The sequence below is a fragment of the Convolutriloba macropyga genome, chromosome 8 (genome assembly GCF_964194025.1).
Source record: "Convolutriloba macropyga chromosome 8, txConMacr16.3, whole genome shotgun sequence".
Lineage (NCBI taxonomy): Eukaryota > Metazoa > Xenacoelomorpha > Acoela > Convolutidae > Convolutriloba > Convolutriloba macropyga.
Window position 1 is genome coordinate 9,953,719 of NC_134475.1, and position 72,089 is coordinate 10,025,807.

The following is a 72,089-nucleotide window of genomic DNA, read 5'->3' on the forward strand; positions in this document are numbered from 1 at the left end:
ATTTTGTGAGTTAAATTTCTCATTTTGTTAGAAATAATCCGACAGTCATTAGTAAATTCTATCTAAGTTCACACTTACCCAATTATGTGTGCTTCTTGATAATGAAAGATAAAATTTGATACAAACTTTTGTCACCGTTTTCTTCAACCATTTGACTTTAAAATTAATCTAATGTCTGTAGCTCAGTTTGAGCTTAAGTCCCCTTCATTTTACAAATTTATCAAATCAATTTGTGGTGCTTGTTAACTAAAAACTAGCATAGGCATCTGTTACTTTAAGTTATTAGTTTCTACAAGTTAGTTCTTTTTTGCTGACCCGAGCACGTATTGATCATAAACTCAGATTTACTAACAGCACTTTGATTAATAACGTATTTTTTGAGCATTTTTAGTGCAAGAGAAAACTAATGCAACCTTTTAAATTTAATGTTAAAAAAATACAGATGTGCGTGTTTTCTTTACTGTTGAGAAGTACATCAACAATTCAAAAGTACTCTGGCAATGAAAATTGCGCATCAACAATCAAGTTCAGCGACTCAAAGAGGGAAAAACTTCCAAACTTTGATTCTTGTGAGATTTCTTACACAAAACGGCTGCATTTAAATCTTGGGAACACAAATTGGGCTAATTGTTCCGACCCCTCTTGAGGGGGGAGGAACTAACTGCTCAAAATGTTTTTTTTTTCGTTGACAAATTTCACCGATCGATATATTCATCGTAGAGAAATGTGAGTGGTATCATTAAAAAGCCCGTCCAGCTTAGAATATGGAATAAAAAAATTTTTTAAATTTTGTATTTAACAGGGAGTTATCGAGGTTTGAAGTTCTGTGAATGATAGACGAATTTCCGTTGTTTTTATTCACATTTTCGGGAATTTCGCGTAAAAATTGGCCAATTTTGTTAAGATTGTAAAAAATTGTTAAAAGTAGTACTGTTGATTTTATTTTTAGAGACAAAAAAGTATTGTTGACTATTTGGATTTAATTTTTCTGGCTAAAATTTTAAAATTTTCATTAAAGTTGCCCGTAATAAGCTTCTTTAGTCAACTTTGATTGAATTTGCTGAAATTAAATACCCCAAAAACAACAAACACAATTGTTTTAAACAACAAAAGGAGCTATTTTTACTTCCATTTCCATTGAGGGTAGTCTAGAATCAAAATTTTGCCGTTTTTTGCCAACTTTACTCAATGATTATCAAAAACGCAGCATTTATTTTTGATTTTTAAACAACAAATTATCAAGATCAAAACCATTCGAAACATTGAGTGTTCTAAGTGGAGAAACTACAATAGCAAGGCTGGTTTTGGTCCAATCTTGGACTGCTACGATCGAAAAAATAATTCAGATTGTGATCAGTCGGTCTCTTTTTAACAAAATTTCGAGCAATTTATGTTAATTGAAGAACAGAATAATTCACCTCAAACCTCACTGTTGATTGGTCCAAATGGCTTTCTAAGCATTTCCAAATTAATGTATTTAGTTTTTTAATCGAAAGATTAGGGTCGTTTTGACTTTTAAAAAGGATTGCTTTTTAATTAAATAATGGCTTATTAGACTTTACAACTATTTTTCTCTTAATTTATTCAACTTTTAGCTTAGTGTCAGCAAAGAAAGAATGCTATTTCTTCCTCTTCTTACCACTAAAATAAATTTAAATCTTTTTCGGTTTTACGCGTTAAGTTATGGTTTTTGCCTTTGATACTAGATTTCACATTTAATTTTTGATTTTTAGGTATCGGCCTCTTTTTGACGTTTTTTTCTCGTTTTGTCACAATATCACATTATTGACAGTTTACATAATATATTACGGGCGTTCAAAATAAGGCACAATTGAACACATAAAAGTCTTGAAATGCATATATTAAGATTTTAACGGCTTCGATACCCCTTTCTCTTAGAATTGAATTGAATTTTTTTCAGTTGTCTTTAACTGTAGTTTTTACTTTGTTTTTCTGTTGTATGAAATTATCTGGATAATAACAGGTCCCGCTGGAATTTCATGAAGGAATAAATGAGCTTGTATTCTAATTTCAGTAGATAGCTGATGGATTTCTTGATTTTGAAAAAAAATTGTTTTCAAAATTAAAAAAAATCTCTGTTAAACGGTGTTTATCTTCGCATTTTTGTTCTTTTTTGTCTGATTTTTACCTAGTCTCGTTAATTAAATGCTACTTTTGAACTTATTGTTGTCGAGGGAAGGTGCAATTGTACAAAATATAATGTTTTTTCGAGGAATTCGTAATGAATTTACTGGCTTCGACACAGGTTTTTTGCACAAATAAAAAGAATTTGATTTTTGTTTTTTTTTAACGTTCCTTTTTGTTGACGTAAGACATATCTTGAATATTCACAGGTCTTGAGCGCTTCTGTTGGACGATTAGACGAACCTGTTTAATTACATTTTGTAGCTGATAGCTTTGATGACTTTGAAAATAATTGTTTTCGAAAAAAACATAAGTACATTAATTTTGCCCTTTTTCTCTTTTTTGGTCTACTTGTTATCTTTTCTCATTAATTAGAAGTCCTATATCACATTTTTGGGCGTTCGATGAAGTTTCAATTGAACATATTTGGAGGGAGGCCAAATATGGCTTTACGGCTTCGACAGAGTTTTCTCGCAAGTTGAAACTGATTTTTTTGTTGTCTCTCTTTGTGTTTTTTGTAACCGCATGAAAAATTGATTAATGACAGGTTTGAATGCACTCCGATAGGTTTTTTAATGAAGTACAAGTTATTTTGGTTAGTAGCAAATTTATCTGACGCTATTTTTAGCTTGTTAGTAAGTTTTTTTAATTGGACATAAAGTTTTGGATTTAATTAATGTTTGTTGTTTGATTCTGTTGTTCTACTTGACTTGCTTTCTGAATAATGACTGATCTCATCAATCTAATGCGGCATTTTTTACTCAACTGAGTTATTTAAGTTGGAGGCGATTTTTGTTCATACGCATTTTGTTGAAAAATATTTGAATTTTTGGTGTTTTCTATCTGTTCCTCATTTGGTAGACATTTATGCCAAAAATGTGGTTGAGCGGGGTCGGAACTTTATTTGCGAACGCACATTACCGAGCCTCCTTTTGAACGTTCTAAAACAATATAATCCTAAAGATATATTATTCCTAAAAATCATTTCCGTACCTTAAGCGATTGAAAATAAAATATGGAAAATAAAATTGTTTGCAAATTATGTACGTTATATACAATTGAATTTCCGAGCCATTCTGACTGCACAAAACAATATTAAGATCGCAGAGGAAACAATTCAATTCACACCAACTTCGAAAGCGCTCTTTCGCATTGTGCGCTTGATAAATAGAAACCAGGAATAGAAATTTGAGCTCCCGAAGATTTTACAAATTGTCTGATTTCGTTATTTTGACCAGGGAAAATCTGATCAGAGCCTATAAGTTTCGAATAGTTTTACGGTCTGAACAGAATCCGAATTGTCCACCAAAAACATGCAATATGCATAAATTCCCAACGCGTTGCTGACATACAAAAATTTGGACCCATCTAGCTAGCCCCCCCTCTCTTTGTGTTTTTTTTTGTAACCGCATGAAAAAAATTGATTAATGAGAGGTCTGAATGCACTCCGATAGGCTTTTTTAATAAAGTACAAGTTATTTTGGTTAGTATCAATTTTATCTGACGCGATTTTAGCTTGTTAGTAAGTTTTTTTTAATTGGACATAAAGTTTTGGATGTAATTAATGTTTGTTGTTTGATTCTGTTGTTCTACTTGACTTGCTTTCTGAATAATGACTGATCTCAGCAATCTAATGCGGCATTTTTTACTCCACTGAGTTATTTGTGTTGGAGGCGATCTTTGTTCAAACGCATTTTGTTAAAAAATATTTGAATTTTTGGTGTTTTCTATCTGTTCCTCATTTGGTAGACATTTATGCCAAAAATGTGGTTGAGCGGGGTCGGAGCTTTATGTGCGAACGCACATTACCGAGCCTCCTTGTTGAACGTTCTAGAACAATATAATCCTAAAGCTATATTATTCCTAAAAATCATTTCCGTACCTTAAGCGATTGAAAATAAAATGTGGAAAAAAAAATTGTTTGCAAATTATGTACGTTATATACAATGAATTTCCGAGCCATTTTGACTGCACAAAGCAATATTAAGATCGCAGACGAAACAATTCAACTCACACCAACTTCGAGTGCGCTCTTTCGCTTTGTGCGCTTGATAAATAGAAACCAGGAATAGAAATTTGAGCTCCCGAAGATTTTACAAATTGTCTGATTTCGTTATTTTGACCAGGGAAAATCTGATCAGAGGCTATAAGTTTCGAATAGTTTTACGGTCTGAACAGAATCCGAATTGTTCACCAAAAAACATGCAAATTGCATAAATTCCCAAGGCGTTGCTGACATACAAAAATTTGGACCCATCTAGCTACCCCCCCCCCCCCCCACCCTCTATTTAGGCACCGTCATTTTTATATGTTAAATTGCGGATGTTTGAAATTAATACGTGCATAGTAATAACGCGTTGCATAAAAATAATGTAAACAACAACCAAAAGTTTGTTCTTATTGCATTTTTGGAGCCGCCGTCATTGTAAAGTGGTATTCTATTTGGAAAAATTGCGAATATCGGTGTGATTGTCGATTCTTTATACCAGTCACGTGTAAACAAGTTTTTCAAAAGAGCAAATTACTATTTTTTTTATTATATAAAACTTTGGGCGCTAGCGGAAAAGATTCAAATATATATATATATATATATATATATATATATATATATATATTATATATACATATATATATATTATATTATATATATATATATATATATATATATATATATATATATATATATATATATTCGTTTTCTTCTGGTCAGAAGGATTTTTTGAGGTCACAAAAATTGTCGCAATTGTTCACAGTTTGTCTCATGGGTTGACGTTTTAGTAAGAGACGGTCTGAATCAGAGAATTTTTAGGGCGCATTTCGAACGGAAAAATCATTTTGAACCCAACATTTTGAACCCAACTATTAGAGGTCTCTTCGATCAGAGATGATCTTGTCGGAGGTCACTTTGTTCTGTGATCTCAAATTGGATAACGCAATTTTCATATCTGTGTTAGAATATCGATCAAACTACAGTCTTAAACAGCGAGAATTAGAAAGAAAGTTTGCCTTAAATAATGTAAACAACAACCAAAAGTTTGTTCTTATTGCATTTTTGGAGCCGCCGTCATTGTAAAGTGGTATTCTATTTGGAAAAATTGCGAATATCGGTGTGATTGTCGATTCTTTATACCAGTCACGTGTAAACAAGTTTTTCAAAAGAGCAAATTACTATTTTTTTTATTATATAAAACTTTGGGCGCTAGCGGAAAAGATTCAAATATATATATATATATATATATATATATATATATATATATATATATATATATATATATATATATATATATATATATATATATATATTCGTTTTCTTCTGGTCAGAAGGATTTTTTGAGGTCACAAAAATTGTCGCAATTGTTCACAGTTTGTCTCATGGGTTGACGTTTTAGTAAGAGACGGTCTGAATCAGAGAATTTTTAGGGCGCATTTCGAACGGAAAAATCATTTTGAACCCAACATTTTGAACCCAACTATTAGAGGTCTCTTCGATCAGAGATGATCTTGTCGGAGGTCACTTTGTTCTGTGATCTCAAATTGGATAATGCAATTTTCATATCTGTGTTAGAATATCGATCAAACTACAGTCTTAAACAGCGAGAATTAGAAAGAAAGTTTGCCTTAACAGATTAGAAAGACAAAAGCAAATTGATTTTAATCAGAGAATTCATATAAATGAATCCTCAAGAAATGGTGCTCAGAACCAATATTCGGCTCAAATTGTTGAATATAGATAACTAATATTAGAGTGAGATTATTTGATGTAAAATCTTCCCAACATGTATTGAATGATTATGATACCACCAGAAATGTGAACGAATTCTTAGAAGAGCGTAAATGCATACCATCTATGGTATCCCCTGCGACTGATTTCTTGAAAATTTGCAGAAGCAAACCATATTGGGTAACCCTTGCGACCCCCACTGTAAATCATGGTGCTAAGATTAGTTTTGTATCTTGACTTTCTCGCACTGATAATGGGTATATATACAGCTGATTTTTGAACGTTTTTTTTTCATCCCCAAAATCAAATCACCATCTTGATCTAATAATCAGATCTCTCCTGTAAATCTCTAAATTCTACTGTAAAATATCATTCCTGTTATTCTCTCATTTTGAGATATCAATATTTCTTCTCCGCTTGCGAAAACCCATAACCCAACAGGTTATGGGCCCAGCAATTTTCTAACTCGTAAAACTAAATTCTAAAACAAAACTAATTTGTTGTTGACAGTCATAATCCTTAGTACCTTTTCTTTTCACAACTGTTTTACTTGCTCAAACTACGATGGATCAACAGACAGTGAAGCTGCTGACCTACACAAGAAAGGCACAGGACTTTTCCAATCTGGAGCACAAGATTTGTGGCAATGATGCAGACGAAGGGACTCTACAAATCACTACTTGGGACAGAGGAGCAATCCAGTGAGCGTGCACCACTAGCCAATGGGGCGAGCAATTATGAAAAGAAAAACCACAAGGTGCTGAAGGATGCATATGAGAGAGAACTGCAGACATCAAGGAGAAACGGAACAATGTGTGGTGCCATCTGGCACTGACTCTAGATGCAAAAACCCTCATGCTGATTAGACATGACTGTGTAGGAGATGACGGCATCGGAGAAGGAGCAAAGGCTTGGAAGCTTTTTCAAGACAGATTTCAGAGACGCCGACAGTGGTGACTTTGGTGGCACAGCTTGCTCGACTGCAGCTCGAGGATGCTGAGGATTTGGATAGCTTTTTCATCAGGCTACAAGAAGCAAGGGAAGCAGTCTCAGAGACCCTCTTCAACGCCTTGGTCCTCATTGGTCTGCCAATGAGGTATGAAAGTTTTGTTATACAGGAAAACTTTAACCCGGCAACGAACTTCACAGAGTTGAGGAAAAGGCTGCAGAACTTCCATGAGAGCACAGCATAGAGGTACAAGGGACAAAGTGGTTCAGTGGCACTGGCAGTGAAGCGTGACTTCAAAATGGGACCCAGGAAAGGAAACTGCTTTGTGTGTGGGATCCCTAGACACTTTGCCAAGGACTGCAGGAGGAAGGAGACAGCACAATGCCGCAACTGTGGTGTGGTGTCACGTAGACAGGGCATGCAAGAGACAAAAAGATGGATGCAAACATGAGTCAGTGGCAATGGGTCCAACTTTGGCTTCACCAGACGAGGAATACTGGGCAGCTTTTACCCAGTAGAAGAAAGCAGGCATGCTAGTGGACAGTGGTTGTACAGATCACATAGTGACAAACATCAATGCGTTCCTGGACTTTGTGCCCATTCAATTAGTGGTCAGAAATCCCAACGGAGAGGCTTCCAGAGTGGTGGACACAGGCTGTATGAGGATCAGCATACTCTCAAACAAAGGGGAATTCCAATGCGAACTCAAAAATGTTTTGTGTGTGCCGGACTATTCGTGAAACCTCTTATCAGTCTCAAGACGCACTGAGTGCGGACATAACTTCACTTTCGATAAAAGAAATAGCTGCATGAAACTCCAGAAGGGAACTCGGGTAAAACTAACACAAAAAAAATTATTTGTTTTGCTTAAACTGTAGCGTTCTAGAATTTAAGATGAGTTCCAACAGCGTGAAACTTGACATTGCAAGGAAGTGGCACAGACGATTGGGTCATTTGAATCAAGCGGATGTCGTCAGGAATGCACCAGAGACAGTGGGGGAACTCGAAAATGTATGCAAGTTGTGCGCATTGGCCAAGATCACAAAGACTCTAGTACCAGGAGTGGCAGAGACCCAAGCAGAAGAGAAGCTCGAGAGGGTGTTCACAGACGTGATGGGAACTTTCAGATTAGAGTCACTGTCAGGGTTCCGGTTCTGCATTGTTTTTGCAGACCAGTACACGAAGTTTGTGTTTGTGGACCTGCTCAAGGCAAAGAGTGAAGCACTGGCCAGCCTGAAGAAGTTTGTTCTCACTGTTGGGACGCCCAAGAAGCTGAGACAAGACAATGCGAAGGAGTTTCTCTCAGAGCAGTTCAAGACATACTGCTTAGATGCAGGCATTATACAGGAGAAGACCATACCAGAGACGCCACAACAGAATGGGTTAGCTGAGAGGTGCAACAGGACACTGCTGGAGATGGCAAGACGTTTGCTCATTGACTCAGGACTTCCCAAGATGATGTGGGGAGCAGCAATTCTTCACGCAACAAGGATCAAGAACTTGGTTGTGAGACGAGGAGAAGAAAAATGCCCGGCAGAGCTGATGCGAGGTATAAAACCTAAGCTTTCAATTAGTAAACTATCTATTTTTGGTTGCACAGTCTTCATGAGGAAGCGGGACAGAGATGTCAGCAAACATGAAACCAAGGCACTGGAAATAAAATTTTGTGGGTTACACTGAAGGAGGCAACGGATACTTGGTGTACGTACTCAACCCATGCAAGGTTGTGGCAGTTCGAGATGTCATCGTCAAGGAGTCCGAAGTGGATTCAATCCCTGACAACACAGAGATGCCGGACCTACTAGATGAGGGGTCACAACAACTGGGGATCTGGCACCCAGATGATGGTAATCAAGACGATGGCAACAAAGAGGAGCAGGGCACATCTACTGCAATAAAAGAAGAGTGGCATGACGTAGAGAGCGTGAACACTCAAAAAACGACACTGAGGCGAGATGCCTCAGACGTTGAGGAAGTAGCAGTGGATGTAGAATCTACTGCAACAAGGGGGAGTCTCAGAGACTCGGAAACACTGGAAGACAGTGAAACTGAGGACTTCTCACAGAGAGCTGGCTTCTTTGAAGAGGCACTGGAGCCAGCGGACAGGGCAGAGCCCAGACGACGGACACGAGCAAGGAATGTTCCGCAATTTATTGGAGAAGTCAGGACCCATCTTGCTGTGACTGAGGGTGACTATGTGGAACCCAAAACAGTCTACGAAGCCAAGCAAGGTGACGATTGGGACCAGTGGCACCGGGCAATGAAGGACGAGGTCAGGGCACTCCAAGACAACGAGACTTGGAACCTAGTGCGACCCCGCACAGACAGGGATGTCATACCGGGCAAATGGGTCTACAAAGTGAAATTGGGACCCAGTAGTCAAGTGGACAAATAAAAAGCGCTATGTGGCGGAAGGCTTCAAACAGGCGGAAGGACTGGACTACTTTGAGACCTTTGCGCCTACCTGTAAGCCAGAGACATTCAGGATTCTACTTCAACTATCAGCGGAGCAGGGCCATGTGATGCACCAGTTTGATGTCAAGAGGGCTTTCCTGCACTCACCAATAGAGGAAGAAGTGTATCTGGATCAGCCACAGGAGTTTGTAAAACAAGGATCAGATGGGGAGAAGTTAGTATGCCAACTGAATAAATCAATTTATGGTTTGAAACAGGCAGCTAACAACTGGTATAAGGAACTGGCAAACTTCCTACGGAGACAGGGGTTCACCACAAGCAGGAATGACCATTGCTTGCTCGCACGAGCAGAGACAGAGGGTCACACTTTCATCTTGGTCTGGGTTGACGACATCATAGTGGCATCATGAAGCAAGAGAGTGATCTCCGAAGTCAAAAAAGCGCTCGAAGCAACATTTCACACAGAAGACAGAGGGAGATTACACTCGTTTCTGGGTATAAGAATCAGACGAGAAGAGGGCAAAGTAACAGTCGACCAAGAACGCTAAAGAGAAACAATGCTTGAGCGGTTTCAAATGGATCAATACAAACCCTCAAGAACTCCAATTGATTTGAATTTGAAACTTCAGACAGCACAGAACGAAGACGAAGAAGTGGACCAGAGGATCTACAGAAGCTTGGTTGGATCACTTCTGTATCTGGCTAAACAGACGAGGCCAGACATCATGTTCACAGTCAACCTTCTAACCAGACACATGAAGGCACCTACCAATCAACACTGGATGTGGGGAAAAAGACTTCTGCGATATCTTCAAGGTTCAAAAGGTTTAAAACTTACTTTAACAAAAGAAGCTAGTTATGATTTAGTGGAGGAAAGTGATGCAGAATGGTCTGGTGACGTGAAAGACAGAAAATCAACGACGGGCTACTACTTCAAGCTCAACGTACGTGGCGCAGCACTCAGCTGGGGTGTCAAGAAGCAGGCCAGAGTTGCTCTTTTTCATCAGAAGCAGAATATCAGGGCAAGGCTGAAGCAGTTCAAGAGGCATTGTATCTGAAACAACTTCTAGAGGATTTGGGCATCCAACAGAAACATCCGATAACAATTGGAGAGGACAACCAGAGTTGTATTAAATTGTGCCAAAACCCAGTCATGCACAAGAGGAGCAAACACATTGAGACAAATTTCACTTCATTCGGGAAAACACGGAAGATGGGACCATTTCAATTCATTGCGTTCCTACTGACAAAATGCCAGCCGACATCTTCACGAAATCTTTACCCGTATCGAAGGTGGAAACATTCAGAACTGTTTTGATGGGAACAGACTCTACGCAATCAGCTCAAGTCTGAGTGGGGCGTGTTAGAATATCGATCAAACTATAGTCTTAAACTTAGTGAGAAATAGAAAGAAAGTTTGCCTTAACAGATTAGAAAGACAAAAGCAAATTGATTTTAATCAGAGAATTTATATAAATGAATCGTCAAGAAATGGTGCTTAGAACCAATATTCGGCTCAAATTGTTGAATATAGATAACTAATATTAGAGTGAGATTATTTGATGTAAAATCTTCCCAGCATGTATTGAATGATTATGATACCACCGGAAATGTGAACGAATTCTTAGAAAAGTGTAAATGCATACCATCTATGGTATCCCCTGCGACTGATTTCTTGAAAATTTGCAGAAGCAAACCATATTGGGTAACCCTTGCGACCCCCACTGTAAATCATGGTGCTAAGATTAGTTTTGTATCTTGACTTTCTCGCACTGATAATGGGTATATATACAGCTGATTTTTGAGCCTTTTTTTCATCCCCAAAAGCTTGTCACCATCTTGATCTAATAATCAGATCTCTCCTGTAAATCTCTTAATTCTACTGTAAAATATCAATCTTGTTATTCTCTCATTTTGAGAAATTAATTTTTCTACTTAGTTAAAAACGCTTTTATTCCGCTTGCGACAATACATAACCCAACAATCCGTAATGGCCAATTCGATTTATTTAAGACTGCTAACAGGTAAAATCAAAACTATATTAATTTATTTGAGAAACTACACTAACGTGATTTCTTAACAATCAAATCCAACAGTCTTAGCCATTCGCAGAGAACGCAAAAAAGTGTTTCAGTACTCAAATGGCATTGAATTTAGGTATCGTTGATATTGACATTCTTTTAAAAGCTCACTTATTATTAAATTGTGAAGTTGATTGATTTCGTTTGTTGTACCTTATCAAATCATGGCTTCAAGTGATTGATTTTTTTAATCTTCAATTACATTTCTTATTCAGATGCGCTTAAAGTTTGAACTTTGAAACTAGTTTCCCCAAAGCTTGTATTGCAAGCTGTTGGCTTTTTTTTGGTCCTCAAAGTTAAGTGTAGTTTAGTTGATAGTAATTAAATAATATGACGGCTGCAAAAACCTAACGAATTCGTTTTTTTTTCGTAATTTTTTTCTACAAATTTGTGAGTTCCGAATATTCCGCATGTCAGAAAAACCAAAGTTCAGGAACAATGTGCCTTTTGCATCGAAAACACTAGTCACCGCGCCAGTTCAACATTTTCAACAAAAAAAAAGGAAAAAGCTAATCAAAAGGTCTGGGACTGCTCTCCAGTTTTTGGCCTCTTATCAAATTTTTCTCTGGGATGAAACTTGCTTGCATTTTAAGGTCACATCCTGCCTCTCGTGTGCAACCAAAAATTGTCTGAAAGTAGAGCAGAGGAATTTTGGAATACTTGTCAGACTTTGAGTTCGACTAGCCCGAGTACTGGAATGTGTTATAAGATTTTGGTCAGGTTTAATTTGCGGTTCAAAATATAAGAAAAAGGTGGAATTATTGGAGAAAGTTTTCAAATTGTGAATACTTCGGTTTTCTGTTATAGACATAAGTCATTTTTCACAGATTATGGCTTTAAATTGAGTTATCACAAACTGATTAACGTTCAAAGTTAAGACTTGCCGAGCTTGAAAAAAACGGGATTTCTTAATACCTGAATTAAAAAGTCCGTAAAAAAATTATTAACTTACTATATGATTCAAATCTGAAGCTTTTCAATGTACTACTTTCATTAAATAAACTGATGTTTACAAACTAATGCGCGATAGGCACTCAGTAAAAAGTACATGAAACCCATGCTGCACGTGAAACCAAATAAGCATCATGCCGATTATATTAATTTCATTTCTTGTTAATTGGCCATAATTGTCAACTCTCTCTCCGTAGGCCGGGTCATCGGGTAAAAGAGGTGTGCCGTAGTCTTCGAGTTCCGCAATGTGGGGGTCAGAGTTGTCGTCGGCTGCTGCGCCACCCCCTAAAGATAAAATTGATCAATTAGGTAAGATAAATAAGATTAAATATCAGATCTTTCACATATAATCCCCCCACCCCAACCCACCCCACCCCACCCCACGACCACCACCACCACCACAAATGCGCCCGGTAACAGGATCTTTTCCATTTGCGCCTTCAGCAGTTTAGTGGTTTCATTTTATCCCCCCTTCACTCCCCCCCCCCACACTTAATGATGATTATGCAGTTGCACGGGTTCCGGAATTGGGGGCTGCATAAGGTACTGGGGGTTCACAAGGATCCAAAAATTCAACTAATATTACATGAAAACTCTCGAAATCTAGATGGTCTTAATTTGAACAAGAAGTAAAAGAATTCTGCACTAGCCTATAATGCTCATACAAACCTAGAATTGAAATTATGTTCAGTCTGTTGTTCACTATAGGCGCAGCACAAATCAGAGTAATCATATGTGTATCACAGGAGTTCAATTACTTTTTTCAAAGTTGCTGTGAAAGGATTAAAATTTATCACAAACGCCCAACCATGAAGAGAAAAAAAGCACAACAAATGAAATACTTCTGATTTTTCTGAAAGCATAATGGGTGTAACAAAAAAGCCAATCCAAATAATTTAAAATTATAGAAAAAGTAACTGCGGTTAATTTCTTTTAAAAAGGATGCTAAATAGAAGCATTCACTGTCCAGAAGTTCTCAGCCATGTTGAAAACCTTCATCACGTTAACAGGAAGTTGAAAAAACCACAACTCTTCAATGTTGTTCAAATATTAAGATGGACTTTTTTACCGACATTTCTATGAAAAAAAGTTTCCAGCTCAATAAGAACAATTTCACTATAACATCATTTAACATCATATTTAACATCATTTTACCAATCATTAGAAACCACTAGTCAATGCTTCCACCCGGGTCGAGGCGTCAACGCTAAAAATTGCTAAAAAATGTAAGATTTGCGGTGAATGCGGTGAAAAGATGTAAGAATTGTGATTTTTAGCGTTGAATGCGTTGAAAAAATTCACCGCTAAGAATTACAAATCTTACATAAATTCACCGTTAAATTCACCAATAACAGTAACCGCAGAAAACAATTCAGAAAAAGATGTAAAAATAGCAAAGGATGCAGTGAAAAAATTCACCGCTAAGAATCGCAAATCTTACAAAAATTCACCGCTAAATTTACCAATAACAGTAACCGCAGAAAACATTGCAGAAAAAGATAGCGCTGAAGGCTGTGAATGCGAAGAAAAAAATCACCGTTAAGAATCTCAAATCTTACGATGCTTAAAATTCAACGATGCTTTTACCAGATAATGACATTAACCAGAGAAATAATGTAGATGTAGGCAAAATTAAAATCGTCCTGTCTTCCAATTTAACAGATGGATCAGTTATAAAAAGGGGCTACTGTGTGTTGAGTTTGTCAAACTGCTACCTAAAAATTGGTTCAAACAAAAATAACTTAAATGACCAGAGAGCAATTTAAGCTTTCATAAACTAAACTTTTGCAAATTTGCATTTTGAAAATACTGTTGTAACTCCTAAAAGAAGAAATGGAAAACTGGAATCTAAAATTATCAAAAATTGTACTTCTCTCTTATAAACTTAAAAAGTTAAAAGCCTGCTGTTATGCACTCGAGCCTACTTTCAAGGGCGTCTAGCAGTTCTGCAAAAAAACCAATAGGCAAAAAAGCCTGCTTTCTGGCCTCCACACGTTCATCGTAGCTTCATTGTCTTGATCATCAAAATGGAGAAGAAACAATATAAGTTAACTTTCCCAATTCCACCTAAGCAACCTTAGGGGCAACCTTACATGGGTTTTCGGACCTTTTCCATTTATGTTCTCCAACTTAGTGGGTGCATATTGTTTGTACCTCCAAAATTCAGGTGCCATATTTTAAAACAATGATTTACTCTGCAGTGGTACGTGCTCTGTAACTGGGTGTTGCATAAAGTACGGGGGGGGGGCACAAACGGAAAAGATCTGGGGTCTCGTTTATAACAAACGGAAAAGATTCAGGCTTTCATTGATTAAGTTGAGATCTCGAGTGTGGTGAATTTTTGTCATCCATTGCAGCGAAAGAGGTAACTTTACCCAAAGTTTGCCATTTTCTAATGCAATTGTTTCCTGCTTTTCAGTTCAATGTTAAATTTGGTAGCAATAGAAAACCTAACCTATGTTGTTCGCTTGAACAAGTTTACCTGTGTGAAACCATTTTGTTGGGTTTTCGTATCTACCAATTGTTAAAATGAGAACCAAAAACTGAATTGTGATTAAACCTCAAGGAGAAAAAATTTAGCATTCAAAAATTATTCTAACAAATTCCTTGGAAAAAAATTATTTACGTATATGTATTCTAATAAAAAAGATGGCAGTTTTGGAAAAAAATATAGAAATACATAACAAAACTGTCTGGGAAATTAGTTATTGGCATTAGTGGAAAAAAGCCTACAGACATCCAAAACTTCAAAGCAAGCAAATTTTCACAGTGAGAATTTTAAAAGTTCCAGCAAATTCGATTAATACGCGGTTTAAATTGAACGAGTAAGCCTATTTTAGTTAAAAACAAAACGAAAACCACCAAAACTGAAGTCCTTTTCCAATCATTGTTTGCGAATGTCCCTGAATATTAAGTTTTGACAGCCATCAAACAAGTTTTTTAGTTTCCTTATTGAGCTTTTTTGAAATGTATGACAAATGGTAAGTTACATGGGATATATTTGCATGCACCTCACTCGAATAGATAAGTTCTGGAGAAGAATAGAGATTGTTTTCACGACTAAAAAAGTTATTTAACTAAATAACATATCATACTATTGTCCTATTTTCAATGGGAGGACTTTTGAGGAATTAAACCCTGACTAAAATTGCAATGTAAGAGTGGGCTGCAATGGGCTGCAATGGGAGGACTTTTGAGGAAATACCCACCTGACTAAAATTGCCATGTAAGAGTGGGCTGCAACGGGCTGCAATGGGAGGATTTTTGAGGAATTAACCCCTGACTAAAATTGTCATGTAAGAGTGGGCTGCAATGGGAAGACTTTTGAGGAATTACCCCCCCCTTGACTAAAATTGCAATGTACCAGTGGGCTGCAATGGGCTGCAATGGGAGGATTTTTGAAGAATTAACCCCCCCCCCAAATTTGCCATGTAAGGGGGACAAAATGATGTAAGAGGTTGGGAGTAATTTGTTCTGTGGGGGTAAAATGATGTAAGAGAAAGGGGGTAATTCTAACAACTTTTTTCAAATATATAGACCATCAAGAGTCGGACAAGCTTTGATGGTGTGGAGGTTAAGGAGAACCAGCTGAAGGTACAGAGGTTGTGGAGATTTTTTTAAAGAAAATGCAGCTCAAACTTTCACGTCTTTTTGAACTGCATTAGGCTTCAGACGGGGGTAAAATGGTGTATGAGTGAGTGGGTAAAATACAAGTTAACCCCCACTCTTACATCTTTTTGGTGTGTCAAGGGGCGTAAAAGGATGTTAGAGTTTGGGGGTAATGGAGAAATTACCCCGAACTGCTACATCATTTTTCCTTACTTACAGACCAAAAAGATGTAAGAGTGGGGGGTTAACGTGTATTTTACCCACTCACTCTTACACCATTTTACCCCCGTTGGAAGCCTACTGCAGCTCAAAAATATGTATTGTTGATGAGTTTTGAGCTGCATTTTTCTTAAAAAATCCTCCCATTGCAGCCCCACTCTTACATCATTTTTGGCGGAAAAATTCGTTCTGGGGAAAAATTGAAAAATCTATTCATATTCCATGAAAACTGATTAATTTAGTTAAAAAGACAGCGGAAGTGTAATGCCAGATCCCTCTGCTAATTAGTGGCAGTCCCAATAACGCTTACTCTGTTGGTTTAGAAAGGTTTTTTCATTATTTATTAGGGCAACGTTTTCTCGAAATTACGGAATCAAGAATGCAAAAAAGTTGCTTATTTGGCATTACCTATGAACAGTTTTCGAATAATCAGCCAAAGTTTTGCGAAAAATTCCAAATTGTATGGCAACGATGTGTTTTCTCAAAAGCTTATATCAACATCGGTGTCTTGACAAAATTTTTAGCTTATATAGAAAAATCGAATTAAATTTGAGTGAAAGTTTAGAAAAAAAATAACAAAAATAGTGTAAAACGGCCCATGGTCACAAAACTATGAATCCACTAAGATCGCCAGAAAAGCAAAATTCAAAAACCCTCCAAATAATATAATCTACGCTCAATTGATTTTCTAATGATACTCGTCTTATCTTTCTATGGGAAATATATCAATCGGCCAAAATTGATATCAATCGGCCAAAATTGACATCATCGGCCAAAATTGATATCAATAGGCCAAAATTGGAAAATAAAAAGCCTAGTGGACACAGTGGTGGTCGGAGCAATTAGACAATACCGGAGTTAAGGAAACTAAATTAACGAATTTCGTCTTATCAGATAGGCAGTACGAGTAACCGAAGTATCTGAAGTGGTGTTCAACTGGTGTCTCAAATTGGTGTCTTAGAAAAATTCCTTAAATCAACAAATTTGGGGTCCAATATACCCCCCCCCCCCAGGCTTCGTGGTCAGATAACTAAGCCCACCCCCACTCATGGTAATTAAACCATAAAAGGGGGCTATAATTTCATGGGAGGCTATAATGGGAAAGACCCCAAATTTGAACAACCTTGAAGGAAAATCAAGAAACTAAAATTTTAAAAACTCCAAACTATCCAGGAGTATTATACCGAAATACAAAAAAAAATTAAGCCAGATTGTGAAGTATGTTAGCGATAATTTTGATATAACCTTTCTTTTTCTTCTTTTTGCCCCCTTTTGAATCTTTTCCGTTCTTCTTAGCGTAATCGTAATCATTGTAATCGTTGCGTGCTAGCACACCGTTCTCACCTGTACCGCTTGATGATGCTCTCCTATTTGTTGTTTTGACTCTATCGTTGGAGACATGATTGTTTGTTGGGATGACGTCATTGGATGACGTTACACTAACATTGGATTGAGTGACTTCTTCAGTTTTGGAAAAAATAACCGGCAGCCTCTTTCAATGCCGGCTCTTCTTATGTAAGCAAAACAAAAATCGCATCTACTATGCCCCCCAATAGTGTTTTATGGCTCCCATTAGCAACCTAGTGTTGTTATATAGCACGTTACGATGTTCAAAAAATAGTATGTGCGCATGGGGGCGTAAAAACTCTTGTGTCAACTAAGGTCAACTAGGGTCAACTAGATTCAACTATTTTCCCTAGTCGAGCTCTAGTCTCTAAGAAAAAACTCAAAAGGTCAGGGCACAAAATTGCCATTAATCACACGGTCTAGCACAACTTAAAGTGTGTACCTTACGCAAATCATTTTTAAGAAATTATTATATTTTTTAGAATTCACCTTACATAAATTCAAAACTAAATCTACTCAAAGCAAAGTAAATTTTCTCTAGCTTTAAAATTATTCGCAGACGCCCCTTTTAAAAAGATCAGAGTAGTAATTCAAAACTATATTTCTCAAAAAGAAAGTTAAAGCGGCAAAAAGGGCAAAGTTTCTGTCCGTTATCCAAAGCATTGGCGAATCTGACGATAGTTTTCTAATGCGCCTTAGCGAAAAAGCGCGATATTGTGACTTCCAGACACTACAAACAGAGGACAACCCCAAAGAAGAGTTGGTCAAAGTAAAGTTTAAAAGTTTATCTCAGGTTTGAGAGAACCTGAGGCAAAATTAAGATTATTAGACGGCATAAAATCTAAACCAACGATGACTTTCTGAAATTATAGGACGTCTGCAGTTCAGAGGTCAATCAAAGGCTTTTGCGAGTCCTTCAACAGGTAAAAAACCGGTTATAGTGAAGGAAGAAGCGGGATAAAACTTCAAAAGTCCTTCAGAAAAACGAGTGAAAAAATCACTGGTAATAAACGCAATGGTCGCTTGTGTAACAGATTTGGAGGTAGGCCACAAAGTAACAGGCCGTGTCGGGCTTTGAATAAAAAAGGTAAAACTTGTAAAAAGGTGGGGCACTTTTCAAAAATGTGCAAAAAGAAAACCCAGTCTAGGTCAGGTAAGTCCGACCAGCACAACAACTTCTGCGTGGAAGAGGGTATATTGTCTGGCCAGAAATCTTCCGGAATGCAGATGGGAATGTACTATAAACGGGAAAACATGTTTAACATGTCAGCGACATGGGAGTACATTACAGTAAAAGAGCAAAAAATAACAATGCAAGTCGTTACCGGTGCTGATAGCACTGTGATCTCATCATTCATCTAATCTGAGCTTGGTAAACCTCAGATAGATGGGAAAATTAGAATTCTTGAAGCCTAAGATGGTCATCAACTGATCACTAAGAAATGATGCTGAGTGGAACGGAAATAGGCATAGGCAACAACAACTTGCAGTTGTGCGATGCGACAGAAATATTTGGGCTACTTGGGAAAGATATACTGCCCCAAGAAGGCATCAATACAGTGTATGATGAAAAACTTATTGCAGTCAAAGGACACAAAACGCATTTGGAACTCACACCGTGACCAAAGCCAATGCTCTGCAAGGCTAGAACGATATCTCTATCTCTACAAGACAGGGTCAACGAAAAAGTTGAGACGATGGTTCATCCTGGAGCCAGTGCAACCTGGTTGGGTCACAAAAGCATCCACACTAGTTTGGCAGCGGTAGAGAAATTGAGCTCGAATACAATGCATGGACTTGAAAGTTCACATTAACGGATAGTTATGGACGAGGATTATCCAATCTCGGACTCGGAGACCATATTCCATAATCTCCTTGGGGCCTGTTAATTTGGCAAAAGCAACTTATCAGACGTATATAACCAAATTTATTTGGACGAGGACGCAAAAGAAATTTGTACAATCAACAAACACATCGCATGGATCATTCAAGATGTGCAGTGCTTCCTCGGGGCTTGAAGAACTCTTCATCCATCTTCCAGGTTTGCATCGAGTCAACTCTCAAAAATTTCAAGGGCGTAGTTATCTTTCAAGCTGGTTAACTTGCACTTGGAACAGCAAAGCAGCAATACAAGAAACAAATGCTTGCGGTCAAATCTCCACCACGTGAATAAATTTCATCATCACTGGAACAAAATCAAATTCTCAACCAGTTTCAAGCTTTAGTTTTCTTGGCTACTCAGTTTCAAAAAGAGGAATAGCACCCGATCCCTGTTGACAAAATCAAAAATGCAAAACCACATATCAATAATGCAAAATCATAAAGGCAAAATCAAATATGAAACAACTAGAGCCTTTTGTCGGCCTAGCAAATTTTTATGGACGAACGATACCAAACTTTGCCACAAAAAATGTTACCTTCCATTGAAATTTGAAAAGACGACTTCAGATGGGAAAAAGAAAAACAGAACGACTTCGAAAACATAAAAAGGATGTTATTTGATAACCCACTTGTTCAGCCTTACATCTTGACGAAAGGAGCAACCGACGCTTTTGAGAAACCAATAGTCGGGGTCTTCATCAGAAAGGAAATCCTGTGAACTATAACTCAAGGTTATCACGAATCACGAGATGGTCTATAGCGCTGATGGGATTCGACATCGAATTGAAATATAAACCCGGAGAGCAGATCTTCCATGCTGATGCTTTCAGAAGACTAGATTTTGATGAGGATGACGACAATGATCGAGCCTGCTTTGCTCTCGACAATATCTAATTTATTCAATCCAACCTGGTGACCAAGTCAGGCGTCAGAACGAAGATGGGATCGAATCGACTTTTCTAAGATGTCATCAAAAGAATAAAAAACGAATACTGGATCCAGCGCTCAGAAGCAGAGAAAGGTTTCGAACAACAAAAAGACGCCATAACGATCCACAACGGAATCATTTTTTGAGGAGTTGTGCCTTTTATTCCATCCAAACTAAGACATGTCCTAATGGCCAAAGCCCATGAGACACACTGAGGCAAACACACAACTGAAACAATAGTCCAATCGATAGCTTGTTAGACTGGCGTCAGTCAAAATGATCTTCGATATGTTAGTAAATGTAAGGAGTGCCAAGAAAACAGGCCTAGCCCTGGAAAAACAGTATCTACTTCACCAGAAACAAAAATTTGGGAAAGATCTCATATGGACTGATGTTACTTTTAAAATTAAGAAATATCTTAGTGATAGTAGACGTGGGATCAGGTTGGATAAAGGCTTTCCCTGTGAGAAATAGAATTTCACAAACAATGAAGGTGTACTTGAGTCCAATCTATGAAAGATTTAGGACACTAAAAACGTTAGTACAAGACAATGATCCTGAGTTTGTAAGCGTTCGCCTAAAACAGCCCTGTTAATCATTGAGGATTAAACAAAACGGAGTCACCCATCTACCAAAAACGAGCAATTGGACTTGTCGAGTGAGTGGTCCAAACAGTAAAGCGGGCTTTTCGAGCCTGGAGTCCAAAACTGAATGTAATATTTGGTGCCTTTTCAGCAGCTTTGATGACACACCGGAACAGTTACAAGACGCCGGGAGAAACTACAGTGGAACTATTGCTAGGACGGAAAATGAGACTTCTAGCAGTCACTGACTTTGATCTGTGTGAAGCAGTCATCTTCAAACGAACGAGCACATCACCAACAGTTCAAGCTACCTTCATAATACGCAAAAGAATGAACACTTCGTTTATCCAGCCAGAAAATTCAAATAAAACAAGGCTTCATAGTGACAATCAATTTTCACGATTATAACCTGATGAAGTCAAGACTGAATCTAGTGCTCAGCAATCTACTGATACACAATCTGAGAACAATAGGGAACTTTTAGATGTGGCATCAATCAACTTAACAGAAGACGTTTCTGTAACTGAAAGAGAACAACCTTCAGGCGCCACGAAAACCTCAAGCAGAAAGAAAATACAACCAGAAAGTTTTGCTACCATACAAACTTGCTATCAAACAGAAGTCATCCTTACAAACTTGCTTAGAAAAGGAGGAAGTATGTGAAATGTCGCGAAGATCAGAACTCAGAGTTGAAAATTCTATATAAGCAAAACATTCTTACGTGATACTTGTGAAATAAACTCATTGAATAAAAGCTAATACATTAAACCGAATTGTTGCTTCAAATTTGTTCATACCACAAGCTTATCAGGGTACATTAGGCAGAAATTTGAGCGATTGATTCAACCTTCCCACAATCACAGATGACCATAAGCCTACTCGATGATCTTCTCTGTGGATACCAATGACACTCTCCCTGGTTCAGAGAACAATGTCTTAACCGCAAAACTGCATTTATTCTTGCCTTATACCGCAAGGGGAAATCTTGTTTGTACTTAGGATGTAGTTTAACAATTATCAGTTTATCTACATCTAGACGGTTTTGTAATTATTCACACTGATAGCCACTATTAGTACCTACAATTTTTGTACTTTTATATCATTTTGAATTCATTTATTAAAAAAACTCTGTTACTCTTGATCAAGACTACGACAAAAACGGTCAGCTAAAGAATTAGAAACGCTTATATCTCGGCAGAAAAAAAATAGAAAACTCTGAACCCATTTTCCCTGAAATTTCTATTTGTGATATTTGACTGTTTTCCAAGTACTAGTTTACTTCATGCAAAAAGTACCTTCTCCAATTAACCTCCCGTTTTAATGTTTTTTTCCTTGCTTAATTTTTCAAGAATTTTATAGTATTGTTGGTCTTACTCATATTTGGCTCATACTATTTAAAGTATAATAATAACAGCTCAAAGTTTGAAAATGTATATGTACCTCAATACACGAGCCGATTTAAACCTTGGATGTTTTCGAAATAAGTGAATGTAACAAAGAGCTAACACGTGCTATTTATACCAATTTTGTCCAATAGTTCCGTTTTGTTGTTTTGAAACTACTGATCTTTGATCTTTTAAAGATGTAAATTAACAGAGTAAAAAGGTTTCATAGAACAGAAAGATGCCATAACGTCCGATGCTAGGTCGCAAAAAGAGACTTCCAGCAGTCAATGACTTTGATCTGTGTAAACCAGTCCTCTTCCAACCAACGAGCACATCACCAACAGTTCCAGTTTGGAACATCACCTTCAGAGGCCACGAGAACTGCAAGCAGAAATTAAAACCAACCAGAAAGATTTGGAGAAGCCATCCCAACAAACTCGCTTGAAAAAGAGGAAGGATGCGACATATCGCGAAGATCAGGACTTAGAGCTTAAACTTCTATAAAAACAAAACTTTTTCACCTGATGATGTTTGTGAAGTAAACTTTTTGAATTTTAGCTACTTAGTTACACCGAATTGTTGCTTCAAATTTGTTTATACCACAAGCTTATCAGTGTACATGAACCATAAATTTGAGCGATTAATTCGACCTCCTACAATCAGTGGCCACCATAGGCGTACTCGGTGATCCTCTCTGTAGATACCAAGGACACGTTCTCTGTTAAGAAAAAATGTGATAACTGCAAAAACCTGTATTTATTCCTGCCACACACCGCAAGGGGAAATCTTATTCATACTTAAGATATCCATTAATCATTATCAAATTATATATATCTAGACGGCTCTGTAATTTTTCATCCTGATAGCGACTATAAAAACCTCTAAATTTTTGTATATTTATTCCAATTTAAAATCAATTATGAAAAAAAAATTTTTTTGATCGTGATCAAGACTACCAGAAAAATGGTCAGCAAAAACGATTAAAACAGCTAAATACTTGGCAGAAAAAAAAACAGAAAACTCAGAACCCAGTTTCTACCCAAAATTTTTAATTGTAATGTTTGATTTTTGTCCATTTTTTGTGTTTACTTCATGCAAAAGGTAACTTCTCCAATAACCTCCCGTATTGAAAATGTATACGTACCTCAAAACACGTGCTGTTTTACACTTTGGATATTTTTGAAATGAGTTAAGGTAACAAAAAGCTAACACGTGCTCTTTATACCAATTTTGTTTATTACTTTCTGTTTTGTTGTTTTTAAACTATTGATCCTTGATCTTTTCAAGATGTAAATTATCAGAGTTGAATGACAGTAAAGATCGGATGTCTTGAGACGTCGGAGAATTATTAATGTAAAACATCGATTACCAGGAATGTAAAGCAGCGGTTTTTTGGGGTAATTAATTTAGTTGAATTTTGTGCTTATTCATACTGTTGTCAATCGTCAAATCTTATTTAATTATTCGATTACAACATTTGTCTCTGCAATCTCTCTAGCCAAAAAAACATGGACCCAGATCTTTTGTAATTTAAAGATGAACCGCCCTTGTGAATAAAAATACTGTTGCTGTGCAACATTAGAGTGTCGTTGAAATCGCCGGGTGAGGGAGACAGAGAGGACAAGGAGAGCAAATCTGGTTTTCAAGAAATGGTCCAGTGATAAGAGTTCGCAGGTCGTGAAGGCAAAAGAGTGAGAAGCTTCTGTAGCTTGCTGAAGGACTTCAATTGAGTTGGAATCTTTTGTAGCTGGTTGAATGACTTCATCTGTGGAGTCAACAGCTCGTGTACCTGGTTGGGGGACTTCAATCGTGGAGAGTTGAGTTTGTGTAGCTAACAAGTGGATTCTGCCTGCGGTGTTGAGAGTTAATTTGGAGCTGTTGTGTGGTATCCGTACGGAGCAGTGAGGTTCAACAGTTTAAGAAGGCTGTCGCAGAACTAGGATCGCTGAGTATAGCTGAGAACAGCTCAGCTTAAACAACTGTTTCATTTTCAAATGTGCGTGCTGTGCTTCTGTAAGATACAAGCAAGTTGAGTTGAAAGACAAAAAGTTATCGGTCTAACGTTTCATAAATAGGACTGAAAAACATATTCGAGTACTTTATCCTTAGAGGGCGCTGGTTTCCTCATGGGGCTTAATTGCGGCTGCAAAATCCTAGCTCAATGTCAATTTCCTGTATTTGATTTTGCCAAAGACACTACAAGACTCAAACAGAACACCAAATTCTAGATTAACTTAGCCGATCATTTTCTTTTTGATTAGTGTCTTTTGTTTTCCTAACAGTGCTACCATATACAAAAAGAACAAACCTCGTGCTGTAAAGCAGTTTTTGATACACAAACACAAAAACAAACAACTTTGTTGCTCTATAACATAGCCACCAAGAGGCAGTAGATCCAGGAACGCTTTAGAAAGGAAAGAAGTTTTGGTCTATGTCCGAACAAATCTTTTTGGCCCTGCCCACCCAGTTTATGAAAGAGGATTTACCTAGAGCATTATTAGCTCAGAATAAAAATAAAGAGTAGTTGAGACAGTAAAAACAATAAAGCAGAAATCTTTAGTTCAGTTGGAATCACTTAGTGGTAAGAGTTTGATCGGGGTAAGAGACTAAAAGTTCCTGTCTCAAATTAAAATTAAACAAGGCAAACTTAGTAATGAGCTCAAAAACAGAAAAAAACTAATCATTCGTCGTTGGGATGATTTTATGTATACTTTGCAAAACAGTTTCAGGCTCATATGCATTCGATACAATTTGGCAACATTCTTAGTGGAGAAAGCATCCATCAAAATTATATGCAAAATGATAGAATTATTTCTTCGGAGGAGCAACCCAGGCGAACTGAAAAAGAGGACTCTAAAAAAAATAGATGAGACGAAGAGGAATTTGTGTTACAAGTTAGTACAGGCTCTAGAAAAAACATCACTTCTTTGTCTGAGACCACACAAGGGTGGTAGCACTCAAACATGGGATATAATGAGTAAACGCATCAATTTTTTGAAAAGCATAGCTACAAAACTTGATAGCACAATTAACGAGCCCCAAAAAAAAGATTTGAGGCTAGAATATAGCTAGATTATCTCACCAGAGCAGATGATATGCAATACATCTTAACACTAGCAAAATAGGGAATCATTGAAAGTGTTTGTTTTATTAATTTTAAAAGGGCTTTTGAAGGAATCAGAAAAATTGAGAACACTCGTGAAGTAAAGCAAAAACAAAAAACTCAAGAAAAATTAATTGAGTCCTGATAATATTCAATATAGAAAGAGAAAAAAGGAAAACTGATAGCGTATTCATCAGCAAAGAACAAGAACATTTCAACGGCCAGAAAACGGGACTGATCGCAAAAGACTGTATGCTTAAGAAAAAATTTTATGAACAACCAAAGCGTCCCAAGTGATATGTCTCAAGTGTGGAGAGTAAAGACATATAACCGAGTTCTGTAAAAAACACAAAAAACCTGTGAAAAAAGATATAGGCCACAGCATGAGAACCACTCAGGGGAGCTCGCAAAATTTAGTTGAGAAACAGAATTCACAAAAATAACTTTTTTCATTTTTCCAAACATCAGAAAAAGAAACTTGCACGTAAGACATTTTAGGACTCAGGTACTACTCGCAAAATTGTTAATGACAAAATTTTGTTCACAGATATAGACAAGGAGTTTTCTGTAACCATCACTAAAACAGACAGCAATAACAGTTTAATTATTGAGAAAGGAACAGTGGAAATCCGAGTAGTGGATTCAAGTGGTTGAGAACAAAAATGGAGAGAAAGTAACGCATTTTATGCTCATCAAAAAAAAACTTTTTTTCTCAGTGTTAAAATTTGGAGAACCAGGCAATGAAGTTTTCGTTGGTGAGACCTGAAAACTACGAACTAAAATTGGAAAAGTTACCCATTTGAGAAAAGAGACATTTCGTTTTTCTGGAGCAACTTCGACTACAGAGAAAACTCAGAGCAATGCAACTTAGCTAGTTCATCTCCCCATTGTTTGTGGCAGAAAAAGCTTGGCCCGTAAAAATATTGAGGTTATTTGCAATTTAAAAGATGACACAGTAGGAACAAAAAATTAAGCGATTTACCAAACTGTGAAGTATTCAGCTCAAATCAAAGAAGCTTCCGGTACTGAAAGACTCAAGAACTAGAGCGTCTGGTCTCCTAGAAGTAGTCTGTACTGATATCTTAAGGCTCATCCACCTGGAAGTGATTGTTAGCCCCAAGTGTGCAATAGAATTCGTGCATACTCTTAATAGGTATCTAAAAATTTTCTCTTGAGTTCAAAAAATGAGGAATTGAAAAAGTTGAACAGTTCCATGCCTGTATAGGACAATCAGAAACCTCAGTCTACGATGAGGCAGGGGTGTATGTCTCAAGTGACATAAAACAGTTATGTAGACAAAAAGGTGTCAGACTATAATTCTCAGCACCGTATTGCATTTTTCAGAGGAATTCGAGAACTATACTTCAATGGCTAGATCCGCTTTAGAGCAGTCAGGAATAAAAAAAGCGCATTGGCCTTTTGCACTCAAAATCTCAATTGAGAAAAAGAACTTTTGATTCCATTCAGGTAATAAGCAGACACTTTTTGAGGCAAAGTACATAACAGACCTGACTTAGAGTCTATCAAAGTGTTTGGTTGCACAGATTTTCTGTTGTTGAAAAAGTTTTCAAGATGTTTTTGATAGAATTTCTTTAAATGGAACGTTTTCAAAATGACAAATGGATCTTTAATGTTAGAAAACCTCGGAATGTTACCTTCAACATAAAAGAAGTGTTTATAGAAGTTGAAGAAACGAAGTGAAGGGGGTAGTTAGCAAGCATCTTTTTGATGGAGATAAAGATTTATATTGGGTAGCCTATCTTGGGGAAATAGTAAAAAAAGTACTACTACCTAAGTTCATAAATGAACCTATTACGGTTAAAAATTGTTATGAAGCAAGAAAACAAAAAACAACTCATTAAATGAAAATAAAGTTTGGGAAATGTTAGAAAACAAAACAATTGAAGCCATTGGAAATCGCTAGCAATTTGCGCTTAAATTTGGTCCTAGAGGTGAGATAACAAGCCATAAGGCAGGATTCGTAGCAAATGTTCTGGCCAAGAACAATGTCAGGATTACAATGAAACGTACTCACCAACAACACACATCTGAACAATTAGAGTACTGAGAGTCTATTGAGTATGTAGAGACGACGAGTTGCAACAAACGGAAACCAAAATAGCATGCTTAAAAGCCGACATTGAAGAAAAAAATGTTACCTAATCATCAATATAGTCCCCAACCAATTAGGCTTTACGCCGGCTAATCAAGATTTGCGCTATTTTATAGAGAGAGGCGAAAACGGTATAAGGGGAGAGGTGTGTCTTTAGATAGATGATATGGTGATAATAGGATTGCAAGAAAACTTTTAAGAAAACTTTAAAAACAAAAATAGAGAAGGTTTTCAAACTAGCAGTTACGCTGGTCTTGTTTGGTTTTAAATAGACAAAATGAGCAAACAGAGAACAAAATAATGCCAAGTCAAGAAGCTTATGTAGAAAAATTGGTAGAGAAGTTTAATATGAGCAGGTCAAGGACAATGGAAACACCATTAAGTTTTAACCTGACAATGTTGAAATTAGATTCACCAGAAATAAATATTATTGAGCATAGAGAGATGCCAAGTTTTGACTATAGGTGTATTTAGTGGGATTTTTGGAGCACCTGGCATTAAAACAAGTATACCTGATATTGCGCAAGCGGGTAATTTATTGAGTTTTTTGTACAAAATCATGGACGGAACAAAAATAAAAACAATGTTTAGAAAATTGAGAACCTAAAGTTGACAGTGTTTTCAGACTGAGATTGGGCAGGCAGTCTTCCAGCCTGATCAAGCAATTGCGCAATCAGATAGCATGTCTAATGTGAGTCTGGAAACCCTGTCAACTCTGTGTTATCACTTTTTCTAAAAATCATCTTTGAAGTGGTCCCTTTTAGGTAACATGGACAACCTTTTGCGGCATTCCAATGTCGCCGTCCTGGATTTTGAATAAAAAACATAATAAATTAGCTGCGCGCGCAGTAGGCGGTCTACTTGTTTCTGCCAGGTGCTTCAAGCATTCCCCTATACACCTATGCTCACATGATAGCATTTCTCTTTGCTCATTGCTACGTATTTCTGGTGATCTTAGTTTTCACCTTTTCATAACAAGTAGAAAAAGTATAAGTAGTTATTGTTTAGCACTTAACAATCAGTTTGAATAATAAGTTACCAAAGTGTCTATCTTCTCCAATAGCTGAAGCTGAACTGAACGCTGTAGTTGAGGCAAGTACTTCGTTCATTTATCAAACCTGTGTTTAGAAATGAACTTATAAATTCATCAGCCAGGTTACCAAGAGAACCAATCAAGTTTGAATTTTTGTTTTGGTAGGATTTCTATTAACAATGAAAAGACAAAGCACTTTGCATTAAAAGTGTATTTCGTTCGGACTTCAGTCGAAAATTCGCCATTACAGCTAATCTACTTGAATGCCGATCGCACGCCGGCAGACAATCTTACAATAGCATTGGGCAGGACCAACTATGATTTTTTTAAGTTGTTCTTCTCGAAACAAACATGACGTAGGGGTATTGAACTTGACATGATGTAGGGGTATTGAAAGTATGATGTTTATTGTTTAAAGCATGAAAATTTATTTGTACCTCAATCCATGTACTGAATTAAATCTTGTTTAGTTATAAAATGAGTTTTTTTAACAAGAAACTAGCACATGGTATTCATACCAACGTTGTCCTCAACTTTCCATTTTGTTATGTGTGAACTATTGATCCTTGATGTCTTAAAGATGTAAATTAAAAGAGTAAAATGCTAGTAAAGATCGGATATCTTGAAAAGTCAAGGAAGTTGTAAATAAAGGTGATTACCAGGAGTGTAAAAGTTGATCGCCACTGTTATCAACCATCAATTCTAATATAAATATTCGATTACAAGATTTGTCTCTGCGTTCCCATTAGCCAAAACATATTACCATTAGAAACTATGCTCTTTCGCGGAAACAATTTTCAAAGTAATTTTAAAAAGGGGTACAGTGAGGCTAAAAGCATGTAAATGATTTGGTGTTCAAATTTCTGCTGTACACGCGTCGAAATTGTTAAAACTCACCGGTCATACTAGTTGAAAAAAAAATTGTTGGAATTTTGTGCAATATCAGCCGTAATATATGTTGAAAAATTCGTACGTAAATTTGCAGTGTGTGAAGTGATTATGTTGGTTTTATGTAAGATAAAACCTAGCGCTAATTACCAGTTTTCAGTTTCACCATATTCTCGGAAGGAGATGTACGCTAAAACTTTTTTTTACGTTTCAACGATGGTTACCATTTTTATCTTTTGCAAAACGTTTTTGGCCCGGTTACCTTCTTTAACCAGTACTGTTCTGTTTACTTAAGTCTTCTGCGTAATTGTTTTTGTCTAATGCATCAAGTTTCCGAAATACTTATTTGCAATAAGAGTGTAAAGGGTATATTAATGATTCACTTTTTACTTCTCACTTTTTACTTCCTACATTTATTTCTTTACTTTTTACATTTGACAATCTCACTTTTTACTTCAAGAACGGATGTCTTACAAGGACTTGCACATGTGTTATTAAGGACATCCTATTTTCAACTCTTACAAGTATTTGCACTGTGGGGTATGGCGACAAACGTACAATTCTACTAATTGGTATATACTGTTAAGCAACAGCATTAAATTATGCTATAAAAAGTACTATAATTGGTATTATACTTTAAAATGCGTTTGTATATATAATCTTAAAAAATCAGCACAATGGTATTTAAAAAATTTTGGTAGCGATGCTGGCTTGTAATGATCGGAGGTTCGGAACTCAACAAAAACTGCCCTTTAAAAATTGCCTTTCGTTCTTATCCATTTCCTCCTTACTTTACCGTAGTAGTTTTCTGATGGTAATTTTTAGTTCTTACTTTGAAAGAAAGAGGCATTTGGTTTATGACATGCACACCTCGTTTCGCTCTTTCTAAGTTGATATCTCTGCTTCTTTCACTCGTTTTCAATCTATCCGGATTCCAGTTACTGAAAATAAAAACTAGTTTTAATTTAAATTAGGAAAAATTTTAATACAGCAATCTTTAGAAAAAAAATATTTGCTCACAGTGAAAAGGAACCTGACAGATCTCATGGAAGTATTTATTAATATTCATTAATTGACTAATCAGTGTTTCACAACAAAAATGAACTAAAGGCCACTGATCCTTTTAATTATTAAATGCGGTTGCCAAACTGGAAATTTTTAAGCCATACTTGAAAATATATTGCATTTTAATTTCAAGTTTGGCTTAAAATTCGTAAAGTGATGAACTCTCGGGGCCCTTTTCAACAATCTCACCCCACACCCCTTGGTACCTAGTAGATAACCTCCTCCCCTATCGTAGCTATACTTGTTAAAATATATTGTTCTACAACTCGGAATATAGCTAATAATAGTAGTATAAGCAGGATACCCGTGTTAAGAATTTCGTTATAAACCTCGTTATAGCGTTGTTTACGACAATGCCTCCCATATGCTGTGGAATCTATTCTGGATATTGTTGACCAAGTATTGCGACAAAACCGCGACGCACACAACGCGCTCCCACCTGTCCATGTTCCCGCTAATCTGTATTAGCTAACGGGGCGTAGGATATTAGGCGAATGCTTGAACAGTCAAAACCAATTTTTAGGAGAAATGAGGAAAAAACCTATTAAAATACTTCCAAAAAATTGTTGTTAGCTGAAAATGAGCTAACAAAACACATGTAAACGATTTTTTTTTGTTTGAAAAACATTTCAACGCCCCTCGTCAACATATTTTGGCAAAAATACGGGGCTGAAAGTAAGGGAAGCGTTTGTAATAACGTTTATATTCAAAATAATTGTGACTCTGTTTTTGAAAAAATACTATAAGGTAAAAATGATTGTTGAGGACATTTGAGTTTTCTATAGCTTCAAGTGAACTTTGAAGTGAAGTAATTTGGTTTTCGCCGAATGTCTACAAATTTTAAGTCGAACATTTTTGCCTACTGGCTACAAAAATAGAGTTTGCCTAATCAAGCTTTCACGTGATACACCATCCTCCTAGCTCGCTAAAACGAACGATTTAGTTGCTTACGTTTTAACAAAACTGGTCATTAGTGTCGATAATTTCTTCTGATAAAAGAATATATCTGATTCGCCTTTTTAATAATTTTAGTTTCCCATAGTGGTTTTGTGAAATAAGATATACAAGATAAGATTAACTCTTTACATTTATTACTCTTTTGGGGATAAGATTAACCACCTATCATTTAACACAGATTTATTCACCCCTGTATCACTTAATCCCTCTATCTTTTAACCCCTCTATCATTTCACCCCGATTTTAAACTTTCTATAAAATAAGGATTATTAAATTAGCAATATAATCATTTGGCCAAGCCTTAGTAGCTCCTAGGACTTGGTATGAAACTATTACAACCGAGCGTGGGTTTAATTTATCCACTTAATTTAGACAAAACATGCCTTTAATGTCGACTGCTAATTGGCGGGATGAAAAGATAGAGGGGTGAAATTTTAGAGGGGTTAAATAATACAGGGGTTAAATGGTCAGTTATGCTTTTCAGTTATGATTTTGGTCAGTTATGCTTTTCAGAGAGGAAAACATAATACTAAAGTAGTTACCAAAAACATTTATGTAAAGAAAAAAAATATCCAAAGAGCAACCATAAAAAATATATTTACAAACAAAGACAAAAAATCTGCAAACAATTGGGTTGCTTACTTAAATTATAAATGGGATTTACTCTGTTTTACAAAAACTTCTAGAATACAATTTATTGCTCTTTCGGGAACATAAGGTGCCTTTTCGGGACCACTCGTTAAGTTTATGTAGGCTTGAGGAAAAAACGGAAGCCATTGAGGCACGAGTTACAAGAGAGAAAACCTATTCTCTACAAAAAACCAAATTGATGATTCATGAATTTTATTGCAACAGCATTACCATTTGTAATAGCAATTTTCTAAACCTTGCGTTTTTATTCCGTTCAATCTATAATGATCAAATTAAAATGGCTCAACATATTTGAACTGTATGTATCAAAATTTTTTGAGAACTTTTTTTGCAACTGGCAGACAAATCAACTGGCAGGCAGAACTGTTCAAAAATTTTTTAATAAAAAATTTCTTGTTAGACGAGTAACTAGGAATACAACTAAAGAAAATTTACCAAGCAAACGATAAAGAAACAGGAAAAAAATCGTTACAAGGAGAGCTCAGATTGGCTCACAATTATGCCGATGAAAACAACCTAGTCAGAAAAACCAGAAAATAGAGCTAAAATGAACCGCCATAAGGTAAATTTTTTGACAAAAAATGTTACTTTCCTTTACATTTTTGAAAATCAAAATTTACTAGATATGTTTTTTTGACATGCGTTAGGTCTCCTACAATATACTTCTGGGCTACCCACTCGATGAGACATAAGTCTCTTTGGGATGCTCGGCAGGCAATAACATCTATTATTTTATATATTTATATTGCTGTTCCGGTTAATTTCAAATTCAAATTCAAACCAAAGTAGGGCCGACAAGAGACCAGGGAAATAAGTCTTTAGTTTTTGTACTGCCAGTCTTGAAGAAAAAACAATCATTTTTCTCTTAGAACAAAAGTAGTCCGTCTAACTCACTTTTAATTCATGGTTTTTCTCACTCAGAATTATTCTAAGTTGAATCTACCAGTTGCTCTGAGAATTCAATTAACTTAATTTAGAATAAATTAATTGTTGCATTAAATAATTGGCACCTTGACTTTGAGTAACCTGAATTTGATTCTGATCCAGCACTACAGCTCCATGGCAAACAATTGATTCGTGTATACTTTTGACCTTGTCCTTGAGAAGTAAACAATGTGCTCTGAGCTTGCTTGCATATCATTAGCTGTGCCCCTGGTATCATTGTCATATGGAAGTTGTAAATTGTCTTGTATCTGTTTATGCTTTCTTTCGTAAGAAAATCTCGACAAAGTAGCTTAAATTCTATCTCGGGTTAAACGATTAGGCGCTGCTTTTGCCTGCAATTGCTTTTGTTCCGCTCAAATTGTGATCACAGAAGCGTCAAAATGTGACCTGAGGACGTTTCGAGATGTATGAACTTTCCGTATAACGCAGATTCAACCATCGCATTTTTCATTTTAAAAGTTTGAGGACGTTACAGTGCTACCAGCATTTTTGCCCATTTAATCATTTATCTGGACGTCTGCCAATGAATCATGGTACCCATTTAAAATCAATTCCCACATTTTTTCCTTCCCGAAAAAGATGTCGTATTAATAAAATTTACGCCACCGACGTTGGGTTAAAGTTTTATGTTTTTGCAAAATTCCTCACCATCTTTCGGTTGCTATTTTTCTGCCGCTCGTCACTCCATGACCTAGATCTAAACCCAATACTCATTTTTAAAATATCTTTTTAACCGTTAATATTCCCACTGCTTTTCCGAAAAGTCTCTTCTGGTTTTACGTTTACAAATTTTTTCTTGCGTATTGAGGAATTTGCAATGGTCAGCGTGATCATATGAAATAACGAATATCTGTCAATCATTCAAAAACTGACATCGTTTATTTAATTTTAAAGCTATTTATTTGCTTGCTTTAGTTTTTCTTCTTAGTCCTGCGTTATTTTCAATTTCTATCACCGTTCCACAAAGTTGTCAGCTGGTTTGTTGATCGAAGTCCCAAAAACGCGCTTTTTTGAGGACTGATAGCAACGCTCCACCAGAAACTCCTACGCTTTTATTTGCAGACAGAAATTGAGCACTTTCGCCTGAAGGCAACCTGTCCATCCTAGATATTTGATTTCGAAATATAACTCGGGTGTTTTTTAGGGTGTTAGTCAATTTAGTAAGTGCGTCTTGTCAGCACATACTAAAAGTGTCTGTTAATTGTTGTTCCTCAATGGTACTTTCCGTTATGTTTTTGTCCAAAAATGAATAGGAACAGATTACAGGTTTCAACTTTCTAGACCCGTCTGCTCCCGATCCATTATTGATTTGGGTCATCTTGTCGCAGTCTCGAGCACCAGTAATAAACATTTTTTTAAATTTATTAGCTGAACTCACATTGGCCATGATGTAAAACTCTTTACAAGCGCTTTTATTCCGTGTCAAGGTGAAATTTTAAATTTCCAATTAGATATAGTTAACTAGCCTAATTTCCGCCTTAAATGTGAAAAGACTTTTGCTCTTACTGTTTATGAAGAGGTTAAGTGAAGTTTTCAGCTCCTAACACTTCGTTCTCCTAGCAGCTACAGGGATGTTTGTTGAGTTGGTTTTAAATGTGCATCAGTAATGATGGGCGGTGCAGAAATATCACAATATTTTTGTTTGGGTACACTGACATTTTTTCGGACAAAATTGATTCAAAACTAATAAGTTTGAAATTAGAAGTTATAACTCAAAATACATTCACCACCTCTAGTTCAAAAGTTTTCATGTCTTTCCTGTTATAGCACACCTATGAAATTATAACCCTTCATTATGCTATTTGCCATGATTAGGAGGGAGGGAGTTGAGCTGTAAATTTACAATTCAAGTCTAAGCATCTCGATATATCAAAAGTTATGATACGGGCCTTCTAATCTGGGCCACAGAACGTAATTGAGTAAATGTTACTGAAGAAAAAAATCGGGAGATCTGTAATCATTTAAATAGCTCAGTAAGAAAACGCAGTGGCAGGAACTGTGTCGTATCATGCCAAAAATAACCCCCAACCAGTGTAGATTCTAATCCACAATCCAGGACTTAGAAAACGATTTTGAAGCATTCAAGAGTCTATCTGTACCATCAACACATTGATAGTCACCAATGGTCATCTGGATTGATTTGAAACATTAAAACAGCATTTGAACCAGTATACTCCTTTTGGCGTTATAAAAGATCATTTCAAAATCCTATGTTGAGTTATTTATGATCCTATTTTTCAAAGATCCTATATCTATCAGAAAATCTATACATGCCTCAGCAACAACTTTTTCACAAAATTTTATTGTATATGAAGCTTCGCGTTTCGTGTTTTAAGCATGGTTACGTGACTCTGCAGAAGTCACTTCGAAATTCTGACTTAATATCTCGAACCGCTTCACGGTTCTCGATAAACGCCAGAAGTTCCCAATGACTTTAAACACAGTCACGTTACCATTAATTAATGTTCCACAAGGATTAGTAGGAAAATTAGTGACAGCAGGTTTCCATGTGGTCTGACTCGGAATGCGGTGAACAGACAAAACAGTCCCAGACAAAACGGTCCCGGACAAAAGTCCCAAATAGGAAAATATTCCCAGACAAAACAGTCCCAGACCAAATAGTCCAAACTCAATATGTAGTCAAACATATGCACACCAATTAACAAAGAAACCCATTAAGTTTTTCATATGATTGTATTTCTTGGTACAAATTTTAAGCTGATTACAACATAGTTTTTGCCAAAAAATGTATTCTGAAACAAGTTTTTGGTTTAGTCCTAAATCATATCAATTAAAGGATCTTTTCCGTTTGTGCCCCCCCAGTACGTTATGCGCCCCCCAGTTACAGAGCACGTGCCATTACATAGTAAATCACTATGTAAAATTATTGCACGTGCGTCTGGGGGGTGCAAATAATATGCGCCCACTAAGCTGGGGGGGCACAAACGGAAAAGATCCCAATTAAAAACCAATTGCTGGCTTGTTAAAAATACGCTTGTTAAAAACCAATAATAGGCACGAGAGTCTGTGGGGGGCAAATAAATTACACCCAATAAGCTGAGGGGAACAAAAAGAAAATATCCTCAATTTCTTTTCATTGGGCAACCTAAAGTTGTTTTTCCAGTCTCCGATCGTTTTCAGATCTTTTGATCTTTTCCGTTAGTGCCCCCCCCCCAGCTTAGGGGTGCATATTTTTGCAACCCCTAAGACCACGTAAACCTGCCGTGCAATGACACGAGCTCTGCAACGGGGGGGGGGGGTGGTTGCACAACATTCGGTGGGGGGGGGGGGCAAATTCACAATTCTTTGCTGGGTCTTTCCCATTATAGCCTTCCCAAGAAATTATAGCCCCACGCCACCAAATTATATTTATGGTCTAGTTACCATTATTTGAGAGGGTGGGGTACAGACTATATGGTCACTGAGCTGGGAGGCTATAGGAAAGACCCGTTTTGCTTAAACTTCGCTCGTTATCAATAATTCCTCGACTCACATGTAAAAATTCAAATTTGAGTGAGGTGAAAATTGTCCAATTTCAGGTCTATTCGGCATACCTTGGCTGTGAAGTGATGCTTGTTTGGACAAACAGAGGCTGATGTGTCCATATAATGATACACCAAAAACTCATCTTCTCCAAAATTTGGATCTTTCCCATAATAGCCTCCCCAGCTTAGTGGTCAGATAAAGTAGAGCCCGCCCCCCATACTGTAATGAGGGCTATAACTTGAGTAATTCCCATTGAAGCCCCCACCCCTCCACAGCTTAGTGGTTAGGTAACCTATAGCCCCTCACCGATGGAAAATATACCATAATGGGATTTTTTCCGTTTGTGCCCCCAGCTTAGTGGGTGCATATTATTTCACGTCACGTACAATATATAGTTACGTGCAATATTTTTACATAATATTTACTATTCAATGACACGTGCTCTATAATTGGGTGTGCATAACGTACTGGGAGGGGGGGCACAAATGGAAAAGATCCCAATAATGGGAGGCTATAGTGGGAAAGACCCCAATATTTTAAGGCGTCGCTGATGCATATGTTAGTAATACAACTCAATGGCGAGGAACTGTCGAAAACTGGGGTCTTTCTCATTATAGCCCCCCCCCCCCCAGAAAATTATAGCCCCCCCCCAAATCAAGTTATAGCATACAATTAAATTCATCATTTATGCTTACAATTGTTGGTTACAAGTTTTTGTTTTGTTCCAGTATCGAATGCTGGAATTTTCCAATCGCCGTCATTATTTCATGGAACGGGTCCAGGTTTTTTCATTAAGTTCATAGGAGCCATTTCGTATTATCTCTGTAGCAGCTGAAATGCGGTTATGAGAAGTCAACTAAAATCAATTATAATGGGCAAGCCCATGTCATCATCCGGCGGCTCGCCTACATCGATTTCCGATTTTGTGTTAAAGAGGTGGTTATGAATTTTCATCTGGGGGGCTATAGGTTACATGCCCACTAAGCTGGGGGGGGGGGGGGGGGGCTATAATGGGAAAGACCCGAAAACTGTTTGATAACAAATTCCATAGAACAATAACCTCATCGAATGTCATTGAATGCAACATTATTGTAACAAATGCATGTTATATTTAAGATCACGTGCGTTTTTAGTCGGCATCTCGAAAAATTTCCATATCTTTCCCCCGCAGCTGTCTTCTTGGGTTTTACAAACCCTCCTCCACCCCCCCCCCCCCCCCCCCCCCCGACTTGTAACCCCCTCCCCATCCAAGGGAATCCAGTGGCAGTTATAAAACATGCAACGAAGCGAGATAGCCCGAGGAAGACAAACGCTCAATCAAAACACAGTGGCAGAAAACTGCGCGAACTAAATTTCTTTGGTATTTGTGAAGTACCGAGTAAAAGCTCGTCAAAGAGTCACAAATGGGAGCGTTACTTAAAAGAGAAAACTGTAAGTTGCATATACTTAAAAGGCGTATCTCGGATCTTCGAGATCCAAGATCAGTCAACACTTGTTGTTCAAGCAAATTACGGACGGCACATCCTGACATTCGGTGGAAGGTAATTCATGTGACAGGGCCCTCGCAGACATCAACCCACTAAACATTTGTATGGATCTTTTCCCTTTGTGCCCCCCCCCCCCCCCCGCTTAGTGGGCTTAGTGGGCACACTTTATTTGCATCCCCCAGATGCACGTGCAATATTTTTACATAGTGATTTACTTTGTAATAGCACATGCTCTGTAACTGGGGGGGGGGGGGGCACAAACGGAAAAGATCCCATTTCGGAGCCAGTAGAGAAATCTGTCCTCGAGGTTGAAGAAAACATTACACAAGACGGCACCTTTTAGTAAATTGAGAAATACGACTAATTAAACTTTTGTTTTACTTTGAAGATTTATTTTACTTTGGAGATTAGGGCTACTTAATAGTTTACTTAATCTTCTTCATTATGTGAAATTATCCTCATCTTCTGAACTTTCTTCATTATTAACTGCTCTCATCTGTATTTACTCATATTGAAGGTCGTAGCATGTCGTACATATAAACTTTCGATATCACTAGAAATTTTGGATCTTTTCCGTTTGTGCCCCCCCCCCCCCGAGCTTAGTGAGTGCATATTATTTGCACCCCTAGACTCACGTGCCATATTTTTGCATATGATTTACATTATAATTGCACAAGCTCTGTAACTGGGGCGCATAACGTACTGGGGGCACAAAAGGAAAAGATCCGAAATCTTTCTCTCACGCATCATACCTCAAATATTATACGGTATTTCATACTCGCGTTGCCCGATATTTGTGTTTGTACTCGATGATTGGGTAAAGTACTTAGTCTTTGTCTGCTATTTACTATTATTAACATGTATTGTATAACCGCTATAGAGAAGGTTATGCTATGATATTTCGTTTTTTTTTAGTTTCTCTTTAGTTTCTCTTCTAAATATAAAACGCTATACATGGTTGAACCGTAATGATTTTTTCTCATAGTTTACTCTGCCGGTAGACGAGCCTGATACTCGCCTTACGTGAATCTTTATTATTTCACGTCAATCTGCTTGATAAAAGACGAGGCAGAGTTGCCGTGCCCTTCAAGTTTGAGGTTTTTCAGAATTGAGATCAGAATGGCAATTTAGAGAAAAGAAATGGAAATAGCCAGTCAAAACAAAGTTACACTGATCTATTTTCACTGATTGTCTCTGGGGAAAGAGTTAAAGGAGAAGCTATATACAAAAATCTACTTTAGACAGCGCAAGCTGACAACTCCGCTAAAAATCCCAACGGGCTTATGGCCAATAAGTACCTGGACATAAGTAACTGAGAGCTCTGAACACATTCTATATGTTATATATTCTTCGTATTACCATGTACGGTCATAAAACCCATTAGAATATTATTATGACTGCAATATGTTTCATTATATAGACGTACCTGATAAAATAATGAGCTTTGCATGCAGTTGCTCTAGTGTAACACCGAGCTCTGGTACACTCTTGAACAAAATAAAAAAGGCACAGTCACTAATTATTTCAAGAATAATTCAAACAGAAAACATCCGAGATTAATAAAAAATTTCTATCTGAAACCAATATTTCTAGCCCTAGGTTTAAAAATTAGGATCTATTCCATTTGTGCCCCCACCCCCAGCTTAGTGGGGTACTATTTCCGACCCCCAGACGCACGCGCCACATTTTTAAATAATCATTTACTATGTAATTTCAATTGAAATTACATAGTAAATGATTATTTAAAAATGTGGCGCGTGCGTCTGGGGGTCGGAAGTGCTATGAATCTGGGGCTTCATAACGTACTGAGGGAGGCTTAAACGGAAAAGATCCCATAGAAGTTCACTTTTATTGACTTTCGTCATTTCATAACGTGCAACTTGCGTGTTTTAGGCAACGTTACTTGACTCTGTAGAAGTTACTTCAAACTATGGCCCAGCATCTCAAACCCCCACGCAGTTATTGATAAACGCCAGAAGTTTTCAGTAACTTCAGTCACGTAATGTATACTGTAATCGGCGAACCCCAATGTTAGCGATCTTTTACGTTAATACGTTAAGTACCCATGCCCACTCAAATTACAGAGCTTGATCCACTAGATATTAAAGAAAGGCAAAAATAAGGCACGTGAAGTTAAATGTTGAAATATGCACCCACGAAGCGGGATGAAAAACGGAAATGATTGTTTTCATTACTCAAACAGAACAACGGTGATTCTTGAGACTCTCAAAACAGAATTCACGCATTGCTTGTCTCAAAGATTGGCAAGAAAAAATTTTGCCGAGTATAGGCGTCTTCTTATTATAAATTGACCACCTCCGAATATTTATTTTTTATATTTTATTAATCAATAATTCAATTTGCAAGCATTGTGTGAACTGTATTCCTTATTTATTGATTATATTAGCTGCCTTCAAACAACTTTCAATTAGAATGTCATAAATTGAGTTGACCTCATAGAGCGTGAGTGAAGTTATTTTTTGAAAGTGTGGTGACCCTGTCACGAGAATGAACAAAACGTGACAGGGTAAGTCTTGCGATACAATCAAAATAATTTAAACTCTGGACCCGAGTATCAGCCTCATTAGAAAACACATCGAAAGTTGATATCTCAATTGGAGCAATTATTAAAAAGCATAGAAAAATTTTTCGAACACAAAAAAGAGATCGCACTACAGAAGTAACAAACGCAGCAAAAAATAAGCAAAAATTAATTGAACAAAATTGGTTTTCAAGTAAAAGGAACTCAACAGTTACAAAATCGAAACATTAAATAGGTGCGATTTATCCCAATAGAAAACAAATGAAATTTGTCAAGACAACTACTAACGGACATTAAACCATATAGATTAACCAGCACTCAAAAATAACATATTTTTTGAAAGAAACTTTTCTTAAAAGAACATTAGCTGCTAGTATAAACAAATAAACAATAAAAAATTTCCCATTTGTTCAATCAGACAGTGTGCAACAACTGCCATTAACGAGACTAGATAAAAACTCCCAAAAATGTAAAAACAAGCCGGAAAAACTTGAAATACTCACTGGTATTTTGAGCGAATCATTTGAAGTCATTAGACCGTTAAAAAGACTTTGCAAAACTAATAGATTTATTTAAAACTAATTAAACAGAGCGAAGGATGTCAGCCTAGAACTAAACTTATAGTTCGCCCGAGAGAGACGAACGACACAAAAGCCGGCAAAGCTAAACGTTTCACGGTTATATTTTGAAAACAAGTATTGTCAAAGTTTTTGTAAATCAAATGTATCAAATAAAACAGTGGAGTGGCTCCAATTAAGTTTGTTCAAGGAGCCAATGAGCCCTACCATTAAAAACATGAAGTAATATACAACAATATTGAACAATAATAAGAACGTGAGAAACCCGAAAATTCAGTAAGAGCTTTTGAAAACAGGTAATGTGAAAGTCGTTAAGAACTTCCGATATGAACTCAAATTGTTATACAGTTCAAATTATGTTTCCTCTTCCTCGTTAGCCCGCTGAGGTTCGCAATTATGAATACTAAGAGACGGGACAGCAAAAAAAAACTTGAACAAAAAATGAACAAGATTAGAAAAATGAGAGTTAGTGTGTGGAAACAAGTAATGCCAAAATTGTTAAAAACCGTTAAACAAAAACTGAAAAGATTGAATAATTTTCATAGAGCGAACCAGGACTATTATTAATACTTTAACAAATAGGACAACGTGAACAGCTGAGAAAAAATGGAATAACCTCAAAACATCAGCGACAATTTAAAAGAAGAACAAGGAACAAGCAGTGTCAAAGTCAGTAAAAACGATAGATATGATCTAAAACCTTTAAAAAGTGTCATTTCTCTGTTTACAGAAAGTCATTGGAACCAGTCACCAATGACACTAGGAGGCAGGGCAAGAAAAAGAACCACAAAAACGGTCAAACTTCAGAATTTCACTTTAGTTTTTCGAAAAAAGTGCCTGAGTCATAATGTCTGTTAACAGCCCTTAGAGAAAATCGCAAATCAGTAGACTCCTTTAAAAGAATCACATTTTAAAAATATTCTTATGGAAAAAATACGACAAATACAGTAAAAAACAGAAGTAAAATAGCACAAAAACATTCTCTCAAAACCGAGAAAAAATTTTCAAATACTTTCTCACTCCACGTTAAAAGCAATAAAATTCACGCCATTAAAGTACTTGCTTTGTGCTTTTTTACAACTCAGCGTTTGGAAGCTTGCCAGAACCGGTTCTTAAATGTTTAATAATCTTTTATTAGTTGTATGCCCCCCCCCCCCTCGCCCCCGGTGTTTTTAATGGCCCACACTTTCACGTGTTCTGTTGCTATAGCATTCTACTATGTAAACAAGTAGAAGGTGCGCCTGGGGAAGGGGCGTAAAAGCAATTGTGTCCATTATACTTGATTCATTCAGTGCTATATAACTTGACGTATACTGGATGATTTTTCTTGAGGTTTTCTCTTTAAATTACGCCCATAAAATACTGCAAATTAGTAAAAAGTTTGCAGTTTAACATGGCTAGATGACTGCATGATTTAATATGTTTCTCAGGTAGTCCCTTCTTATTTTACACGATAAGTGTAAGAAAGCGAAATCTGTGGAAGATGGGTATCTATAAGCAACTTTCACAATTTAGTATAATTAAAACCAGAAAATGTTTCTGCTCTTTTGTTGTTTCAGGCACTCTTCTTTAGTTTATCTAAAATTGCAACGCTATCGGTCCTTTCAACGGTCAAAGTTCAAATATTAAAAAAATATATTTTTGGATATCCATTTGCGAGTTTTTTTACGTTTGCTTGCCCTGTAATTTTATGGGACTAACTATAACTCTGAAGCTTGCTAAAAGGTTTAAGAAACAAGGACAAAAACGAGAGCAAAGATCGAACAAAATAAATTGACAACCAACCGTTTATGTTTTTATTTCTTTTGGTAACTAAACCCAGCAGCTCCGTAAAAGATTAATGAATTTAATTGAAGAACTTCCAAAACATTCAGACGAGCGTATGTGCGCATCCGAATACTAATTCCAAAGATGCATTAACCGTAAACTGAAAAATTGTATACAATCATGAATTAATTGAAAAACTCCATTCTCTTAGTAAACATAACCGACCAACTTCGCAAAAATTGCTCTCGAACGCCTAGGGGGAGCTCAAATCTATTGCTGCCTCCTTCAGTCAGGGGCGGGTAACAAAGTTTACTAAGGAGGGCATCAAATGGCATCAATAGAGGTTATTATATATCACCAAAAAATATAAAATTGAAAAATGACAGCAATTCTGGCGCACTTTTCATTTGACTTTTGGTAGTGAACTGCCAACCGCTTCAGCTGGTTAAAATTTTGAATCAGAGCAAAAAATAACGAAAAACGCAAAAAGTTAGGGGCGCAAAAGTCACTTGAAAAGTAAAAATAGACACATAAAAAAGACACACATGTTTACAATAATTGCTTCAAACTTTGTTCGAGAGCAATTAAAAAAGTGCTTGAAAAATGTGAAGAACAGTGCAACTTAGACAACGCCAAAATCAAGATTACAAAAGCAAACAAAACACTATCAAAAATACAGATCTGTCCAGCAAAATTTGCATGAAAAATTTGTCGGAAAAGAAAACGATAAATCATTTGATAGTGAGTAAAACGTCGTAAAATTTCCTGGGCCAATAAAACCTCCATCGCAAAAGTCGAAAAAGAGTAGTGTAACCTCATATGTTCGCAACAAAATCTTGTCGACGAAATAAAAAAAATCAAGTAATCGCTATCGCAGCTATTAATAAACAGAAGAGAAGGGGAAGAAAAGTTCGCGCTTTTTGAAAAATTATTTTCCATAAGAACTTTCTTTTTCTATCTATTTCTAATTTTGACACTTTCGGTCACTGACTTCTCTTGCATCCGTTTTTTTCCTGCGGAGCATGAACCTTTTGATATCTGGATTTTTTGGCCATGGACACTTTTTGCATTTCGATCAATTTTTAACTCTTTTGCAATCTGCGCTTTTTCGGACACTGAACTTTTAAGAGAGCAACTTTTTCGGTCATTGACCTCTCGCAATCTGTCCTCTTAACCATTCTGCTCGAGAGTTATTAAACATGCTCTTCGAGAACTCTTAAACATGCTCTTCACATGCATTTTTGCCTTTCTTTAAACATGGTGCCTTATAAATTGTCATGTTTTTAATATATAGGAGGAAGGAGGATCACTAATTCTATTAACACTAAATTTGAACATTAAATAGGATTCAGATATCAAATATAATCAATGCAATCTATAAACCTATTAATATCTGCAATCTATAATTCATGGTCGTCGCATAGTTCCTCGGACCTTCAATTGTAGAGTTTTCATAGCAATAAAACGAGCAGAGTCCAAATAGCCTCCTATTTTGTGCTCGTATCTTTTTCTCGACCAATTATATCTCCATAAAATTGAGCCTCCGATACTAATCAATGCAGGCACAGCAAGCCCGCCGCCACTCAAAAGTACAGTAGAACCAATAAATGCGGCAATAATTATAACTCCACAGTTAGCTGCCGCAAATGAGCAACCAGTTATTTTTAGTCTTGCTTTGGTCTCTTGCGCCGACGAGGGGTCGCCAATTTTCAGCTTGCTCGGGTCCAAAAATGTCTCATCTGTTTCTGCAACCTGTACAGACTCCTCGTCAATGTTTCTTACTTGCAATTTGTCCCTCAGAATGGTCGCCACGGTGCTGTTCAATGCTTCTAGACTATTCGACGATCTAAGATCAGGCGCTAAAGACCTAAGAACAAAAAGCATTTCACACTCGCGTCCGAAACAATTATCAATTTGTTCAGCAATTCTTGCATTATGTCCGGATTCGTAGTCAAGAATATCCTGCTTCAGTAAATGAAAAACCTGCAAGTAATAAAGCAGCTCTCCAATCAAAATTTCTTCAGGTTTCTTGAAAGACAAACTTTTGGTCATCAAACGTGTCGAAGACGCTCGAGCCACTTTGGGAATTCTCAACTTGAGTTCCTCAAACTTCATATCGATAGTTTTTGCCCCTAGATCTCTTGTATGTTTCAGAAGAAGCAGTCGTTTCTCTCGCTGGCAATCTTTAGCAAGGTCTTTCATAAGTTTTGGCAACTCATATTCTTCATGGCTTGTTGCGTCCACCAGATAGAGTTTGAAATGAATCAATTCTGTCATCTTTTTGTCTTTGAGCTGGTCCACCAATCTTTGCCTGACAGTTTTGACAATTTCTTCTGGCTTTTTTCGCATCCTTTTACCTTTCATAATCGTCAAGTCAATGTGAGTGCGTACCAGGTACCACTTGATACCGAACTCCATCCCCATTTCGACGAGCCGAGCGGCATCGTTTCCTAAGACATCACTTATGACGATAAGAAGGTAGTCGTAAAGACGCTCACCATCCGGGTTCAGGTAACGATGCCAAGCTCCGATCAACTCAAAGTACTCTGCAAGTTTAAATTTACTCCCATCGACACCCGGGAGGTCCCAATAAACTATGTTCTCGTTGTTTGGGTTTCTGAAGGGTTCTGGCTCCGTTGTGCAAACACCCGCCTCATCAACAGCGGCTGCTCCTGGTGGGTAATTCCCGTTTGCATCAATTTCAAACCCAAGAAGAGTGTTGATCAACGTCGATTTCCCTTGCTTGGCCTGTAGATTTTCGACATATGGCAAAAGCATCACAAGGTGAGATTCGTTGAGTAATTATTATTTAATAATGTGTTCTTCATGCGACATTTTGCAGTTTTACAACCAAAAGGAATCAAAAACCCTTCTTAAATATTTATGAAAACTGCTTGAGACAAAAATGAGATGTTTTGAAGTTTATAATCAGCGAATGCAGAATGTTATGATACTATAACCATCTTATGATAGGCACCATCTATCATAAGCTTTTTTACGACAATCGTACTAAATAATTTAATTGTTGAATAGAAAAATTATTTAGGTGTTTTGCAGTTTTTTTAAGCATTAATTATTTAAATAGAAAAAATTATTTAGGTGTTTCGCAGTTTTTTTTAAGCATTAATTATTTAAATAGAAAAAATTATTTAGGTGTTTTGCAGTTTTTTTTTTAAGCATTAATTATTTAAATAGAAAAAATTATTTAGGTGTTTTGCAGTTTTTTTAAGCATTAATTGATTTTCGTGGCACAGCTTGCCTATGAGAAAACAAAACCAAAAATCGTTAAATTTCGCGCAAACTGACTCTGGGAATAAAACAATATGGAGAGAAAAATTTGTATCTAAGAGTCAAAAAGTGTTCTATTTTCTTCTGCAGTTTCATCAGATTAGGTTAAATATGGTTAAATCAGCCTTTAAATTGGAGAACAATAAGCTTAATGCTAACCCCAGTTAGAGGAAGACTTTAAAGAACTTTGAAAAATTAACGCACATGAGGTCTTAGTGCCCGAGATTTGTTGGTTTGGTTTATATCATTTTCAATGAAGGAGGTGTTAAAAAGTTATTTAAAAAGAAGAGAGCCTAAATAATATCAGTTGAGAGGCTGACGGCGTCTGCTAATCAAACAGAAATGCTCAATCTTTTGGTAATTTGGTGGCGAAAGATAGGGTTAAGTTTCAAAAATATGACATGCAGCTGAATATTACAAAAAAGAAAAACTCAGCAAAATATAATGATGAAAATTAAATACGCGTTGAGACATTTATGAGAAACTGAACTGTGATCATTTTGACGGAAAATTATGAACCAGACAATTGATTGCTCTGTAAAGGTATTTTGGTTTATGCACTATCCTAGTGCAAGACAACAAAATGATTGTCTTAGCTATGAGACGAGCAAATTGACAGCATTCTAATGGCAGAAAGGACATTAAGTTTTTAATAGGGGCTCACTCCACTTTCTTTCCCAGCCTTTAAAGCCAACGGATTCATGAAAAAGGAAATTCGTATTTCTTTTATATTAGGCAGATCAATGGAAAAAAACTATGAAAGGTAAGTGATCCAAACATTTTTTTAGTTAGTTCCATAAAACTTCCTAAACGTTTCCGAACGGTTCAAGTCTAATTATATTTAGTTCTGTTCATAGTCAGCAGAAATTCGTCCAGCAGATTCAACAGATCAAAACCTGAGTGATTTTTCTTCACATGCGCATCAGGTTCAATTCACTGATCCAATGCGTTTTTTGCAGTTCAATTTCGAAGAATCAAATTTCCTCATTTTCGTTCAAAAATCATATTTTTTTAATTTAGAAAAACGATCATGTGAAAAAAGCAATCAAATATAGAGATAAGAACACGGAAGTATACAATAAACAATCAAAACAAAATAGCTCCTCTCGAATGTTAACTTTAACTCGCGGTTAAAAAATTTTGCGCTCAAAAGTCAAAAATGAATCTTCGGCGTTTTGGTCAACAAGACCTTCGGCCAAAATTTAACCGATTAAATTATTCTTAAAGAGTAACTTATTTCGTTTTTTAAGACAAATTTTAAAATTTAAGACAAATTTCAACTGTCAGTTTGAGAGCTTAGTTTATCAACGCAATTTGACCTTGTTCCACAGAACTTGATTGCGGTTCATTACATTATTCATTACATATAAATTATTAATTTGAATAATTTCGCATTGCATATGAAATGTAATTAAAATCTTCTCTCGAGAAGCTAAAACTTCATACGTAGGGAGACAAACTAATTATCTTATCAGGCAGACAAACTAACTAAACAATCTAATTATCTTATCAGGCAATTTGGGTTAAGCACTGTAATTCAAGTTGACCTCTAAACGAGGTACCTGAAATCTGACTCATTTTATCGAGAGCTCTAAAAAGGAACGATAGCCGACTAACATCAGGCCAAATGCTTTCAAACGAAAAACCGGGGGTACAACGCCACTCAGGGTCTTCAAATAACGTTATTAGAGCTTATTATAGACACCATAATGACAAGAATTCGAAATAATAAAATTGAAACCAAAGTTAAGCTGCTTGTAGAAGAGATGAGCTAAGTTTTTGATCACGTATACTTCAAAATTATAATTTAGATCACGCATAATTGCGCCGTATGGGCGCAAAAACAATTCGAAAAAAATCCTTAAAGCAATAATTTTGATTCGAAACCGACAAACAACAATAATTGTAACAAACGTCGTTTGAGTGATAGCAGTCGAGATCACTCAAAAATGAATGAGACGAGCGTGCAAATGTTACTTGAGAATTCAAAGAATATTCTAGAACAAGAGCGCAACAATGGTCGCGCAAAACTTTTGCATAAAAAAGACACGTTTACAACGATTGGTTCAAACTTCGTTTGAGAGCAATTAAAAAATAGTATAGGATAGAGCTGAAACATCAGACCTGTCCGATGACTCCAATATTGATGCGTTGTCTGCTCCATTCACTCAGACACTTGAGATCTAACAAGTATTGCTCCTCCTCACTTGACACCCCACTCATCTTCCTTACCTTTTCCCTCTCCTCTTCAACTATACCTTCCTTCAACTCCGCTAATGCCACTCTGTCGTTTTCCACTTGTTTTGATGTGGTTGGTTGTTCTTCCATCGCTGCTTCTAGTCCATATCCGACAATTATCTCGCATAATTGAATTGAATCAACAAGCATAAATTTTTTTGATAAGAGTGCCTAAGTTAAGAAATTATTGGATGGACACAAATTACCAAAGGCTAAGAAATGCTAGAAAAGCAAATCATATCAAGTGGTAACCCAAAACAAATCAACCCCCCCCCCCCCGAGTTAGGAAAAATGCCTTTAGTTTCAAAGTCGTTGATAATGTTGCAATGGGAAAAGTCTTAGTTTAATTATAGATGCGCCAGCCATTTTGGCGAGGCTGAACTAATTGGCAAAAATTAGATATTAGTACTGCGAGAAAGCCTCCAGTGCTAAAATTTTGAATGATCGCTTTTTGTAAGATTATTGCTTAGCAGGTTGTTTTTACTGAAAACAAAATATTCGAATACATCTTGAAATGACGATATCTACCAACAAACAAACAAAAAGAAACATCTCTTTCCTTGAATTCCTGCAGGAAGGCTTTGAATTGGAGGATGCAAGATAAAGGTCAAGATCAGATTTAGTAACGTCACAAAAGCCTATTCTCCCGCAATCATAACTATAATGTATAAAATATACACTGCAAAAATAAATCAAAATCGTGGTTGCAAATGTATTTAAACTCTTGTTTCAACCTGTTGTGTTATGTCGCAAGTCTTCTGTTATTTGCTTTACAATCGAATTAAATGCGCTAGCACTAATGCGACGTATTTATTTTGACAACATGATTCGAGTATACCCACAAAATTCTTGTGTTTTCAAGAAAAGCTCGAATTTTTGCAATTTTTCTGCGGAAGATGCTAATTTTTTGAAAAGTTTTAATGACGATGAAAATAGCTAAATGAAAGAATGTCGTTATTGTTCAGTAAAAAATCTCAAGCATAATTACCCTAGAGAGATAAGATTAGTACAGTACTCAAGCTTGTCCATCTAAGAATTCAGATCCGAAAAGAAAGCAAGCAACAGTGGTAATGCACAGTCGCAAACAGAGTTCCAAACAAAGTCAAATGTTACTTTAAGTCTGAAAGATAGAACAAATTAAAATAATGAAAATAGCTTTATCCTAGCTGAGTATTCTCAGTTAAGTCGTGATTGCCGCAAGAATGGGAGTTGCAGCGAGTTAACTTTTTACGTCTTTTGTTTATTTTTTTTTGCTTGCGGGCAATGATTTTGTCAACTCGTCGCGGTCCTCTGGTTGCAAAAACATTCTCTGAAACAATTGAAGGAAATCTAATGAAAATTTGTTTAAATTTGATGCCTCCTCCAATAAGAGGAAATTCAAAATAGTAGTGAAAACGAAAACTTTCAGAAGTGAGAAAATCGGAGCTTTCATTCGAGAGCAATTAATTAAGCTTATAACGTAATAAAATGGAAAAGTTTCTCTCGCGCAAAAGTGATTCAATGTTAAGTTTATTTGGTAACAAGCACTTTTGGACAAACAATGTTCACACTGGCGTTGTCATGGCCATATCTCCAACTTTAAATGACCACCTTGCAAAAAACTCATTTGCCAACTTTTGCTCGAGCATTGTCCCGTCTCAAGGACGCTTTCTCAACGAAAACATTCATGGAAAATTTGGATCCGTAATTTTATTAAATTTATGAAAGGTAAACATGAAAACAAGTTGTAGATCAGAAACAAACTGCGAAAGACGAAAATACAGAATGTGTATTCTCGAACATTCTCCACAAATCACAGACTAAGATGACTATCTCTTTTAAATAGCGCATGCACACCTAAATCCATTCAGTCTAATCGAATGCTACGCTAAGTGTATATCATTGACTCCGGTGCTGCATACTTTTACCACAGTTTAATTTTATCTTCAGTGTTTTACAGAGTCAGTTAGTTAGAGAGATCTAGGTACATCTACTTCGCGCGCAGAAATAAGTAGCCCTAACTCTATACACTTTAAGGCTGTAAAAAAGCCCAACTATGGTCTGCCTTAACTGGTGCAACCACTGAGTTAACAAAATTTAATCTTAAAAAGAACTCGCTAGAACGCAATTTAACTCTTTCAGAGAACTTTCAGAACTCTTTAAAAGAGTTTCTATCTTCATTTAAATTTATATAAAAAGATTTAGTCACAGGGCACACAATCCTAAAAGATTGTTTCACAATAAAAATTAAAAAATGTTAGCTATACACTGAAACCCCAAAATGAACTTCAAATACGGAGAGACACTATTCGTATTAGACATTCCATGTGAAGCAAAAAGAAATATTCATGTTACAACAAGATAATGAACGCTTATTACAGGATACAAAACAATCTGAAATATTTAAGATTCGCAACGAAGATGAACTCACTCTACCAATAAACCAAGCTTTACAACTTAAAGCTCACTAATTTAACGTAGAACAACAACCCTTTTCATCAGTAGCATATATTTCTGGTCATTAGTTAAAAAAGGTACAATCCTTTTTATCCACGATCCGAAAACTGATCTTAGACATTCACGCACTGAAAGCGTACGTAAAATATCAAGACAAGAAAAAGAAGGCTTTAATCATCTAGTCATAACATTTCTAGAGTCTCATATACTGAACTATCAGAAACTGATAAACTAGAAGTACTCAAACTACTTATATGGTTTATACACCGTTTATTTTAAATCAGGTACACCCCATTTTTATAGCCAAAAACCAATTGCAAAATCAATACCACAACTAATACAAAACACCAAGAATCAAATATTAAAAAGTAGTTATTTTACATTACATTTATGACCCACAGTGGTTTCCAGAAAATTATGCTTGCATAACGGATGTACCATCGAATTGTACAAACATTAATAAATTTGCAATAACACTCATAAACCAACAACTTACAATGGATAGCATGACAACCAAATAATTCTTTAGAACTATCACCAACAAAGCCACACGATCCAAATTCAACTGTAAATACACAACCAATGGAATTAAATCCCCACGAATTAACGGCAATAGATTTCAATTAAACACTTTAAGATAATGGAACTATATTTTCATCACATAGTATCAATACACTATCACTCGGTGACTCGCGAAATAACAGTAACACTAATATAAATAATTTCCAACCAATCAGCTCGACAGACTGACACAAAGTTCAAACAATGAAGTGAATACTATTGTGAAAATTTTACCAGTCAAAAACACAGCACTACCAAGATTACAAAGACAGATCTCGGTGCACTTTAATACTCAACCAGTAATACGGAACGAGTCAAATCAAAAATCTCAAGAAACACAAAAAAAAAACAAAATATCAAAATAACAGCCCAAAAACTATCAAATCTATTTACACAATTAAATACAAAATAATCAGGCAACGCCTAACGTCATTCCAAATTATGTTTCGCAAAAATGTTGAAAGTGTTCACACCCGATGGCATACAACGCCAATTAATTCTACCACTCAACAAATTAACATATAGAGGCAAAGCGATCGGACGAAATCTATAGATAAAATGAAAATTAAGTCAAAACAAGAACAATTACTAGGAACTCACACTATTAACATTTACAAAAACAAACAGACTACTTCAACAATTTATTTATAAACGGTAAAAAATTACCCTCCAAAGTCTCGACTGGCGTGATTTTATTAACGAAAATTATTTAAAAGACTGCCTCATAAGAACCCTTGGATACTTTTGGTACGTATTCAAAGAAATAGCCATTGCATAGACAGTGTTTAATTTCTTACAATGTCTCTTAAGATTATTTCGAAGCGCTATCAACTCATATAATCTTAGAAGTCATTTAGAACCCAATAACCTATTGACAAAAAAATTACCTCCAGATTTTTGGTATCTTCTGTCAAACAATTTTTCAAGTACCACAAGCAGACATGGAAAATTATTAACCACCACAACCACCAAAGAAACCAAAAAGGAGGCACTGCACTAACAGTACTCACTAACACAAAAACTAAACAGAATTTATTACTCAAACAGTTTAAAATTATCTATACGAAATTTTCGCCACCAGTACCCAGTAACTCTAACTTCACACATAGAGCATCAACTCTACCAACAACCTATTACTGCAATGAATTCCCTACAAACACTTTCTAAAGCCAATTTTAAATTTCTACAACACGGAACTTTTCATCCTAACGAAAAACACGCACAAGCCATATGAATATCACATAAAACCTTTAAAAATTACTCAAGATTATCAGGAAACTCCTGATGACATTATTCTTAACCTATCAAGTACTCGCGTTTAAGACCTTTATTTTAATGACGCCAGATGTCAATTCTAAGCCAAGTACTCATTCCAAGAACTCGCCGACCCTACCTACAATCGAGCCTACGCCATTCGATCTCCCGATGTTAGAAGCGCAGAGCACCATTTTTTCGCCTCTCGAACCTCTAACATTGGATTCCCGAGTGTTAAACCAGTGCGCGAGAACTTAGTACTCAAACAGTTTCAAAACTTCTACGGGGGAATTTCTGCCACCTGTAGCCAGTAACCCCAACTTCACACAGAGCAACAACTCTACCAACAACAATCTGTGACTGCAATGATTACCCTATAAACAATTTCTAAAACCGATTCTAAATCTCTAACACTTCGAAACTTTTCATCCTAACAAAACAAAACGCTCACAGGCCATATCAATATCATATAAATCCTTTGAAAATGAAAGGACTATCAGGAAATTCCTGACGTTGTTCCGGACCTACGAAGTACTCGAATTCAATACCTTCGTTTTAATGACACCACAGATGTCAACCCCATGCCCAGTGCCCATCTTGAGAACTCACCGATCCTACCTAACATCACACCTACGCCATTCGATCTCCTGATGTTAGAAGCTCAAAGCATCCTTTTTTCGCCTGACATCAGCAACATATTCGCGGATGATCCCTCCGCTTTCACTCGCAGCATCCTCCTCATCCTTCTGGGATTCAACAGGTGAGCTCTATCTTTTGATGGGCAGTGCATCTTACCCAGGGCAGGCAACTCGACCGCTACAACCCACGAGCTTGTCCTTAGAGCCCTTGCTCGGCGCCACAGAAGACCTGCCGCCCTTAACTAGGTCTTGGGCCGATGGGCCCTGGGCCGATCAATCCGAACGGTCAACTCCTAATTGCTCCTAATGCTCTCGGACAATTGCTCTCCTAATGCTCTCGGAATCTATTCGGACAGAATTTACATCCCCGAGAACATCAATTACATTACAGCACCCCCTGAGCTTACAATCAAACCACCCGCAGTGAACTGAACGATTGCTCACCTGGAGAAAGAATATATGGAAGAGGGACGTAATAAAGATCTTCCTTTGGAGTGTTCATTTTCATCTCAATTCGCGATTTTGGCACACGTTCAAGTACTTCTTTGCAATAGTTAATCGAGCCAATGACTAACTGAACACTATATTCACAAGGGACACAAACCTCTATCGTGTCCAACAGAAATTTGACCCCTTCTATCTGCAGTTTGTATTTCTACATCTTACGCAGATTGATGATGACAACCAATCACATAAGGTCAGAAAACCAAAATTGCTAAACATTCCAATTATTTGTTTGTGCAGCACTTGAGCAAGACCAAGCCCCTAATGGACATCTTCTCCAGACTACAGCATATGAGCACAGAAACCCTATCTCACTACTATCTCAAATACTCTTACATAACTGAGCCAAAATGCTGCAAAGGAATTCTGAAGAACTTCGATACTATCGGGAAGTGTTTTCTCTTTGTTCAGTAATAGGGAACAAGTCAAATCAAGAACTGCAAGAAACACACAAAAAAACGAACAAAATATCAAAAGAACAGCCCAACAATTACCAAATCTATTTATACAAAAAACACAAAATAATCCGGTAACGCCTAACGCCATTCCAAATTATGTCTCACAAAAAGTTTAAAAAGTTCACACACAATGGCATACAACGCCACTTCACACAAATTAAGTCTACCGCTCTACAAACTGACATATAGAGCCAAAGCGATTGGACAAAATCTCTAGATAAGATAAAATTTATACAAATAATAGATGGGACAGCAGAAAAATTTGAAGTACCGCAAGCAGTAATTTTTGAAGAACTTGCAAAACAAGAACAACTACAATAAATTCACACTATTCACATTTACATAAGAAAACAGACTATTTCAACAAATTATTTAAACGGTAAAAAATTTACCCTCCAATGTCTCGACTGGCGTGATTAAATTAACGAATATTAATTAAAAGACTGCCTCATAAGAACCCTTGGATACTTTTGGTACATATTCAAAGAAATAGTCATTGCATGGACAGTGTTTAATTTCTTACAATGTCTCTTAAGATTATTTCGAAGCGCTATTAACTCATATAGTCTTAGAAGTCGTTTAGAACCCAATAACATATTGACAAAAAAAATTACCTCCAGATTTTTGGTATCTTCTGTCAAACAATTTTTCAAGTACCACAAGCAGACATGGAAAATTATTAACCACCACAACCACCAAAGAAACCAAAAAGGAGGCACTGCACTAACAGTACTCACTAACACAAAAACTAAACAGAATTTATTACTCAAACAATTTGAAAACATCTATAAGAAATTTTCGCCACCAGTACCCAGTAGCACTAACTTCACACATAGAGCATCAACTCTACCAACAACCTATTACTGCAATGAATTCCCTACAAACACTTTCTAAAGCCAATTTTAAATTTCTACAACACGGAACTTTTCATCCTAACGAAAAACGCGCACAAGCCATATGAATATCACATAAAACCTTTAAAAATTACTCAAGATTATCAGGAAACTCCTGATGACATTATTCTTAACCTATCAAGTACTCGCGTTTAAGACCTTTATTTTAATGACGCCAGATGTCAATTCTAAGCCAAGTACTCATTCCAAGAACTCGCCGACCCTTCCTACTATCGAGCCTACGCCATTCGATCTCCGATGTTAGAAGTGCAGAGCACCCTTTTTCGCCTCTCCAACCTCTAACATTGGATTCCCGAGTGTTAGAACCTATGCGCGAGAACTTAGTACTCAAACAGTTTGAAAACTTCTACGAGGAATTTCTGCCACCTGTATCCAGTAACTCTAACTTCATACAGAGCAAAAACTCTACCAACAACAATCTGTGACTGCAATGATTACCCTATAAACAATTTCTAAAACCGATTCTAAATCTCTACACCTCGAAACTTTTCATCCTAACAAAACAAAACGCTAACAAGCCATATCAATATCATATAAATCCTTTGAAAAAGACAAGACTATCAGGAAATTCCTGATGTTATTCCTGACCTACGAAGTACTCGAATTTAATACCTTTGTTTTAATGACACAACAGATGTCAACCCCATGCCCAGTGGCTATCCTGAGAACTCACCGACCCTACCTAACATCACACCTACGCCACTCGATCTCCTGACGTTAGAAGCTCAAAGCATCCTTTTTTCCCCTGACATCAGCATCATATTCGCGGATGATCCCTCTGCTTTCATCCGCCACATCCTTCTGGGATTCAACGGGCGACCTCCCTCTTTTGATGGTCGTTGCATCTTACTCAAGGCAGGCAACTCGAATGCCACAATCCACGAGCTTGTCATTAGAGCCCTTGCTCGGCGCCACAGAGGACCTGCCGCCCTCAAGTAGGTCTTGGGCCGATGAGTCCTGGGCCGATGAGTCCTGGGCCGATCAATCCGAACGGTCAACTCCAAAGACAGTTGTCCCGAACAACGCATTCTCTGGACGTGCTTGCATGCCTTATCTTCGTTATGAAACCATTGGTCCATCCACCTCCGCTACTGTCTTCCATTTCACCAAATAAAGGCACAGCAACCAAGACCAGGGCACAACAGCCCATTTGTACCTGGGCCACAGCCCAAAAACCCAAACCCACAACTACCTCCATACAACAGGCTATCATCAAGAGATAACTACCCTTGCAAGGAGTCCTTAACTTCGCAGACAGCGTCCTCTCCCAAAGAACCGTTCCTAGTCGGAATTCAGAATGTCTCCAGTCGGGGCGCCAGTTGTCCAGACCACTCCACTCAACACAGAGGCCTGGCTCCTCTCAGGGCCGTACAAATAGCCCAACACGGGACTGACAATCTTCATCCCAGCAGCATAAGCTAACTTCTTCTGCACCAAGGCAAGACATACCACAGAGCAGCCTCTATTTTCCTCTACAATTTCCTCTATCATCTGTTCACTAATGCTCTCGGAATCAAGATCTTCCTTTGGAGTGTGTTCATTTTGATCTCAATTCGCGATTTTGGCAACAACCAAGTACTTCTTTAAGTTGGTCAATCGTGCCAATGGCTACCTGAACACTATATTCACAAGGGATATAAACCTCTATTGTGTCTACTAGAAGTATGAACCGTTTTATCTGCAGTTTGGGTTTCCACATCCTACGCAGATTAATGTCAACAACCAGTCGCATAGGGTCAAAAAGACAAAAATGCTGCACACAATTCACACTTAATTGCTCTTGCAGCCCTTCAACAGGAGAACCCCCATAATAGGCATCAAACTGAGACCACAGTATGTTAACACACAAAATCACATCTCCCTACTATCTTAAATACTCTTACATAACTGAGCCAAAATGCTGCGAAGGAACTCTGAGGAACTTCGATCCTACCCGTAAGTGTTTCCTCTTTGTTCAAGCATGCGGCTACTTGTTGGCCGATACTTGTACCTATCGAGTATCTTCGGTATATAGGAGGCGCTACAAAAATTATGAAAGGCCATACAACTAACCTCTATTGCGAACTCTATGGCGAACATTAAATTCGCGAACAGAGCTATAGCACGGAGAGAAGCACATCATAAATCACTTCTTCGCAATGCAGCCGCATTGTAAAGTGGACCTCTACCCCGAGTTCTGGTTGCATGTCTCACCCGCGACGAAGAACTCCTCAAACTTTCCCGCGATCGACAGAATCGTGCTCCGGACTTCGAATTCGAGCATCGCTAATGCGAGATACTTCACACACGAGAAACTGGCCTTGATCGGCATTTCTCAGAAAAACTGAAATTTGATTTTCTTCATTGTCTAATTATCAAACTTGTTCATCATATAATCATTTTGTTCCTTGTTAAGGCGAAATCCTTCACTCTAATTGAAGAAATAGGAACATTTCGTTTTTCTTTTCTCAGGTCGAACTTACGCAGGAATTAAACTTACATTTTAATTTAGTAAGGGTTAAATAGCTTACAGTAGCTAACACGGATACTAATTCCAAGGTAAGGTGTTAAATTCGATCGGAACATATCGGTACTAGATGAATTGAAATCTCGTAGTACCACCAACATCGACGCACAGACCACAACGCTCCACCCAGCAGGGACAAAATCTTTAGTATTTGACAGTGAGGGAGACAGCTGAAAACTTACCAACAGGAGCGACGCCACTGGCAAGAATACCCTGTCACTGGCACCCCTACTGGCCTCAAAACCAACAGGATGCGGACCACTTACTGACGACACTAGTGACCTACTTCACATGACAGAGACAAACATCCAACATATTTTCAGCTGCCATCTACACTTTGGATAAACTCTTAGCAGCGGATGGATGCAGCAGACGAAAATTAAGAATGTGTAATCTCCAACATTCTCCACCAATCACAAACTGAGAATACTCTATTCTCTTTTAAATAGCGCATGCACAACTAACTCTTTTGAGCCTAATGGATAGCTACACCAAGTGTATACCATTGACTCTAGTGCTGCATACTATTACCACCGTTATAATTTAGGTTTATCTTCAGTGTTTTATGGAGTCAGTTAGTCAGAAAGAACAAGGTAAGTCTAATTCGCGTGCAGAAATAAATAGCCCTAACTCTATACACCCTAAGGCTGCAAAAAGAGCTTATGTTCTGCCATAAAATACTTCAGAGTGTTCAATTTCAAAGAAACTTTCAGATCAGCCCTTTTGTCTTGAGTCCCAACAAGGCCACACACGAAATAGGATTGGAAACAGGATATCTTTTGACATTGAAATAACAAAATGAAAAATCAACTACTTTCGAGAAGCAATTCGTCACTAGCTAGCCACGGTTTAGCGAGGCTAGCTTTAGCTGAATTGAAGGGGCTGTACGGGGCCTTTAGTCTGAACGATGCGCAGGGGTGGGGATTGGGCGTGGGGTGAAGTGATGGCGAGCTGATGTGTGTGTGTGTGTGTGAGGGTGGGGGGTTGTGGGACGTCAACCTCTAAGAACCGACCTTCACACCCTAAGTATAAGTCTCCAAAACAGTTTCTGTGAATCGCATACTTGAGGAGTAGTGAGTTGAAAGGCTCTAAGAGCACTTCACGACCGCAGGGTGCTACCTTGTTTTCATGTTTTTTGAGAATGAAAAGTCAAATGGGTCAGACCAAAAATAGGTCAGGAAAAAATTGCATTAAAAAAGACCAACAGGACTAATATAATTACTACAAACTTCGTTTCAGAGCAATTAATCAAATTTTGTTTGACTTTTGTAAGCGATATTGCTTTATTTATTGTTTAAATTATCGTTGTTATCCTTACTGCTTTTTTAACATTTGACAAACAAAAGCTACTTCATCTGAACCATGTCCACAGCTTGTTGGTTTATTTCTCCGAAAAAATACAAACCATGGTTATATCTTAGCAAATCTTCGATTCCACCCAATTATTTCAATAATTTTGCCAAAAAAAAATAAACCGACCTGTGCGAACAATGTCGATTATTGAAAAACTAACTAAGGTTATGAGCGGGTCTCCAAATTTAAATTCAGTTGTAGCCCATTCTTCTTTTTTTGGATGTCATGTAAATTGAAACTAGTTTGAATTTTTCGCCTTTTCTATTTTTCTCATGTTTTACTAGTTATGATGCTATATTTGCTGTAATATGCCTATCTAACTCGCATTATTAACATGCGCTCACTGCAAACTCTATAAAATTCTAAGAAAACCAGATCTTGACTTGAACTTGACAGCACTCAATGATTAAATCATATGCACCTCAAGGTGCAAATGCAGCTCATGGTGTAGCTCAAGGTGACCAAAATACAAAGAAACGTAATTAACCAGTAAAACACAGGTTAATATAATAAAATAAACTCACCGGTAGTTGAAAACAATTACCCAGGGCGCCCTTTAATTTTTTTTTGCAGATCTTATCTTTCAATCCTGTCGCAATAAACACAAGCGACTAACTTTGCGCAAATTGCTCTCAAACGACCGGCGCGCGGAGGGCTTCGGTAGTAGTCAGCTGAAGCTTAGGGTTGCTAGCATTAGGGGGAGGGGTGGGAGAGCTGGACGAGAGGGGGTGCAAATCGCCAGGTTGGAGGAGGCTGGACGGGACTGTCAGGAGGGGGAGGTGACTGAGGGGTTTCAAACTTTTAAGACTGAGAACCGCCCCTCACACCCCAAAATTGTCTCTTCATAATAGTTTCGGAGAATCGCATACTTAGAGACTAGAAAAGCCTAAGGCTAAAATATCCCCTTTTTGAGGACGAAAAATCAAATGGGTGGGACAAAAAACAGGTCAAGCAAAAAATCGCATAAAAAAGGCCACAGGACTAAAATAATTGCCAAACTTCGTTTAAGAGCAATTAAAAAATACTCTTTAGAAGTTTTATCTGTAAAAACAATCCTAGCATTACTTTAATACGAATGTTTTTCTAAATAAAGTTTGAATAGTGAGAATTCCCAAAAGGTCACAGATCTCTCAGAATTTGTAACTTAACACTCGCAATATATGTTCTGGGAGACTTTTAAACGTATCTTTTCTCATGGTTATTAACCAGTAATTAACATTCTTTGCCCAGTGATTAACATTCTTTTAGAATTTTCCTGAAAAATGTTACACATTTTATCGGAATTTCACTTCAACTATTCTATTGGTAATGTTGAAACAAATTTTACATAAGGCTTCTAATAAATACTCATTTTTAAACGAAAAACTTTTTGACCAGACGATTGTTCTATTTGGTGAACTTTTTCATTCACAAAATCAGCAAACAGCTTTTGCTTGAAATATGATCCCATGCACGTTACAAGCCAAATTACTTAAAGTCTGACAAAAGTTGAAACCAACAGTGGATTAATTGAAACGTAGTAAATATCATCAATCTTCCTTCCAGGCATCTTTGCATTAACGATAGTTTTAGAAACCTCACTAGAGACAGCAGAGGTAGAGTTAGGTACAGATATCAAATTTAACCGAAACTTATTGTTGTCTGAGGGTTTTTCATACTTAAAACATTTACCCCTTTTTCATCCTTTCTCGTGAACTACTGAGATAAAATTTTGCCCCCCCCCCCCCCGCCAGCTTAGTGCGCATATCGCTTTTACGCCCTCAGGTGCACGTGCTATTTTTTACAAAGTTATAAATGGCTGACATAAAAACCGCTTCGAGGACAGAATAGATAAGATTCTTTCAAGCTAAAGAATTTTGTATGAATGCTCTAAGTTTACTCCCTGGACTAACCAATGAAATGGTGCATTGTATGCTTCCAAATACTTCGGTCACAAAAATTGTGTCATGTACTAAATAATGTCAGCCTTCTTGTTACGAAAATAGAATTGTTGGAAAACCTTTAAATTCAACTAACGATTGAAAATAATTTAAGATAGAATATCAATCTGCAACCAAGCAAAGTGAAAGAAATCAAACTACACTTCCTTCTGTTGCTGTTTTGTTAAATATTTACTTAAGTTTTATTCCTCTGATATTTGATTTAATTGACATTCGATTAAAATTCGATCATTTCCCGAAAGCCAATTTGCGCAAGGATCTAAAAGCGATTCCCATTGGATGATACTTTCGCCATAGCAAGTCTCCCTGTAAGAAAATTTCTTTGTGTTAAATAAATTTATGGACCTTTTAGGCTCCAGCCAATCAAGCAAGATTAACTTGTAATTCACTTCAGTTTGCCACCGACCATTGAGCTTCATGAAGTCAATTGGCTCGCAGTGTAAGAAAAGCATCAAAACTTCGCCATCGCCAAAGTCGCAATGTAGACACGACACCCAGAACCGATGCTCTCCCGTCACAATTGAGGCCGAGTTGAACTCTTTGCCTAACTGCAACTTGCGAATTGTGAAAAAAGACGCACGAAACACAAACGGCTCTCTCAATGCGCTATGCTTCAGTGACTGTAACTCATTATTGTCCAAGGAGCTTAGACAACTTCTCAGTTGCAAAAAAGTCGAAATGTCAAAATTTGGACCGCCATCTTTGCAGAAAGATCCCGGAGTCGTGCCAAAGTTGTCAATCTGAGTTGTTAACTCTTTGAGCTCCACTGCTTTTTCAATTTTTAGACGAAATTCATCAGCCAATTTTTCATGTTTCATTTGCTCTTCGTTGAGCCTGGATATGTTTTCATCACTTGTAATTGCTGCCAGTTGGAGCGCCTCCAATCGATCTTGTATTATCACAAATTCCTTGCGTAAAAACGCCTTCAATGATTTCATATCGTGATCTTCGTGGCTTTCATTAACGCATCGGGAGCATATTGCTTCACCACAATTAGTACACCAAAGGGATAGTTCATACCCACAGTGCTTATCACAGTGCGAAGCTTTCTGTGAAGACTGGATCTTAGAAGAGGAAGGCTTTTCACGTTCTAAACGTAAACTGTCCAAGCCTTCTCTGATACCATACAAGGGTGTCAAATTTTTAACTTTGACATCATGCTCTATGGTGCAGAGTGCACACCTTAGTTTGCCAGAGAATTCGTGTTTTAGGTTGGTCAAACACTTGCGAGGCGGACCACAGAATGAATGACCACATGGCAGAGCTCTTGGATCAGACAGGACTTCTGAACATATTGCACATTCCCAAGCTTCACACTCTGATTGTGCCATTTCATATCTATAATCAACGGCTGGTTCATTAATACTACCCTCGCGTCCCAGGGAACTAATTCGTTAGAAAATCTTGTCAATAAAAATTTGCATATTTTTCATTACTGCTAGCTTCCGGTGCATACACTTATAACTATCTTCAAGCAAACGGAACCACCTAAATCCCCAAGTGTTTTTTTACGTATGTTGTTATATAGCACTTTACTATGTTAAAAAATAGCGCGTGCACCTGGGGGCGAAAAATATATAAGCCCACTAGGGGGGGGGGGGGGGGGGGGGGTGGGCGAAACATAATAGATCCAAACAAACTATCATCGAATCTTTTCCGTTTGACTATCATCGGATCTTTTCCGTTTGTGACAACCCCCCCCCCCCCCCCCCGTACGTTATGCTCCCCCCAGTTACAGATCACGTGCCATTACATAGTAAATCATCACTTAAAAATATGGCACGTTTTTCTGGGAGGTGCACATAATATGCACCCACTAAGCGGGGGGGGGGCACAAACGGAAAAGATCCCCATCATCAACTACTTTACAATGCGAAGGTGAAGCAGGCGTACGCCTAAGAATGCCTAATATTTCATAATAAAAAAAACGGCGCAAAAAGAATTGACATTTTTGTGAGACATTCATTGTCGTTGTCAGCTTTTATAGAACTCTTGTTCCGGGCGTTGGAATTTTTTAAAAACTGACTTCCCTCTGAATATGGTGTCAAAATCTTGTTTTGCGTCCCATTCAATTCATTAAAAAGCAGTTATTTCAAATTAAATCAATTGTTATTGTTGTTGTCGATGCGATGTTATCCCTTGAGCCTTCTTAAAAGATCGTCCAGATTTCGGTATTTCTGACAATCATAGCAGAGTTGCCAAGTGCAGCTATTCAATTCAATGAACCTTTCCTTGACGTACATACACAAGCTGCAAAATTCAATTTTTGAGGCCCTCAACCTTCAAGAAGTTTACTTCACTATCAATTGTTTGCTAATCTGCTATTTTTGAGGCTAAATATCCCCCTCGTGTTCTCGAGTCTGGTTTTATGCAGTTTGAAAGTTTGATTTTTGGCCCTCGTAATTCGTTGATTTTTTCCTAAGTGTTCATTATTCTCGCCCACTATCTTGGAGAGAGTCAGATTATTCATTTGAAGGCACACTGGTAGGGACGGGACATTCAAAAACCTTAGTTGGCTTTTAAAGGAGTCCTGTGAACCGAGATCCACTTTACAGTCTTCCTTATTACTGATAAATTTCAAGATCTTTAATTCAGTGGCGGACTGCAGATGTCAGAAAGCGTTTAAACTGAATCACGTCCTCGAAACTTTGAGCATTTGTCCTTTGCTAATTACATCGCTTCTAAAGACCCATTCATGAATCGCATTCATATCTTTCTGGACGTATATCGCTTTAGCTCATACCTATCGCCGGCATCTTCAGGTAGTCTGCAAATAAGAAGGGGTCACTGAATCGGATTTGGGTCACTTATTCAATAAGACAGTCACAAACTCCGAGTTGGCCGACGTGTTTTAGAAGCGTTTTGTAGCGACTTTGTCGAAGAGTTTCGAGAAAACTGAGTAGATATCGTCTGCGTGCTTTGATCAATTGACTTGTATATCGTCTTCAGATGAAATCTTGTGAGTACCGAGCGTTTTCTTAAGAAGCCATTGTGGCGCATCGTTAAGAATTTCCGAAAGTGCGCAATAATTACTTTCCTTTATTTACACACTACTTGAAAACGTTGTCGTCAATTTTTAGCAGAGATACTGGTCGATAGTCCTCTACCTGTCTTTTGTCCCCCTTTTTTGAAGATTGGTGTGATTGCCGAAATTTTCCCCCGTCCTGGTATTCCTTGCAACGTTTGATGTTTTTCATGACTTTGCACAGAAAGAGGATGGGTGGGAAGCCGTTTCGATTACGTGATTTTGTGATGTCGAGGTCTACCAGAACCTTGTAGATTTCTTTCCTTGAGATGTTAAGTTTTTCAACGTGGTATTCATCGGTTGTATGTCCTTCACTGCGAAGTAATCCATGGGTGGGTACACAGATTGGAAAAACTCGTTTGGTAGGTTGTTTTTCCCCTGCGGTCGATGCTGAAAGTTGATCTTTGAGTTTTGGCAGGCTTGCGAATTTATTAAAGCTTTCCAAGTGATTAAATATCACCTTTGCGTCTCTTCTGGACATCAATTTATCCTAGTAATGTGATTTATCTAGCAGCTTCTAGAATTATCTAGAGCTATCTAGCAGCTTCTCTTACTATGTTCTGCAGCTTGGCAACAGCCTTTTTTCGATAGCTTGTGGCTTTTGCATCAGAGGTACTGTCGTAGTTTTCATTTTATTCAAATGGTTTGACGTGTGGAGTGTTTTCCAGGGGGACAATGATTGCCGATGCCTTGTTCCTCTGTCGACAGAGAGTCGAATAAGTCCCTCAACTCCTCGTACATTTTGTTAATATTGTTATTGAACTTCCGATTGAAGTCAACCTTTCTAAAGATTTCGTTAATCTGTGCATGATCAGCTCTTCCAAAGCTGCGGAAGTTTTCTGCGGTCGAAATGCAAATAACAATTTTTGAAGTCTTCTGTTGTGTATCTATATTTACTCCTTTTTGGGGGTTGTAAAACACAGATATTGATCGTTTGTTCGTTGTTTTCGAGCCTACATGTCACTGAACATTCAAGTTGATCAGTTTTCAGTCTTTCAGAGTTAATGCTATCTTGATTGAAATTAGAACACCATCATGGGTGTTCGCGATGCTTTCTTGTGTCCGGTCGGCATGATAGATGGTGTAGTTGTCCAATAACAATTCAGATGACTCAATATTCTCAAGACTCACTCAAGCAAATAACATTGTAAGTAGTATATAGATGAGCGGAGCTGCCCGGGGGGGGGGGGGGGTGGTGACCCCCATGTTTTAAGATAGGCTATAGCGATTTCAAATCATTTTGGTCACCATTGAATTATCGCAGCCATGTACAAAGATAGGTAATAGATTTTACATGTATTAACATTAGAGTTATGGGAACAACGTATAAAGATAGGTCATAGATTTTACATGTATTAAGATTTCATTTTCGACAGTAATGTATAAAGATAGGTAATAGATTTTACATGTATTAACATTAGAGTGATGAGAACAACGTATAAAGATATGTAATAGATTTTACATGTATTAAGATTTGATTTTTGACCATAATGTATAAGGATGGGTATTAGATTTTACATGTATTGACATTAGAGTGATGAGAACAACGTATAAATATATGGAATAGATTTAACATGTATTGATATTTGATTTTTGACAATAATGTACAAAGATAGGTAATAGATTTTACACGTATCAAGATTTGAAACAAGATACCAGCCAATTAGAATAGGTAATAGGTCTTATGTATAAGATTTCTCATTAAATTTTGCATCACAAAATAAGAATAAGCTAACAGATAGCAAATTGGAAAATGAAGCTGTATTATTATATCTAACAAGCTGTAAGCTGAGCGTAGCTATAATGCGGTGCTCTTGGTTTTTTTCGTCGTCTATTTTTGTTTTACATTTCTTCTAGAACATTCTGTCTCGTCACTGTTTAAGCGGTTTCACGCTTGATTTCACGCTTTCTGCGCGACCTAAACTGCGCGTATTCAGAAGTCCTTTGTTGCAAAATCAAAACTGATTGTAAGAAGAAAGATTGTAACGTCCGGACAGGCTAGTGGTTAAGGCAACGGACTGTTGATCAGGAGGTCAGTGGTTCAAACCTCGGCAGTGGAACTTTTTTTGAACCCAAAAACATCCTCCTTCGAATTAAACTTTTTAGGCAACGGCGATAACTTTTATCAACTCACTTCTGTATCATTTTCCATCTTTATTTTACGGTACGCAAGGGGTCCATATTATCATCCAGGGTCGCAAGGGGTCCATATTAGCAATATTTTCATTCAGGGTTGTCTACAGATCTGGTCAACACCTTGAGAAATTAGTCAGAAAACTTTTAGATGCTCAGTTTGAACTTTAAAAACCCGGTTCAGGTTTCTCTTCAAGAATGATTACTTTAAACAGTGGACTCATCTACTTGACAAAATTTTTTTACAATCACATGTTCACAGGCGTACAATTAATTTAAATGGTTAAAATGTATGAAAAACAAATCAGAAAGTTTAGATCATCAAAGGCGTCGTATGAATTCCATCTGCATCCACAATTCGTTTTGGATAGAAAAACGAGAGTCCCTTTTTAGTTTGCTCATAGGTTAGAATTTGGTGATTTATAGTTCTGAATCCTCTGTTAGTTGAGGCTATATTCACTGCATCGTCCAGGACTCGTCTGTATTTCTGTAAAGGTCCATCACTGTTTTCTTCCAGAACACTCTTGTTAAGTCCTTTGCTGCTGAACTTAGTTTTGTTCGTTACTGAATTATAGCAACAGTACGTTTTGCTACATAAACATAGCATTTCAGTACATCGGAATTCCTCTTTGAATAATCCAGGCTCACGCTTGTCATGTTTTATATGCTTATCGCAACAAGTTCTTGGGAAAAAATTACTTGTACTATTAGCATGAAAAAAATCTGTGCAGTCATTACTTCTCATCTCATTCCAAATACTCCTCATTTCTGGTTTAATGCATTCATAGAGATTTTCATGAGCCAGTGCCAGATACAGAGAATCAGTGTCCATTTCAAGCTCCTCAAATTTCTGAACACCACAGAACTTGTCAAAGAAATTGTAGTAGAGCTCCAGCATTCTCAGTTTTGCATACTGTGAGATAAAGAATCCAACAATTATTGGTTCACGATGCTCAACAGTGCTTTTTGCAAGCTCAACCTCATATATATCTGTCGAAACGTTGTTCAATCTTCTAAAAAGACGATTATTAATAGCTTTATGCGTCTTTTCATCGTTAAGATAAAGCGTTTCTGTGTGTCGACTTCGATCCATAATCTGATAACCATACGAGCTGTTCCCAAGTAATTTCATAGTTTCAGCAACAACGCTAGAGTCTGGATTTTCATCACCTTCTCGTCTTGCATCAACAACAGATTGTACAAAACCGTTGAAACATTTTTGCGGGATATACTCAAGGAATCTGTGGATTTTGGTACAGCGGAGACCCAGCTTCAAATAGAACTTAAATAATGGTGTTATGACTATTCCATTGTTTAATTTGTAACTCGAAATCAACATTCGTTGTGGTTTTAACAATAACGAGTTTCTTTCAGCATAATCCAGCATGAATTTACCTATATTCTCTCTTCCAACATCACAGTTTTTGAAAATTGGAGGAAAGTTTGCAAATCGTTCACGAAGCTCTTCAGAAACTTCTAAATCACGCTGTACATATCCGAATAATTTATCTTCCTGTATCCGCATCAACAGCGTCTCACTGCTCAAAGGTATTTTGTAGGGGAAATTTTTTCTAACGTGGTTCTTCAACATGGAGTTCTTCTGAACATGATCCCACCATTCACATTCTCTCATCTCTATAACTTTGTATCCTTTCTTTTCTAGGTAAAGCTTTCGTAACTTATCAGACTCACGCTTCCGGATACCATTCTCAAATTCGTCCTTATCAAGACTTGGTTGAGTTTCTCTACAGGGACAGAAATGGTAGTAGCATCCAAGGGCTTCAAAAATTGTTTGGCAGTGACTACAAAAGCCATCCACAGTAAAAGAATCAATTTTTTTCTGTTTTCCAGTTGTATAGAAGCTCTCAATAGTACATTCGGGTCTGTTTGCCTGATAGAAAGACATTACCATGTTCTCAAACTTCCTGATTTGTTTTGACGAGCTTTGAACTTTTGAAGATCGCTATCAAACTCCCATCTAGTGTAGAGTCCAGTTGGCATCGCTTGGCACATGGAGAAGGGGTACAATTGGCTAGCATCTATTCCAAGTATTGCTTTACAGACATTATTTGACCTCCGGATGAATGTTTTGTCTACAACAGCTTTCCTCGTAAACACTATTGATGGACCACCAGTCGTTTCACTTCGTATTTTCTCATGCAAGTCTTTGTCAGCTTCGATGAAAGGGTAAAACTTTCTATCAGTTGATTTATGAAGACAGATATTTGCCAAATTGAGTAGTGTACACCCAAGCTTTAACATATCAATTTTCTGATCGTGATAAAATTTCATCATTTTCTTCATTGCTTGCAAAGTTGGTACAACATCTTTGTTGTTATACCAACGAAGGAAATCTCGAAAAGTTTTCATTTTCTCCACCTTCCACAACTCTTCTAAGAGAGCATAGTTCTCTATTCCAGTTCTAGGCTTTTCTTTCAGTCCCATTTCCCGGAGAACTACCGACTCTTCTTTTCCAGATTTAATCAACTTTTCGAACTGAGCGAAATCTTTTTCTAGTGGATTTAGGTTTTTCAGTTTGCTGAAGAAGGAATCGTAATGTGGAAGATGGCTACAGTCAAGTTTCGATGGCGAATCAAACCATTCATATGGGAAATATCCTTTTGTCTCTTCGGATTGATATGCTTTCAGAAAGGAGTCCAGAGTTGTTGCTCCACCGAGAAAATTTACTATATCGAGAAATTGAATATCCCCAAATTTGAAAGAAATAAATTGATTTGCCTTCTTGATTACCGTAGGTGTAACAGCTTTGTTGTTGAGGAGATGAGGAATGAGATAGCTTTTGATTAAATTCAGATCATACTTTCCACTGTTGAATCCAAAAACTGGTAGAGTGTCAACATAATTATTGAAATGACACTGGAGATCAAGGAGCTGCTTTTGTTGGTATCGTAAGAAATTTTTAGAAGCATTTGTATCTTCTGTTTCACTACTGATAATTGATTGAGTTTCGGAAATAATTTGCAGTTTGCAGGAAACATCATTCAACCTGGTTTTGATCTCTGATTCCACCTCCAAGAACTTGGATCTCACATCCACCTTGTTTTTTGCTGCTAGTATTTCCAGTTGAGCTACAAAGGATATGATGAGACGATTAGGATCGTTTTCGCATATGAAAATTGGTTGGTCCAACAAATTTGAAGAGATTGATACCGATACAGGTACATGAGTACCAATCCATGATGTTGTCGCTGTGTTATTGATATCCACTGAATGAACACATATTGCTTCGAAGTCGAAGACGGCTAAATTTTTGAAGAGAGTATCATCTTCTGGATAAGCTATTGAGAAGTTGTCCAGCTTCTCAAACAATGTTTCTCGCAAAGAATAAACACCTCGCGGATAGACATTTTTCACTCGTTCTTTACAAGTTTTCAAGTGACGATTGAAGTTTCCGGAATGGTTGAAAAAGACATCACAGCTGGGACAACGAAACTTCTTGAAGAATTTGTTGATATCATTAACATAACAAATATGGTTGTTATACCGAAGCAATTTGATGTTTTTATCATATCTTTCAACGCTTCGTCGAATAAGTTCACCAATAATTTCACCATCTTCAATGTCAAAATCATAGACGAAAATATGTTGTTTTATCAGTTCTTCAATTATAGGAATTTGATCAAAGGAAACACCTGCAAAACGTTCGGGGTCGCAACCACTTGCAGTAACAAAATTGTGAAATATTTTAGTTGCATTTGGTTCAACATCTATTGATCCGAATAAATGAATTGCAATTGCACGGAATAAACACAAATTATCGTTATACGGTTCATCGTGTCCGTTTGAAACGAGACAATTAACCTCAGGGTTCCTTAACAATGGTTCTGGAAGTGGAGTATCAGTGCAACCCATAGGTATATTTGTAAGAAGCGCTGCAAAAACGGTAACATTTGTGATTACTGTGAATCGCCATTTTGAGTTTTGACGTTCTTTTGTACATGTTTCAATCAAGTCAAGTTTCTCGATTTTGTTCTGAAGGTTTAATAAGTCGTTTCTATTGCTTAGAAGAAAAGCTTGATCCAGGAGTAAGTTATTTTCATGCGGATAATAATATCGGTAATCGTTTGTCTCTACATTTCGCAAAATAAACCCCAATGCTAGATTAACTTTTGCAGCACATTTCAATTTTGTGAAAACTTCATCGATTTTTTCATTGATCTTTTTGTTGTCCAAATCTGATAAACTGAAGTTGAAAACTTCTTGTCTACCATGCTCAGCATGCATATCGTCAAGTAAATGTTGACAGGCTGCCAGTTCTTCGTTCAATGACTCGCTATCGTTAACAACTTTCTCCATAATCTGACGAACACGGTTTGTGCTTGAGGACCCAATTTTTGTGCTGGCTTGATGTGCCGTTTTGCGATGCAGTTGAAGTGAGTAGAAACTTGGGAACTGTTTCTGAAGGACAACACACTTGTTCAGTGTATTACGAACTTTTGCTCCGTGAGCCTTCGCAATATGGTATGACAATTCTGCAGCATTTTTTGTCGCAAAATTACAATTCCTTTTCTTACAGTAAAGCGTCCCCATCATACATGTCTTCCTGTGGCGAGCAATATGAGCCTTTACAACAGATTTTCCACAATTTTCACAGTTGACGGGTAGGTTTCGATCGTTTGCAGGCATTTTGTAATAATTGGGTACGTTTAACTATGGAATGAACAAATAGAAGTTTTATTTTTATCGAAAAGTATTGACAACTGAGTCTTAGAATATGAATAAACAAATGTCTCTCAAGTTCTGCAGAAAATCAAAGTGTATTCATGAATACATGCGAGCAATAAAGTTGAAATATTTTTTTATGTTACTAAAAATAGATTTTAATTCGAGTCGTCAACCAATCACAGCAAAATTTGCAAAACTTCGGGAAATTGCGACAGCCTTTATTCATGTACAGAACTTCAACAACCCTGATTTGTTTTCTTAAAGTCTAGACAAAATTTATTCGGTTTGTTTACTTAATGTCTCGGTTTGTTTACTTAATGTCTAGACAGAATTTGTTTACAAGCAATAAAAATAACAATGTAAAGAAATTTCGTCTTCGAACGACCTTGAAATTTTGTTTACACCATGTTATCAACTCAAACCCAATAATTCATAGAGGTATATCACTATTTACTCACTCAGTTTTGTCTCTTACTATGGTTGAAGCTATGTACGAAAACAGTCCTGAATACTTCAAAAAATTTCAAAAACGATTCAAATACACTATTTGCGACACAGAACCAAAACCTCAAGATTCTGGAATAGAAAATTTTGCATTCGGTTATCATTCGTCTTCGACTGTTATCGATGGTTGTTCGTTTGGTTCCAGTCATTGGCATCTCATTTTTGAAGATACAGGTTCGGAAGATAAAATTGTTTTTTCTTCGTATGATCCTGCGACGATACCTTGCCTTGTGACTTGTTTTAAAATCCTTATTTTGCCTACGGAGAAAAATTTTGTTACTCATGGTGCTATTATTTCTCGCTTACATGTTGCTGTGGAGTACTTGTCAAAATTTAATCATGTTTCAACCAAGAAAACTAAAAAACAACTTCCTCTGCCTAATCCTGTGAAAAGACTCTCAACCATTACTACTACCATACCTGCTTCTACTATCCCTGATGTGACTGTAAAACGTTTTTGTCAACTAATGCTTGGTGAACATTCTTCTTCTCTCTATCAGATTATGGATATAATTTTAAGTGGGCAGGGAAGTTTTGTACATGAGACTTCAGACTATTTAATAAACTTTCAGTTCTGTAAAAATTCTACTGTCTAAAATAGTGCTGTGATAGAACAATTAATTCAATTTCACTCCATATGTTTTAAAAATGCCAACAATTGCAATTCATTTACATCAGGTACAAATGGAAACCTACTGCTATAGAAATAATGAGCAATATAGATGCAAAATAAACCACACAGTTGCGAGTCTGCTGATTGCAGGGGAGACTGAATATCTCTTCTGTGCTCCATAATATCCATCGTCATATGTAAATCAGTA

General features: G+C 37.1%; 2 protein-coding genes across 10 annotated transcripts; both read right to left on the reverse strand.

Annotated features, from left to right (window-relative positions):
- Positions 1–12,221: 12,221 nt before the first annotated feature.
- LOC142343915 (uncharacterized) lies at positions 12,222–37,588 on the reverse strand. 9 transcript variants are annotated; one of them, XM_075395309.1, is made up of 5 exons: positions 37,517–37,588; positions 36,525–36,598; positions 30,223–30,293; positions 17,336–17,551; positions 12,222–12,547 (listed from the first exon to the last, which is right to left on the reverse strand). In XM_075395309.1, exons 1-5 carry the CDS (start codon positions 37,541–37,543, stop codon positions 12,321–12,323), a joined length of 615 nt encoding a protein of 204 aa, XP_075251424.1. In that variant the 5' UTR covers positions 37,544–37,588; the 3' UTR covers positions 12,222–12,320. The 9 variants fall into 9 exon arrangements, with proteins under 9 accessions (XP_075251424.1, XP_075251423.1, XP_075251422.1 ...); XM_075395308.1 differs by having other exon boundaries at positions 36,525–36,687; positions 37,517–37,559; XM_075395307.1 differs by having other exon boundaries at positions 36,525–36,601; positions 37,517–37,558.
- A 6,552-nt stretch (positions 37,589–44,140) lies between these two features.
- LOC142343917 (interferon-inducible GTPase 5-like) lies at positions 44,141–49,153 on the reverse strand. Its single transcript, XM_075395315.1, has 3 exons — positions 48,984–49,153; positions 48,243–48,454; positions 44,141–45,578 (listed from the first exon to the last, which is right to left on the reverse strand). The coding sequence occupies exons 2-3, from the start codon at positions 48,444–48,446 to the stop codon at positions 44,238–44,240; spliced, it is 1,545 nt and encodes a 514-aa protein (XP_075251430.1). The 5' UTR covers positions 48,447–48,454; positions 48,984–49,153; the 3' UTR covers positions 44,141–44,237.
- Positions 49,154–72,089: the final 22,936 nt, after the last annotated feature.

Coding starts and splice junctions, on each gene's coding strand:
- LOC142343915 (XM_075395305.1), bottom strand. CDS start 37,543: ATGTTGCATTCAATGACATTCGATGAG. Junction 30,294..36,524: donor AGCATCACTTCACAGCCAAG/GTATGCCGAATA, acceptor TTTTATTTTCAG/TAACTGGAATCCGGATAGAT. Junction 17,552..30,222: donor CTTAGAAAGAGCGAAACGAG/GTGTGCATGTCA, acceptor CCAAAACTGAAG/AAGTCACTCAATCCAATGTT.
- LOC142343917 (XM_075395315.1), bottom strand. CDS start 48,446: ATGGAAGAACAACCAACCACATCAAAACAAGTGGAAAACGACAGAGTG. Junction 45,579..48,242: donor ATATTGGAGTCATCGGACAG/GTCTGATGTTTC, acceptor GAAAATCTACAG/GCCAAGCAAGGGAAATCGAC.